The sequence below is a fragment of the Tyto alba genome, unplaced genomic scaffold, assembly GCF_018691265.1.
Source record: "Tyto alba isolate M040663 unplaced genomic scaffold, T.alba_DEE_v4.0 Super-Scaffold_2, whole genome shotgun sequence".
NCBI lineage: Eukaryota > Metazoa > Chordata > Aves > Strigiformes > Tytonidae > Tyto > Tyto alba.
The window spans coordinates 70,942,940-71,015,028 of NW_024881282.1; positions in this window are offsets into that span (position 1 = coordinate 70,942,940).

Consider the following 72,089-nt stretch of genomic DNA (forward strand, 5'->3'; position numbering starts at 1 on the left):
GATGGCTTTATGCAGTGTCATAATGATGTTTTTCATTTTACTCTCTATCATTTTCCCAACAGTTCCTTATATTTGATTCAAAAAATTGAAAGTATAGAACACTGATCTACAAGTGGATCTGATTTGAACCCATGAAAGATCTCTAAATGTAACTTCCTATGTTGTAACAATGACTGTAAACTAAAATGCCAAAGAATATAAAAGATGACATTGCTAATATGCAAAAGAAAAATTGGAAGAGAGTGAATCCCTAGTGACAAAGATGGACGTCAAGTTGTATGATGTACCTGATAGGCATTAGTGGAAATGTAGAAAGAATGTAAAGAAGATGAGTCATGGACATTATCAATCTAAAAATATGAAGATGAAGATCAAAAAATATGATAAAGAAATCTTCTCACATCTTCTTCCACCATTTATTAATACTTTCTGTTTTATTTTGAATGTATCTATTATGTGAAAAAGAAAATAGATATCATTTTAACCATTAAGATATTCTATAGACTTTGAAAAGAATGCACAGTTCATATAAAATAGGACTAATCTACGGGAATATGGAATTACATGTACAAATCTAGGAGATACCAACTTTGTGTAGAAGAGCTATGGTTGTGAAAGACTGGTCCACTAGTTTTAATCAAAGGATGTTTTGAAAACCAGTCATTAAAATTACTAATTATTTTTCATTCATGGAGTATGATTGGTCATATTAATCAGGTTTCATGACTGATTATTTTAACAGGAGACTATGACTAAAGCAAACAATGTCCTTGTAGTATAAATCCATCAGACTGTATGGAGTTCCAAATATGTTAATTTTTATTTTTTTTTTTTTTTTTTTGTTCTAAAGATTCATGTATAACTCTTAAAGGATAATAAACTCAGTTGAGCAGTCAATCAATTTTGACTTGTGTTTGCAATAAGATGCTATAAAGTCCATTTTTAATTTTATCTAGTTAGGTCTAAAAAAGATGATAATAAAAAAAGCAGTTATGGATCAAGCAGTGGAATTAAATAAAAAAAATGTAACCATAAGAGAGAAAATCCCTTCTTAGTTTTAGCTACAATTGTAGGTACCAAAATGTAGTCCATATGTATTTTCACTGAAGGAAGAAGCTATAGATTACCTGGACATTAATTAAGTTTGTGGCAATTCTGTGATCAAACAAAGGAAAGGAGACGCAAGGAAAGAAGTTGAACATTACATCTGATCTTAGGTACCTAATAGATATGCTGGAAACATCTCATGCTAGAATACCACTCACACTCCAAACCTATTTCATATATAGAAATGTGAACCTAAGGTGTTCTATTGATTTTATATTTGAAACCACACTGAGTTAGAAAAACAAGGTTTCTTCATGAAGTAACAATCCTAATTTCTGTACTTTCCATGTAAGATTATTCAGAATGTTTAGATTGCTCTTTAGACAAGAAAATCAGTTTTTATGAAAAGAGATTTATGTCATCTGAGTAATTGATATACCTTAAAATTGCACAATAAAATAATGCTCTGAAAAGACCCTTATTGGAAGGAAGAACAGGGAGTGGGAAGCAGGAAAGAGTGAAGGAAGTGGACCACAGCACTGTAACTAGAATTTGTGAAATCAAGGTTGGTGGATTTTTTTTTTTTTTTTCCCCTTTATATTCATATATACACAAAAATTGATACTGAAGTTTTCAGACCCAGGATTAAAGGTAGATTTACTTTACTCTTTTATCTTAAGATTGGAAACTGCCGCCCTTCAGTATTTGAAAACAGCTTTCATGCTCTTTAACCTGCTTTATTAAGAAAAGCAATTACAATTTGAAAACACAGTACATGTTTGAAATACCTTCCAGATTGCCAACAGGATCTAACCATCAGTTTTCAGATGCACTGATTGCATACATAGAGAACTGTTATATCCTAATTGGCCTCTAATCCCAAACCTATAAAGTTGGTGTTTTGACATAAAAAAATAATACTTTTCCCCTTAAGATAAAGTATCATCAAACCCCATCTGTGCTGCCTGTAAATTTAGTCATAAATTCTTGTTTTATTTATCAGCGATTTGTTTTTCAAAATAGCTGATTTTTATCTTAGATTCAGCCACACACTAATTTCCTTGGATCTTTCTTGCTGAGAAGTCTGATATAACAGCCTCTTACAGAAAGGGTTTGGCGTTTGCCCAAAACAAAATAGGCTCATCTCCTTGCATGGAATTAGTTTCCTTAATGGGACTAGAACTTAGAATCATTAAATACAGTAATTATACAAAGTTTAAAAAATTCTCATCTAGTAACAGAAACTATTAAAAGGCTTGTGGTAGGTAACGTGGCAAAGTTCACAATGAAATTAATATTAAAACTAATAAAACTCTGAGGGTAAAATGATCATTAAGGCAGAAAAATAATCAAGTAATGAATACATGAGAATGGAAGGAACATGTCAACATTACTGAGTTTGATATATTTTTTTTTTCAATGTCTTTTGAAGTTACTACATGAGATTAATACAGTTTGGATGACAAATAACATAAATGGCTTGACTATTATTTAGAGCATTTGTCATATATGACAAATTTCATACATAATTTTGGTGTAACTGAGGTATTTAGAGAGCCTTCAGGAGAAAGTGCTACCTCATTGTAGTAGAAGCCAAGAAGATTAACAGTAAAGGGATTTTTTCCCCAAAATATTTTACTAGATATTAAAAAAGGTGTACTTCTTATTCCTCTATTACATTTCAGACAAAAAAAATCATTCTCATTTTAATTAAGCCAGATCATATTTTCTACATATTTCTCCTGAACCAGTGGCTTCTTACTGAAACTGATACTGTGGTAGGTTAACATGCACAACACCCTGAACTTCTGTCCCAGAACTCCAGAACTTGGAGTCAACACCAAATGCAGAATCACAGAATGGCTGAAGTTGGAAGATACCTTCAGAGATCCTCTAGTCCAAATCCCCCCACCCCGTCTCAAAGGGGTGTCACCTAGAGCAGGCTGCCCAGGGCTGGGTACAGCCGTGTTTTGAATGTCTCAAAGGATGGAGATTCTACAACCGCTTTGAGCAATCTGTTCCAATATTTTACTATCTTCATAATAAATATGTTTAAATAAAATATTAATTTGTGCCCATTGCCTCCTGTCCTTTTATGAGACATCACTGAGATGAGTCTGTCTCTCTGTCTTCTTTGCTGCTCCCATCAGGTATTTATCCACATTGCTAAAACCACCATGGGCCTTCTCTTCACCAGGCTGAACAGTCTCAGGTCTCTCAGCTTCTCCTCATATGATACATACTCCAATCCTTTAACATCTTCTTTGCCCTTCATTGAACTTGCTCCAACATGTCCATGTCTCTCTGGTCAGACATCACTCAGCATTGGACACAACACTCCAATGTTGTGAATTAACCCCATCTGGCAACTAAGCCCCACACAAGTGCTTGCTCACTCTCCCATCAGTGGGATGGGGGAGAGAATTGGAAGAGTAAAATTGCGAAAACTCATGGGTTGAGTTACAGACAGTTTAATAGGTAAATCAGAAGTCGTGCGTGCAAACTAAGAAGAACAAAGAATTCATTCACCCCTTCCCACCAACAGGCAGGTGCTCAGTCATATCGAGGAAAGCTGGGATCCATCATGCGTAACAGTTACTTGGGAATACAAACCCCATAAATCTGAATGCCCCCGCTGCTACCTTCTTCCCCCATCTTTACTATGCTAGGCATTATGTCACATGATATGGAAAATCCCTGTGGTCAGTTGGGGTCAGATGTCCCAGCTGTGTCCCCTCACAACTCCTTGTGCACCCCCAGCCTGCTCGCTGGTGGGATGGTATGAGAAGCAGGAAAGGTCTTGATTCTGTGTAAACACTGCTAAGCAATAACAAAAACATCCCTGTATTATCAACAACGTTTTCAGCACAGATCCAAAACATAATACCATACTAGCTACTACAAATAAAATTAACTCTATACCAGCCAAAGCCAGCATATCAAAATATGATCTCAACAGTCTTGTGTAGATGGGCAGAATCACCTCCTTCTATTTGCTTCAACTCTCTGCCTAATGAAGCCCAGGAGACTGTCGACTTTTGCTGTGAGGGCACACTGCTAGTTGATGTTTGTCTTGGTGCTCTCTAGGATCCCTAGGTCCTCTTATGCAAAGCTGCTTTCCAGCCAGTCAGCTATCACCCAGTACTGGTGCAAGGGGTTATTCCTACTCAGGTATAGGGCTTGAAATTTCCTTTCTTTGAACTTGCTGAGATTCACATTTATTTTTCCAGTCTGTTGAGGTCCTTCTGAATGGAAGCACAGCTTTCTGATCTGTCAACCACTTATCACAGTTTTATATCATCTGAAAACTTGCTGAGGATACCCTCTTCCTCAGTTAATAAATGAAAATGTTAAACAGTATTGGCCCTAGTGTTAATCTCTGAGATACTTCACTACTGATCAGCCTCCAGCTAGACTGTATTTCTCATCATAACAGCTTGAGCCCAGCAGTTCACTTTGTTTGCAATTCACTTCACACAATCACTTACCTAGTCTGTATTTCATCAGCTTGTCTATAAGGATGTTATGGGACACATTGTGGAAAGTCTTGCTAAAGTTCAGATAAACAACACTCAGTGCATTCTCCTCATCTACAGAGCTAACTATTTCATTGCAGAAAGCTATCAGTTTGGTGAGGCATGAGTTCACCTTTATAAATCCATACATGTCTTTTGTCACCATGCCAACATCTTTCTTAGTCTTCCTCTGGCTGCTAGTTCACTTGTAGAAGCCCTCTTTATTGCCCTTCACATCCATTAACAGATTGAATTCCAAGTAGGCTTTAGTTTTCCTGACCCTTACCCTGCATGCTTGGATAGAGCCTCTATATTCCTCCTGGGTCACTTGTCCTTACTCCACCTCTTATAAGTTACTTTTAATATTGAAGTTTTTTTCAGGAGGTCATTGTTCATCCATGCAAGCCTCCTTTGCTTGATTTCCTGCTCATCAGGACGGACCATACTATAGTTTAGAGGAGATGATCCTTTAAAATCAGCTAAGTTTCCAGAATCAGCTCCCATGAGATTCTTGCAAGTAAAGTCCTGGACAGGCCAAATTATGCTCCTCTCAAGTCCAAGGTTATGATCCTTCTATTTGCTGTTTTCTCCCCTGAACTCCACTATCTCATGGTCTCTGCAGTCAAGGCTGCTCCCAGCCTTCACATCTCAGACCAGTTCTTCCTTGTTTGTAAGTACCAGGTCCAGCAAAGTGTCTTGTCTCTTCAGCTCCTTGACCGCTCGTGTCAGGAAGTTACCATCAGCACTCCAGGATCACAAAAATAATAAAATCTGATCTCCAAAGAGTTTTTGTCCTGTAGTTGATTTTGAGTAACAATCAAATTACCTTTGGCTTCAAAATTTAGAACTGGATTCTGAGAGATAGAATTCAGTTCAAGACAAAAACAACTGAGGTGCCTACTTGTACTTTAGGGATGTATCTAGTTTGGGAATAAGTGAATTGCTGTTTATGTATAATTTAATGTATGGAGTATGCTTCCATAGACTATGACAATAATTTATGCATCTAGAATGTATGAAGACTTTCATATGTAAGCATCTACATTTAGGCATCCTAATCTCAAACTGATGTCAGGCAGGGTGTGAACTCCCACTGTGCCTTTTCCCTTAACTGACATAGCACAGGATCTTAGTTTATATTTTAGACCCTCTGTTGAATACAGATGGGAAAAAAACAAACAAACAAACAAACAAACAAACAACAACAACAAAAAAAAAAACAAAAAGAAATGAACAAACAAACAAAGAAAACCACCCCACAAATAATTGTCAATCAGTTCAAAAAGTAATGAAAGAAACAGACACATTCATACATATAGAAGACAGAATGATCAAAAAAATTTTATATTAGAAAACCAGGTTAATGACTTTATGAAATTAGGTTCTTCAGTAACATCTGGATGCTTAAATCAGATGGGAAAGAATTAAGATAATTCTGATTAAGCAATTAAAACAAAATACAAAACAACAATTGACACAAAAGAAAAATCCAGACAAGCTACATCATTATTTTTGTGTAGATCATGCGCACAAAAATGTGACTACACTTTGCTAGACATAGGAGAAAAAAGGAAAGAGTAATAATCATGAGTCATAAATAATGATCTATAAGAAGTTGATAGAGGGAAATATCAGTTTCTCCTCTGTAGGATCAATAAACATGAAGGTAAGGGAGCAAAAATAAAGCAAATTAACCATGGCAAGTTTGTTTTTTGTTTTTTTGTGTTTTTTTTTTTTTTTTTAAACTTATATCTCTCTGTATAAATAAGGCGTTTGTTTCCATATGAAAATACCATAAAAGATCAGAATTTGACACAAGAGGTGGGCAAATTGCAGAACAAATGGTGAAGAATATTGAACAAAAAATCAAGAACTGTTAAAGAAAATAATAAATTATTCATGAGCAACATCACACAGCATAACAAAATTTATGATTACTTTCTTTTTTTCTTTTTTTGCCTTCTTACTGCACATGATTTGAACTTTTTGAAAACCCGACTCCAAATTAGGCAGCTGTTCAAAATATGTGGAGAGAGAAGTGGTTCCAATGAGAATCTCATGAAAGCTCTCAGTGCTCCTTTCTCCCTGATGAACACTTAATTGCAGAGGAAAATGCATTACCACCTTGCATGAGCAGTGAATAGATAGGTATATACTGTCCCAGAAAGTTAAAAAGTCTTGAAAAGACATGAAGAAAAATCCTTATTACATTATAGGATACGTGTTGATTGGTGAGTTTGTGCATATTCCTTGCATCTATATGCAGACAATGTGTCAGATGCTTAAAACAAAACAAAACAAAACAAAACAAAAAAAAACCACACCCCCCCCCCAAAAAAAAAAAAAAAAAAAAAAAAAAAAGCCTATGCTGTATGGCTTACAGTGTGAGTTCAATTTTACTTGCATAGGAGGCACAGAGCTTAACAGTCTCACTTGCAACTAGGAGGAAAGAAGATGTTCAAGATGGTGAAGGTGAATGCTAGTCACATAGCCTGCTACTTGGAAGAATCAGAGAAAATACAAATGAACAAAAATTGACTTGTGAGCTAGCCAAAGAAAGAGTTAAAAAAAATCCCAAATCCAACAAACAAATCAGATTAGCACCAGTGACAGGCCCAAGCAACAAACCATGAGACATATATTTTATGCTGGTTTTCTCTATTTAAAATATTACTAATGGAAGACTATTTCAAACCAGAACAAACAAATTAGATGTTCAAGGTGTGATACTTAAACAGAGTCAAAGCTCAGAATTATGTCCTAAATCAGCTAGTATCCCAGTACTCACAGAAATGGTCACAGAATGGTTGAGACTGGAAGGAAATTTATCTTGTCCAAGGAGGGAAACTCCACAACCTCTTTGTGAATCTTTGTCAGTGCTCAGTCACCCTCTCAGTAAAAAAAGTATTTCCTTATATTCAGATAGACCCTCCTGTGTTTCAGTTTGTGCCCATTGCTTCTGGTTCTTTCACTGGGAACCACTGAGAAGACCTTGGCTCCATCCTCTTTGCACACTTCTTTCAAGTATTTATATACACTGATGAGATCCTTCCTGAGCCTTCTCTTCTTCCAAGCTGAACAGTCCCAGCTCTCTCAGTGTTTCCTCATAGGAGAATCATCTCCTCATCTTAGTGGCCCTTTCTTGGTCTGTCTTGTAGTGGGGAGCCCAGAACTGGACACAGTACTCCAGGTGTGGCCTTACCAGTACTGAGAAGAAGGGATAAAATGAGGTAAATTATATTACTTATTATTTCCTTCTCCATCTTAATCCTTTGTTCTCTGTCTCTTTTTATGATGCATTATCTTTAGTTTGGTCCCCTTGTGTACATTTGTTATGATAAGTTCTCTGTCATTGTGTTCTACTATTAGTCAATTTAACCATCAATCTGATCAGTCATCATTCAGATTAGAACGGTATTTTAACCCACATTTCAGATTTATTTGAGCTGAAACATTTTAGTATGAAATATGCTTAAATGATATACATAGATATTGTATGCACATAAAATCTGCTGTTGCTTTCAGAATCAAAGTGGAAGAGAGTTTTGGAGAGATAATTGTTGCTATTTATGGGAAACGGTTTCTCATTAAAATTAAAGGTTAAATGAGGAAGTTAGTTCCTTCCTGGGAGAGAAATTTACATTTCTTTGTAAAATGACAGTTTTCAATAACAACAAAATCTGTATTTAACCTTGCTATATAATAGACCTCCTTCCTTATTGAACTATTTTTGGACTTAATAAAAGAAACTTTTCTTAAAGTTTACTTCTGTTCATGCTTGGCTTCCTTCCTAAAGCAAATATTTCTGGAACATTGGAGGAAAATCCCTTCAGCCATTTAATATTTATAAGATTATCAAATACATATTCCTATATAAATGATAAATTCTGACTACCAGTTTCTTGGTGGAATAGGTCATTGAAAACCAGTTGAACTTTGCGGCTTCCAACCTGGATATGCAAATGCTCCAAGGGTGAAAATAAAATAAAAAAACCCCACAAGCAAAAAAGATAAAGTGAAGATCTTTCACTAGTACATGTGTCCTAAAATGTTTTTTCTCCTTCATCTCAGACCTTGAGGTAAATATTATGAAGCAGAGGTACTTTTATAAGGAAAATGATTAAAGTAGAGTTTGCAATGAGGCCAGATGAAGATGCATTATATTATGACAGAACCACTACTGAAATAAATTTATGCTCAGTGACAGAGCAAACCCACATCTACCTGCAACAAAACGGTAGCTATTTACAGTGACAGGTTTGATATTAAACAAAGCAAAAAATGTTTTTCCTCAAATATATGCAAAGTATTTTCTTAAGTGTATTTTTCTAGATAAAATTTATTACCACTAAACTTACTCACTTTAAATTAGAATATTCTTGACAGAAATAACCCATTAAGTTCTTGGTTAAAGATGTGCAGAAGAAATCATTTTTCTGACTAATATCTTGGTAAATGGGTAGAAGAAAGATTCCTAGTCTAATGGATCTTGGTTTAAATCTAATTTTCAGCTGATGCTATTTTTGAAATACATTCTCTGGATGATAATTCCGAATTGTGTGTTCTGGATCAAGCTGAGGGTCAACTTTGAAAAGACAGTAGCTGAGGAGATAATCTTCATGCAGTTCCAAATATCAATTTCTACATTGACAATTCTTTCTATAGGGAAGTCCTCAAACAGAACATTTAATTTAGAAGGAATGTAAATCATATCAAATTAATATAGAAGCTGTATAAAGGACTGCAATGTGGTAAGAAATAATCATTAATGAAAAAGTCCTCTAGTAAAATTCATGCTTTTGCTGAAGTACTTGCCTTAGAAGTGCTAAGAGAACTACAAATATAAGCACTGCATTAAAAAAGTCTTGAAGAAAGTTCATAATTGAACTTTTCTGTTTCCTATTCTTTAGGTATTAAATGAGTACCTGGTTTTCATTCTGTGATACTCACATATTTTATTTTTCTGTACCTGTTTATCTCTGGGTGGAACATGCTTTTTGGATGTTTTTAGACTGGTTTTTTTTTTCAGGAAAAAGAAAGAAAACAGCTAAAAAAAAAATCTGTGAAAAATAGCTTACAAATTGGTGACAGCAGGTTGCTTAACATAATGGAGCAAAAGTGACTGAGGTAAGAAAGAATAAAACTCTAAACTACAGCAAATCCAACCCTCCCTTCATGAGAATTACCTAGAGAGCAAATCTTCTAAACCTCACAATTCATTCTCTTCTTTCTCCGTGCGTGTGTTGCCTTCAAAACAATTCTGCCCGAGAGAGATACAATTGCTGTTTTAATTACAACTCACAAAAGAGAAAGCAACAGATGTATAAACATATTTTAGGTATTTATTAAATATCTGCTGAATTGTTAGAGTCCTGTTGGCTCATTAATGAAATCTCCATGGATTAACCACTGATTCTCAACACCTTCATCTACAAAGACACAGTAAAGATTTGCATTTTCACCTTATGTACGCTCGTTATCATTTCTTTTATATGTTACTAATTATAAGCCTTTTTATTTTTTTGCTGTTTTCTTCTTGGTAAGGGCTCACAGAATTGCTGACTGTGTTAAAAAACAAAAGGATATACAAAGGAATCCACTGAATAAATACAGATAACTATAAAGTTTATTTCAAACTGACCAAGGTTAAGAAGTATCAACTAACAAAGCAAAAAGAAAAGTGAAAAAAAAAAAAAAAAAAGGAAGCAAAGAAAAATAAAATAGCTTCTGCTCTTGGAAAATGAAAAGACTGTGAGGATTTTGCTCATAATGTCAAAGTTAATTTTGTCCCCACACCAGGTAGGTTTAGAATTTCCTGGAAGAGTTTTCTTCTTTTAATATTATATCTCTGAATATCATTTGAGTCTGACAAACACTTAGAGACCTTTATTTTTTAATATGACTAAGTCAGGAATATCTGGTATACATTTTGAATAATAACATATAAACTTTTTGGAGGCCATACTGGAAATTCCACTTGCTGGACTCATAAGAGTTTGTGTTTGGGGCATATGACCCTCAGAAGGGGAAGACAGAACTTTTTCCCATCCAGTTTTCTCAGCATTCCACAGAATGTGCCAAAGGTAATAAAATAATTTAATCTACATTCCAATAATATGTATTCTGTTTTGTATCAAGAGAAATTAGTAGCTATATCCCTTAACCTTCATCCAGATGTCACAAATAGTCAATATGCTTCCTGTTTTCTTCTATTATTCAAGTATTCCACTCCACATGTTAGGAGTTGAACCATCAATGCAGTGACATGTCTATCCTGAAGAAGAACCTAAGCAGGAGTGACTGAGGTAAACTGAGAGAAAAATATTCCTTGTGTTAAGCAGCAACTACACAGGATTTGTTTGCATTTGGATTTTTCATTTATGAGATAAAATGAAAGTTTCATATTTAATAAACAATGGGCATGACTCAGTTTCCTAAATATACGACTTCAATTTCATTTTAGGTGCTGGAAAAGTATTCTCTCTGGCTTTCACTTGCTGCTGAAGACTGATAATGTCTCTTGGTTATTTCAGCTCCATGAAGATGCCTGTGATACACAAAGGCATTTCAAATGGTACTAGTTTGCTTTATTTGGGTAAAAGTCTCTAGGGTGGGATTATTTTTGAGATTAGAGCTGCTACATTTAAGGGTTTATATATAGATATTTACATGTGTTTGGGAGTCTAAACTTCACTGGACATCTGTGCAGGTGTTACAAAGAGAAATGCAGGTGAACAACTACTAGTTTTCTACTTTAAGGCAAGTAGACACATCCTCTAGGCTATAATGACTCTGCCAATCAATTTTTAATTTTTTTACTCTGAGGTTTAGGCACTTTGCTTATAAATATATGCACAGATAGTTACGGGGTTTTTTTTAAGGAGAATTAACAGAACAAAAGTGACATTGTTAAATCCTATGGAAAAAAATAAGCAGGTAGTTACACTTCTGGAATAGTCAGAAATTGTAAGAAGACATGTGGAGGAAAAAGCAATGCGTCATAAAACCAGTGTTTTATGAAGCCATGATTTTCAGAACAAAGTGGAGCTCTGAATTACAATTCCCAGTATCATCACTTGAAGCTATTTTGTTGATCTTCCTTGAGGACTGGGAGATGTAGGATGGAGTTCTTGTTTTGTGAAAAGTATCCTTTTAATGGTAACTGGATGTTTCTGTTTTTCATTAGTTGTCTGAGTTCCTTCTTGAGGTCTTTCCTTAAGGCTCTATAAGGCTTCCAGTAGTGGATTAAAAGTGGATGACTGAGGCTGTTATACTTCCTACCTTAAAGTATGCTTCTACTGATCTTACAATGGGCTGAAATCTGCTGCGGTTTTTGAGCTGAATCAAGAGTGGATCAGACTGGTTTTATGGTAGGTGTCGTAACAGTGTCTAGCAAATATAGGTAGGACAGGTGAAAGTATCACACTATCAGACTTTATTCAATATCATGTCTGTTATCTTTTTTTTTTTGTCCTTAGTCTTTCTTCCAAAGTTCATGATTTTCACTTTGTATATTTCAAACAAATTATCAAATGCTTTTAGACAAAGCTCTAATAAATAGATTTTCATTTCTACCCAGAAGAAGTTGTCCCGATCTAGTATCGGGGATGTCCCGATCCGATATCAGGGAGGGTTCTTAAACGATCCCAAGAGTGAGATTAAGACACAAACGAGGTCAGGTGCTGGAGAACCTTGTGATCTTTATTAAACAAGTGGCTGATAAGAGCGATAGGACAGGGAGAAAAAGGAAGAGAAAGTCAGAATCCCTAAGCTAGAAAGGGATAGAGATGCGGCAAGATTAATCACCACCATCATGAGCCCGCAATGTCCCGTTGGCTCAGTCTCGGTGCAATCGATGATGGTCCAAGCTCCAAGCTCCACCGAAGTCCACAAGAGAGATGTTTTGGGAGCCCGCACGTGCACACACGCATGCGCACACAACACACTGCACTCACCAACACACATGTATGTGACGATGCACATGCACACCAGTACAGAGTACGCAGTCCTTTTATCGCCTCAGTCCCCACGATTTCCTGGAAAAGTCTGCCCATTTCCACAGAGCTCATTGTAATATGTGCCGCCCCGTGGACCTCCATGCGTGCATGCCCAGGTGTTCATGGTGGTCTCGCTGGCGAGGGTCGGCCCACGGTGCCCTCAGCCTTTGCACATCTTCCTCGCCTCAATTTCCTCCTGACCCGGCTCGCACACAGGTGAAGTCTGGCTGGTACTGCCAGGGACGTTGTTATTTGCACTTCGGGCAGATGTCATGGTTTCTTCAGGGTCTACCCGTCTCCTTCAAGGCGTACTCTGTCACATCAACAGGATGCGGGGGCCAGGAAGTGGTAGTGGTGCAGCAACGATGTTGAGACAAACGAAGTCCTACACAGTCTCCTACAGAAGTACTTTATTTTTTCAAAGACATGATATGATTGGAAGACATGACACCAGGTCAACAATGCATCCAAGTAGTTTTGTTCTACATATTCCTAGCCAAAAGTAATTATAAAAAATCACAACTCACCCAATTTTGTTTCATTATTTTAAGCTAGTTTAATACCTTGATTGATTTTTATTTATGTAAAGGGCACTGTCATAATTCGTAGACACTCCTAGAATTAAAATCCAGGATTAATATTCCAAGATTTAAAAAAAGGGAAAAATATTTACCCATTAAAAACAATAATAAAAAACTACCATATGAAGCAATATAAAATGGTAAAATAAAACCAGATTAACTATTTTGCATTACTGTATTTGATCAGTTACTTTCAGTGATACACTGTTCATTTTCAAAAATGTGGTTCATAAAAAAGTATCTCTGTGAAAGCTTTGAGGAATGACAGAATATACTTTGTTTATTTTAGGTTAAAGCAAAAATATTTTCTTGTATTTGTTAGTTCATAGTTGCTGATTTTATTTTACTTTTGCTTGAAGCACAGAATGACAAAGTAGGAAAGTAACTCAAATGTTGAAGTGAAGAAATATAGGAGATCCTGAAGAAGTAATTTGTAATCAACATACTGCATGAGAATATAGAAAAAGTGGCACAGAGAAGAACCTGAGTCAGTCTCCATTGAATTCCAAGTCAAGGCTTCACTGACCAGAACTCAACCACCGCAAAGAGAAAGTACAAGTGGATTCTGAGTCATAAAATAAATAACACTTGTGCTGAATGACTGAGAAAATCTAATTAAGAAACTCCAGAAACTGACAGGAACCTACATGGGTAGCTGAATGAAAGATACACAGAAGGACTTCAGTATGGCTAAACTTTGATTAACTGCTGTCTTTTTTCCATATTAGACATTTAACTAGAGATATCACAAGACCATAGGGCTCATTAGATAACCAAGGACTTGTAGAAATATCAGTTTAGACTATCTCCTCCTGATTCCTCTTTTTCTTTCCTCAGGATATATGGAAGAAGAATCCAAAGAAATTTGATGCAGCAAAGAAGTTCAAGCTTTTCCTTCTCTTGAGGGAGATAAGCTCTGAGAGTGTATACCTCGTTCCTTTAGATGGGAATAGTTGAGCACCAGTACACCCCAACATACTGCAAATTTGACTCATGTGCTCATGAAAGATTCTGCAGGCAGACACTTATTACTTCAGTTAATTTCATCATATCATGCATTTTGTTTTGCAGATTTTCATCATGTTTCTGTTCATCCATTTCCTCAGCCTGGAGAAGTCCCTCTGAATGAGCACAACCTTCTGGGGTACCAACCACTCCTCACACTTTATTCTCAGTGTTCTTGATTTATGTGGAGAATTATACACAATAATAATGTGACTGAAATATGGTACTTTAAGTGACTGTGGTGAGTTGACCTTGGCTGGATGCCAGGTGCCTACCAGAGCCACTCTATCATTCCTCCTCTTCAGCTGGACAGGGGAGAGAAAATATAACAAAAGTCTCATGGGCCAAGATAAGGACAGCAATTACTGTCATGAGCAAAACGGATTCAACTTGGGGAAATTAGCTTAATTTATAGACAATTAAATCAGAGTATGATAATGAGAAATAAAACAAAATCTTAAAACACTTTTCCCCCACCTCTCCATTCTTCCTGGGATCAATTTCACTCCCAATTTCTCTACCTCCTCTCCTCTCTACCTGAGTGGCACAGGGGCAGGGGGAATGGGGGTTATGGTGAGTTCATCACATGTTGTCTCTGCTGCTCCTTCTTCCTCACTTCCTTCCCCTGCTCCAGTGTAGGATCCCTCCCACAGGATACAGCACTCCATGAACTTCTCTAATGTAGGTCCTTACCACAGGCTACAGTTCTTCATGAACTGATCCGGCATGAATCCTTTTCCATAAGGTGTAATCCTTCAGGAACAGACTGCTCCAGCATGGATCCCCTGTGGAGTCACAAGTGCTGCCAACAAATCTGCTTCGACATGGACTCCTCTCTCTATTGGTCCACAGGTCCTGCCAGGAGAATGCTCCTATGTGGGTCTCCCACGGGGTCACATCCTCCTTTGGGCATGTCCCTGCTCCAGCCTGGGATCCTCTATGGTCTGCAGGTGGACAGCTGCTCCACCATGGACCTACACGGGCTTCAGGGTTACAGCCTACCTCACCATTGTCTTTACCATGGGCTGCAGGGGAATCTCTGCTCTGGAGCCTGAAGCACCTTCTCCCTCTCCTTTTTCACGGACCTTGGTTTCTACAGAGTTGTTCGTCTCACATATTTTCACTCCTTTCTGTGGCTGCTGCTGTGATACAATTTTTTTCCCCTTCTTAAATATGTTATCACAGAGGTGCTACCACTGTCACTGATGGGATCAACCTTGGCCAGCAATGGGTCCATCTTGGAGCTGGCTGCATTGGCCCTATGGGACATAGGGGAAGCTTCTGGCATCTTCTCACAGAGGCCAACCCTTTAGACCCCTGTGTTGGAAGTGTGGGAAAAGCAAAGCAAGTGAAGAAACTGCAAGATATACATTTCCTTAACAGAAGGTGCCCAGAACAAACACAGGACAGGATGGAGATCTGGTGATTTGTGTTGTCATGGCACCAAGGAGGAATACATAGTGAGGTTGAGACCACGCGGTCCTGTTCTTCCACTTTTCTCAAGGAATGTTTTAACACAACCATATAGATTTATCTCCTGCTCTTCCCCTTTTCCCAAGGGATGTTTTACACAACTCTGAAGACACTATCTCACGTGCTTCCTCTTTTCCACACAACAACTGCCTGCTTTTCGCACAACAACTATGTGCACATTGCACCAAGGAATGTGATGTGTCATTAATCAAGAAACAATGGCTTGATCACAGTCCCACCCACTCACACATACACATTTAGATAAATATTACCCTGAGTTTGTATCCAACTCAGAGGGATGATAATCCAACACCAAATCTGAGGGACAGATTGAAGGATTTGTGGTGTCACTCCCACCCTAGAAGGGCCACCTTTTGGTAAAATTTATGCCCTCAGCTATGCTGAATGATTACCCGGGAATCAAGTGTGTGATTGCAATCATTTTTTTGTGCAGTGCTATATAGCCAACTGCACTTTGTGCATTTATTGTAGGCAATCTCAAAGAATCTGTAGATGTTGCATAAGAATAAACCATACTATTTGTGAATGTGACTGCTTCTTTTGAATACAACCGGACCTGCAGCACATGGGCTGGTGTCAGACCTATAATTACAGCACTAATTGACATATCAAAATCTAAGTCCAGCCGCCCCTAGCCCCTCTAATCTGAGGACTGGCTAGAACACAAGGGGATTCATCTCTTACCAAATTAATTCTGCACCTTAAATGCAACACCCTGCTATCAAAACCTTGCCATGCATATCCAATACACAGACATATGTTTAATCATACTTTTTGATGTTAACAAAAATTGTGCTAGAATGAAACTTCATGATTATTCCTAAAGACCACATTTATACCTTGATGTCTGCAATACCCATGTGTGCTGGTTTTGGTTAGAGTAGAGTTAACTTTATTCACAATAGCTAGTGTAGGACCATGTTTTTTATTGTGCTGAAAACAGTGTTGATAACACAGGGATGTTTTTGTTATTGTTAAGCAGTGCCTACACAGAGTCAAAGCCTTTCCTGCTTCTCATCTCACCCCACCAGCAAGTAGGCAGGGGGTGCACAAGAAGCTGAGAAGGGACACAGCTGGGGCAGCTGACCCCAACTGACCAAAGGGATATTCCATACCATATGACGTCATGCCCAGCATATAAAGCTGAAGGAAGAAGAAGGAAGGGGGAGATTTAGAGTGATGACGTTTTTCTTCCCAAGTAACCGTTATGTGTGATGGAGCCCAGCTGTCCTGGAGATGGCTGAGCACCTGCCTGCCAGTGGGAAGGGGTGAATGAATTCCTTGTTTTGCTTTGCTTGTGTGCACAGCTTTTGTTTTACCTATTGAACAGTTTTTATCTCAACCCTCAAGTTTTCTCACTTCTACTCTTCCATTTCTCTCCCCCATCCCACCATGGGGGAAGTGAACGAGTGTATGGGTAGTGCTTAGTTACTGGCTGGAGTTAAACCACAACACCGTGCATATTGATTACTTTGTGTGTCAAAATCAGAATTTTATGGTACTTGTATATAGCTGTTAAGATCTAAAGCAGTGTAAAGTCTAGCTTATACAGACACTAAAAGGACTGAATATTTCATTTACCCAAGGAAAGGCTAAGGCTTGATCACAGTCAAGACAGAAAGACAGATTTCGGATTATAAAGAACTTTTTAATTTTCCTCTAGAAGATATAACAATTTTCAGTGACTATAGGGTAAAGGAAGTTCATTCAGATGATAAAACAAAGCGTGTAATTTTGGCAGTATATGTAGTGAACCAGTAAGGCAATATGCCTTCTGATGTAATAGCTTTTCCAGTGACTAAAATAATCCCCAAACCCTGGCTGCCTTTTTCTAAAAGAAGTGTTCTTAGTCCACTAGAAGTTATAGTTTCATGGAGAAATCACTTAGCAATTCAGTCTTTCTTACTGAGGAAGACATATTGCCAAAGCACTGCTTCATTCCAGTCATCTCTGTCCAGTAAAACATTTCATTGTGCTCCACTACTGACCATCATAATTCACAACAGCCATGTGGGTGTTCTGATAGGCACTGCAGGATACACTTGCCCCCAGCTGCTATGACAAATAAAATGCTCATCTAGTCTAGATATCAGGGGTTAAATAATTAAATATGGCTAACTTTGCTTGGCTTGGTCAATTAAATTAATTTGGGAAAATGGGAAGAAGTTCACAGATGCAAATATGTTTTTATCATGGGACACATTTTTGCAGTCCACCACATAGAATGATACCTTGTTGCTTCACCAATATTCAGTAAAACTGGCAGAAGACTCAATAATTTCATTACAAGAAGTACTGATTAATTTCTGCAAAGCAGAATTCCCAGATGTATTATTTACTACAGGAATTGACACGGGGAATAATTTTAATAATGGCATGACATGTGGCTAGGGGAATAATACAACTAGATAGGCAGAAATATTTTGTACCCAACAGTCCAAACCAATTGTGACTAATGAATGGTAAATATAAGAAAAACCAGGCCTGATCCTCCATTGCTTGGTAAAAGCAAGCACAAAAGTGCTTTACAGATTGACAAGTTTTAGATTTCCAGAGTTTAGAAACTACACAAGACAACGGAGGGTTATAGAATATTGCTTCCTAACATGGAGAACAGGAGAATACACACTGTTCTGAATGGCTATTGCATTTTTACCAGTGAATGTTCAAAGGTGAAAAAATCTGATTGCGTTGCAAGCTTCTTGAAAGACTGTTTTTCAAAACTCTTGATGATATTATCTGTGTATGAAACAGGTAACAAACTTAATTAGGTCTCCAATACAAGTGTACAAACTACATCACTGCACTAACTTTTGGAACCTGCATCTTCCCTACTCAAAATGGAAGCTGAAAGCAATTTAGACTCTACTCTGCATGAAAGAAATACCAAACGTGCCCAGCAAGAAGAGGTTAAAACTTTCCTGGAGAAAGTAGTAAGTCACTGGAACATATTCTATTTCTGCTATTGAAGCTGGTTATAAAGAATTCAAGGTCTGAAAGCAGAACAAACAAAAATAAACTTAGATTTGTAGCTCGATGATACCAATGTTTTTCTAAGATATGTAAGTCCTGAACTCTAGTCTTTTCCTTTTGGATGTGAACAAAATCTACCCTAAACGGTTACTAGATAAAAATTGAGTTAATAATAAGGAGAACTGTAATGTCCAGTCTCATAGGAATGTCCTAATCTTCTGGAGGTGTTGTTCTCTTGGCTCCAGAGAAGATAGGAATAGCTACGGTTGTCAGTGTTTGAAGTTGTCAGTGACAGAACTGTCATTGACTGATTTCTCCAAGGCAATGAAGAGCAGAGAAAAAGAGCAAATGATCAAAGTACTTATGATGCCATTTAAATCACTGCAATTTCAGAACCTTGACTCTACTTAGGCAGGGGGAAAGTTCATACGGTTGATGAGTCTCTATCATCTATCCTCTATGGTCATAAAATTAAATCTAAGTTTTATCTAGATGACCCAGCTATCTGTTCTTTTTTAACTATCATATTCATTATATTTTTATACAATTAAAGCCAATCACATCTCACTGAAAGTAATGAGAATGATCAGGAACAAAGACTCCTTTGTGTTGTATAATTTCAAGAGGCATCTTTATTATAGAAACCAAAATAGTAAATTCATATTTTTCAAGTGCTTTAGATGTGAAAAGTAGCACATAAGGCCTCATCATTCTTATTTGCCTTATTATTAAATTATTGTATCAAGAAGTCTCCTTTAAAGATTTATCATCTTTTAATGTTACCTCACATTTTCTATTTCTCTTTCCTTTTCCCTTGCTAGCTTCTGCCAGAAGAGGTGAAATGGAAATGGAGTGGATAACACAGAATACTTATTGTTAGAAAACATGTCACTTCCTTAGGTTTTGTAAAACAGAACTACATTCCTAACTTTTGACATATTTGAAGATCTTTATCTTTCACCTTCATACCAAAAAGTATGAACTATAGGATAGGATAGGATAATATAGGATAGGGTAGAATAGAATAGAATAGAATAGAATAGAATAGAATAGAATAGAATAGAATAGAATAGAATAGAATAGAATAGAATAGAATAGAATAGAATAGAATAGAATAGAAAGAATAGAATAGAATAGAATAGAATAGAATAGAATAGAATAGAATAGAATAGAATAGAATAGAATAGAATAGAATAGAATAGAATAGAATAGAATAGAATAGAATAGAATAGAATAGAATAGAAATTTCATTTGGAAGGAATTTATAACAATCATCTAGCCCAACTGCCTGACCAATTCAGCATTGACCAAAAGTTAAGGCATGTTCTTAAGGGCACTGTCCAAATGCCTCTTCAACACTGACAGGCTTGGAGCATCTACCACCTTTCTAGGAAGCATGTTCAGGTGTTCAACCACCCACTCAGTAAAGAAATGCTTCCTAATGTCCAGTCTAAACCTTCCCTGGTACAGCTTTGAGCCATTCCCACATGTCCTGTCACTGGATACCAGGGAGAAGAGGTCAGAACTTCCTTCTCCACTTCCCCTCCTCAGGAAGCTGTAGAGAGCGATGAGGTCACTCTTCAGTCTCCCTTTCTCCAAACCAGAAAAACACAAAGTCCTCAGCTGCTCCTCATAGGATGTGCCTTCTAGCTTTTTCACCAACTTTGTCGCCCACCTCTGGATGTATTCATGTACCCTGACATCCTTTGTAAACTGTGGGGCCCAGAAATGCACAAAGGATTCAAGGTGAGGCCACACCAACTCTGAGTACGGCAGGATGATGACCTTTATTGATTGGTTGGTTATGCTGTGTTTGATGCACCCTAGGATGGGGTTTGCCCTCTTGGCTTCCAGGGCACATGGCTGACTGATATTGAGCCTGCAAACAGCAGCCCTAGATCCCTGTCTGCAGGGCTCCTCTCCAGCCACTCCTCTCCCAGTTTATACTTGTGCCCTGTGTTACTCTGTCAGGTGCAGAATCCAGTATTTGGACTTGTTAAATTTAATCCCATTAATCATTGCCCAATACTCCAATCTATACAAATGCCCCTGTAGGGTATATTTTCCCTCAAGAGAGTCAACTGCACCTCCCAGTTTGTTATCATCAGCAAACTTGCTAATGGTGCATTTGACTCCTGCATCCAGATCATTGATAAAAATACTGAACAGAATTGACCCTAGAATTGAATGTTGAAGGACACTGTTGATGACTGGTTGCAAGCCAGATGTAGCCCCACTCACTACAACCCTTTCAGCCCTGCCCTTCAGCCAGTTCTTCACCTAGCTTACTGTGTACCTGTTCATCCTACAGCTGGGTAATTTGTCCAGAAAGATGCTGTGAGGGACAGTATCAAAAACCTTACTAAAATCCAAAAAAACCTACATACACCTTTCATCCCTTCATCCATGGGGCAGGTAACATTATCATAGAAGGATATCAAATTAGTTAAACAGCACTTTCGAACCTGTGGTTTCTGAACCTATGTCAACTGTGCCTGATGACTGCATTATTCTTTAAAAGCTTTTCAATAGTACCCAGTATGATCTTCTCCATAATTTTCCCAGGAACTGAGATTAGGCTAACAGGTCTGTAGTTCCCTGAGTCTCCGCTCATGCCCTTTTTGTAGATTAGAGTAACATTGGTGGTTAACTTCCAGTCACCAAGGACCTCCTCAGGCTCCCAAGACCTTTGGTAAATTATTAAGATGTGTCCTACCATAGCATCCACCAGCTCCTTCACTATGTGATAAGTCCCATCAGGCCCCATAGACTCATGAGCATTCAGCTGATACATCTGGTCCTTTAAAATTTCAGTGTCCACAAAAGGAAAATCACTGTTCCCACACTTGTGGTCCTCTGACTCAGGAGACCAGGCAGTATTATCTGTATGTCTATCAATATTATTAAACACTGAGGCAAAAAAAAGCTATGTTAGGTGATTACAACTAAAGATTAACCATTCAGTTTTTAATATCATTTTTTTTAGGTTTCTTACCATCAGTAACACCATAAACAGAACTATTTTTACTAGTTTTGAACAAAACTAATGCTATATTAAAAACTCTGAGACAAATAAAGTTCAATTTATTTTCTCTTTTCTAAACATGTAATTCCACTTACAAGTAGTTGATAGGAAAATAGCTAAAATAAATGAGATAAATTGTTTTTTTTTCTCTTTTTTTTTTCTTTTAAAGTATGAAGATCAGAATTAAAATTATTTAATCCCACTATTAATAACACTGATGAGATATCAGAGTAGATACACAGCAAGAAAGTAAGAAATCAAAAATTAAATAAAATGACAGGAAATATATTCATTTCTGATATGACTGAAAAGCTATTGATGTTATAGGTCTGGAGAACTACATCTAAGCTCCTTACAGACTGAATCCTGAGCAGATTAGCTGTGAAACTAAATTGTACTAACTGTTTAATTGTGTTGTGTCACAGTCTTACTACACTGGATGATCATTTAAAAGACAGACTTTGATCATTTCAAGAGTGTCCTGGATGATTATGTCAGGTAGCAATATGCTTTTTGACATTCCAGACTTCCTGATGTTAGATGAGTGCACACTAATCTTATTCCTCACGTTAGGAACAGAAATTAGCTTTAATCAATTGATGAGGAACATTTAAAGAAAAAAATACTGGACATACTCAAAACAAAGCAATCTTCAATTGGTCTTTGAAGCTGCCAGAAACAGCCAGACCTGTTTTATAAGTATAAAAACACAAATCCAAATTCCCCAGTGGCCATCTTCTGCAAAAATAGCTAAGGAATTATGTTCCACTACTGACAGGTAGTAGGAGAATGACCTGAATATTGTAAAATAAAAAATGTGTTAATATATCCTTATTTGAACATTAGGTTAAAAAACTTTATAGTCAAGGTCAACAAGAAAAGCGTCTATAGGTATGTCAGTGATAGAAGGAAGACTACGGAAAATGTGGGCCCTCTCTGGAAGGAAATGGGAGACCTGTTTACCCAGGATATGGAGAAGGCACCTCCTCTGTGAGGACAAGATAGGAGAGTTGCGGTTGTTCAGCCTAGGGAAGAGAAGGCTCCAGGAGACCTTACAAAGGCCTTCTGGTCCTTCCAGAAACCATGAGGTAAAAGAGACTGTTAGAGAGAAGCTATCCTTTGAAAAGCTAATGATGTGCTCAAATGAAGAAATAGAAAATGAAAAAGAAAGTCTAGCAGATTAAAGGTAAAAAACATAATAATACATCCCAAAGAAGAGTTGAGGAAAAAATAGCAAAAGGAATTAAAATTAACACTAAATCATTCTTTCAAACAGATGAGGTATAAGAAGTTTGCAAGGGAACCTGTAAACTCAGATGACAATTTGAGTATAAAACAATCATTCAAAGAAGTCAAAGGCACCACAGAGAAGCCAAATGGCTCTTTTTGCATCAGTGTTCACTGTGGAAAAATCAGGGACATTCTTCCACTGGAACTCTTTTTTATTAGAGACTCAGCAGAGGTTGTGCCTGAAATTAAAGTAGCTGTAAAAGAGGTTATAGAGCAGACTGACAAAATAAACAGTAGCAGATTGGTAGGACTACCCAGCACTCACTCAAGTGTTCTAAGATAACTCAAGGATGAAACAGCTAAATTACTAATGGTATTGTGTAACTTCTCTTTTTAAAACTGCTGTTGTACTTGAGGGCTGGAAAGTGATAAATGTGATGTCACAGAAGATTCAGAAAATTTCTGTGTGGTGGGTTTACCTTAGCTGGCTGCCAGGTGCCCAACAAGCCACTGTATCACTCCTCCTTTTCAACAGAATAAGGGGAGAAAAACAACTAAAAGTTTGTGGGTCAAGTAAAGGACCAGGAGATCACTCAATTTGCCATCATGAGCAAAACAAACTCAACCTGGGGAAATTAATTTAATTTATAGCCAATTAAACAGAGTAAGATAATAAGAAATAAGAACAAACCTAGAAAACAATTTGCCCCCATCATGTCTTTTTTTCCCAGGCCCAAATTTACCCCCAGGTTCTCTATCTCATCCCCCTGAGCACCATAGAGGAGATGAAGAATGGGAGTTACGGTCGGTTCCTAACACTTCATCTCAGCTACTTCTTCCTCCTAACACTCTTCCCTGGATCCAGCATGAGGTCCCTCCCATGGGAAACAGTCCTTCATGAACCTCCACAATATGGGTCCTTTCCATGGGCTGCAATTCTTCAATAACTGCTGCAGTGTGGGTCCTTTCAGTGGAGTTCAGTCCTTCAGGAACAGACTGTTCCAGCATGGGTCCCCCATAGGGTCACAGTTCCTGCCAGCAAACCTGCTATTGTATGGGTTCCTCTCTACAGGCCATGACTCCTACCAAAAGTCTGCTCCAGTGTAGTTGCTTCATGGGCTGCAGCTTCCTCCAGGTCATCTCCACCTGCTGTGGCATGGGGTCCTCCATGGGAAGCAATGTGAATGCACCACCAAGGTCCTCCATTGGTTGCAGGGCAACAGCCTATATCATCATGGTCTGCATAGCAATCTCTGCTCTGGTGCCTGGAGCACCTCCTCCCCCTCCTTATTCACTGAACTTGGTGTCTGCAAGGTTTTTTTTCACACATCTAATTTTTCTCTCTCCCAGGTGCTATATAGCATTTTTTACTGCTTCTTAAACAATTTATCACAGATGTTCTACCAACATCACTGATGGGATCAGCTTTGGCCAGTGGCGGGTCCATCTTTGAACTTGTTGGAACTAGCTCTGTCTAACATGGGGGAAACTTCTGGTGTCTTTTCACATCCCTCCACTGCCAGCACCTTGGCATTGACACTCATTACACTTGAGTTTACAATTTAATAAATAATTGGAAAGAGGAGGTAAAAGTAAGCAGCCTTCTCTTGCAGAGGGGTGAGTTTAGCATAGATTTGTGTTGGCAGCAGGTTTTTTTTTATACTCATTTGCAAATAACCTGAAAAAAGAGATCAATAGTCAAGTGACAAAGTCTTCAACAGTATGAAGTTATTCAGTGAAGTAAGGACAGGGTCTGACTATGAAAAATTTGAGGAAGTCTGTAAGAATGTGAATGACTATGTAATGCAATGGCAGATGAAATGTAATGTTGATAAATGTAAAATAATCCACATGGGGAAATAATGAAGGACACTGAGTTGACCATATTACCCAGGGGAAGACCTTGCTTTTATGACAGACAGGTCTAATGCTCAGTGACTGTGAAAAAAAGAAATCAAGTGTCAGAAAGTAATAAAGCAATACAGAATGAAACAGGAAATGTCATTATGCCATTGTGTATGTTCATGTTTCTCTTATATTTTGAATACTCTATACAACTTTTGTCCCCACACCACAAAAAGATATAGTAGAATTCAAAAAAATTCAAGAAAGAGTAAAGCATCTTTTCAAGTGTGTAAATGTTTCCATACAAGTAATGATTTAACAAGGTGGAATTTAAGAGGCACCCTTAATAAAAGGAATGAAGTTGTGGGAAAATGTAAGCATCCACAAAATCATGAATGTCATAGAGAGTTTAACAGGGATCAGTCATTAATATTTTCTTCATATCTACTATCAAAAAAAGCTAATGGAAGGTAGGCTCAGAATTTAAAGTAACTTTTTTTTTTTTTTTTTTTTTTTTCCCCCCTTGTATAATAGGTAGTAGATTAATGAAACTGTCGAAGAAAGTTGTGGACTGTAAAAATTTAAATAGGTCCAAGGACTGATTAGACAGTTATGTGAAAGGAAAGTTTATTAAGCATTATTAAATAGGCAGAGTACATCTGATTCAAGAGATTTTCTGAAATGGAAAAAAAAAATATTAGAGGCAGAGGCGTCATTCAGGAAATTTCATATATGCTTGCTCCATTCTTCTTTCTGTAGTTCCACTCCTAGGGAAAAGATACTGGGTGTGTACTTTTGGTCTGATTTAATACCATAAGCCTCATATTCTGTTAATTAATTTCTTGACCAGTGTCAGACATACCTTGATTTGGTCAATATCCTATTCTTGCAATTAGATCAGTGAAGGCCATAAATTCTGAATGAGGAGGGGAAGTGGAGATGGAGGTGCTGAACTCTTCTCCCTGGTATCCACTGGCAAGACACGTGAGAATGGTTCAAAGCTGTATCAGGGGAGGTTAGATGTGACAATAGGAAACATTTCTTTATTGAGGGGGTAGTCAAACACTGAAACAGGCTTGCTAAGGAGGAGGTCAATGTCCCATACCTGTCAGTGTTTAAGAAGCATTTAGACAATGAACTCAATGTGTTTTAACTTTTGGTCAGCCCTAAAGTGGTCAGGCAGTTGGACTATATGATCATTGTAGATCACTTCCAACTGAACTATTCTGTTCTATTTTATTCTAAATCTAATTGAAGGATCATGAATTAAAAAAACAAACAAACAAACAAAAAAAACAAAAACAAACCTACAAAATATTTAATTGTCACATATGTAAAAAAACCCTGTGTGTAATGTGGGAAATGTTTTATTGTCATTTTGAAAAGCAACAACACTAATTAGTTTCACACCATCAAGCCCTCACATGATTTTGAGGTCTTACAGAGGAGAATGAAGCGCAAGGCAGTGACCGTTAAATAGTGAGTGCACTCCCACTCACTTATCTTTATTCAGAAAAATATAGTACACTTAGTCTGTAGCAGCTGCATCTCAGTTTAACTTAAATGATCATAACTGCTAAGAAGAGTAAAACGATTAATGAAATTCAACAAAACAAACTATTTTCTGCAGATCCTGGTACTATATGTAACACATACACCAGCTTCCCTATGCTTATTTAGTGTGTTTTAGAGCTTTGTAAACAGTTTGGAAGAATGGGTGAAAAAAAATCTCAGTTTGTAACATCAATCAAAACATAGTAGGTAAAGCTGAGTGCAATGAGACAATTTCTAATAGTAGTTAGATTTGGATGCACCTAGACTAGCTGGCTTGATTTTTTCACTATAGTACACCAAAATCTGTCTCAGTAGGTTGATTTTCTCAAAAATATATAAACAAATGATAAAAATATCTTGCTCTTTCAGCTCTTTGCTCACTAAAGTTAGTTTGAGTATCTTCTGCCTCCTTTAGAATATTGCAGTCTCTTCCTCAGTATTTGAGTTGTACGTAATCATACCCAACAGACCAATATATCCATTGTCATTCAGCTGCTATAGTGTTTTTCACTCAGCAGGAAGTAAGATTACTTTATCAGCAGGAGGTTTTCTGCTACATTCATTGTAAAGCTGATGTTCTTGAGGAATCTTTTATATGACTGTATTAGTGGCAGTGACTACAGAAGGATCAATGGAGGTGAGTGTCAGCAGAGCTAGCAGCCTTATAGAGTTGCAAACAGAAGAACCTGGGTCATACTGAAAGGATTGTGATTCTCACGGAGTGCTGATGGAGTTGGAGGTTTTAGTTAAAGAACTGTTATTTATATTTCATAGTTCCCCTTAATTTTTTCTTCTTTTTTTTTTTTTAATTCTTTTAATTAATTTTAAAATTATTTTTAATTCTGTTAATTTATCTAATGTTAAATTATATGCAAGTCATACACAGTAAGGTGGCCTACCTGACCATCTTTTGATTTACATCCCATAAGTAAAGGATATAATCTTAAATATGAAGGGTGTATTGTATTCTATTTTCTAGTCATACTTTCTTTTCTCAGTGATGCTTATGATGAGAACAAGTCCCATCACCTCTTAGCAGCCTCACGCATATTCCTTACCTTAATACTGAAGTTATTGGGTGGAATAGTGTTGTGTTGTGTCTTTTAAAGTAGTAGACACAGTGACAGTGTTAAACAATGTCCATTCTTATTAATGTAATGAAAACAATATAATTACAGACGTTAACAGCAAATATATTATAGGGAAATCAGTGCTACATATCCACTAGAAAACAAAGTATGTGTCTTTAGTGAATCTATATTTTTGTTAGGATTCCAATAATTTATTTTTTATGACTTAAAATATATTGTCTAAAGAAAGACACACATCGTTTTAGAACACACTAACTGGAAAAGGAGATGTTAAAATGTGTTTCTCTCAGTTTTTAATAGACAAAAGTGTTTTTTTGAGTTGTAAAGATACAAACATAGTAATGCAAAGAGTGTTCTGACTCTGAAAGACAAAAAGGAAATTATTGGATAAAGACCAATTTTTTTATTTAAGACTTATGTAATTTTTTCCCTGGAATTTTATAGAAGCATCAATATAGATTTTTTATTGAAAAAAAAAGTTTCAAATAATAATAAAAAAATAATTTCCTAGAGAATACCTTTTTTGGAATGTTAGCTTTTATTTAACTGACTTCAATTTTTTTCCCTCTTTAAGTAGAGGCATTTAGAGTAATTTGTCTGCTTCTGTTACCACAGGGCCTCAATTCCTACAAAGTTAGAATAACTCTCATATTTTCTTAGTGCTTGACAGAACCTTTGGTGATGTCTTGTTCCTGTTAAGCATTAACTGTAGAGATTAATGAAGCTAGAAAGTAGAGTAAACAATGTGATATGTCAAAAAAATTTATATATAGACTTCTGATTTGAACTTGTTCTCTGTTGTTGTGCTATGATAGCAACTCTTCATTAAGTTTTTATTTAGGGTGAAGTTGGATAATATCAGTACATTAATTGGCATTATCAAAAGGAATTTCTCAAAATCACTGGCTCTGGAGCATCTCTGAATCTCCATCTGTATGGATCAGACCAAAGATCTACAAAAAATAAGCAAATTTCTGTCTAGGAAGGTTTTTTCTGGTTAGAGAGCTGACCTGTCTCAATGAATGGCTTAGTCATCATAAAGAAAGGGACAAACACACAGAACTGGAAAGTGAGATTACCATTCCTGGGAGCAGTGAATTTTCAGATCTTCTCAACTGTATCACGGAATACCATCTTTTGGATTTATTTTAAAAGAAAAGTAACTTTTTCAACAACCTAAATAATCTTTTAAAATAACAGAAATAGTAATTTTTTTTTCTAAGATTTTAGCAGACATGACCTCTAAATAAGCACTGAAAATATTTACAGCAAGTTTATTTTATTTCTGAGTCTCTTTTATGATGTATATTACTGTTCAACTATTCACCAAATGAACTAACTCTCATACTTTTTATTAGAAACTATAAATAATAATTTATCAGACATTTGATCAGTTTAATTTTAAATTCACAAGATAAAATTTCTTTTGTGTGGTCACCACTGGGGAAAAAAGGGGAAAATTTATTTTCCCTGGAGCTCCATGAATCATTAAAAGATAGTTTGTCTTCTTACAGTTTTTATTAATGTCCATATTCCATTTAATTTCACTTTTAACTGACTGTGGCAATTAGAAAATTGATTTAGTCTGTCAGGCTTTGACAGATTACATTGTTGTGAGTTGGTAGTGATACAGAATGTCAGTAGTGCATGAGGAAAGTTTCTGGATGTCAATGAGAAATGACAGATTCAGAAATTTCCATACAAAACACACAGGGCATAACTTTTTTCTAGTAGGGATTGTTTTTTTTTTTTTTTTTTTTTTTCCCCCCATATTCTGTAGGCATTATTTTGCAGTTCATCAGCTTTTTAATTAGGCAAAGTAACAATTTTGTAAATGTGGTTTTCAACTACAAGGAGAATCAAAACTTCATGGACAAAACAACTCCTGAAAAAAATATCATTTGTTTTCTTCAAGGGGAGGATGTGGGTTATAGTCACAAATTAGGATTTATATGTGCATGACTCCTAATATTTAGTAATCTTACAAAACAAAGTTCACCAATGAAAACAATTATATACAGAAACAGTCTAGTTATTTCTAGGTAATATTTTGATATACTCACAGAGCACAGGGATTGGCAGATGAGAAGAAAGTCCTCAGAAGAATTTCCAGAGATCTTTTACCAAAGGTGTGTTACAAAATAATTATATTTTCTAAAGTGATATATCTTTGAAAAAGAAAAATACTGGCATGAAAAGTTTCTAATTAACTGCAGAAGGAATCTGCGACAAAGAATGTACATGTTCACAATGTGATTTAAAAAAAAAAAAGGGTTTCACAGTATATAACAGCTTACAGTGAAGTGTTTTCTTGTTCATGTCAACAGGAAACAAGTCACTGATTTAAACAAGACTAAGATTTCCTATATTGGAAGTTATTTCACTAGACGCTAAGGACTGGTGAAATTTTCTTGTGATAAGCAGACTAGAATTTAGAACTCCTTTTCCTGGGAGCAGACTCTGCTTTACTCATAAAGGCCACTAGGGTTTGTCTGCATTTGTCTCAGAATAGATATTTCTGGCTAACTCTACAAAAAAAAAAAAAAAAAAAAAATCATTTTGGCCATAAAGTTAGGACTTACTTTGGAACAACTAAACATAAAAATCTCAAGTAATCTCCATTATTTAATTAAACAACCAAGATAATTGGACGTTATTTTCAGAAATATAACTGAAAACAGAAAATTTTAAGATCACTCATCTGTGACACAAAATCAGTGTGGCTGCAGCAGACCAGGCTTCAACAAATAATTCCTACTTACATATATATAGAGACTGACAGTCCAGCCAGCTTTGCTGGTATCTCAGTATCTCATTAGGAGATATTTAGTCCCTCAAAATAGAGATACTTTTTTTCACAGAACTGTTGCTAGTTTTCTTTCAATTCAGTTAAGCTAAGAAGCTGGTTTTGCTAAAGTGAAGATGTTTGTCAGAGCTCATAATAAGAAACATCGCTTTTGAAAATGCATTGAGAGATATTTACTAGTTTTTTTGATTTCATTAAAGACACTGAGATCTGATAAAAGCCTGACTTTAGCTACAGTCCTTGATGGACAGAGTACAAAGCTCTATTTGAAAGATAATTCATTCCAACTTAATATATGGAATGTTTCCAGGATCAGGTCAAATTGTAGGACCATTTTTCTATGTGTGTGATTATATACAAAACTATTGTTGGGGTTGTTATATTAATTATATATACTAAATGTTCATATGCACATTGTATATATTAACTTGTCATAATAACCACATATTTGAGTGATTGGATAAGCACCATAACCTGTAGACTCCCAGAGCTCACCCCTATATGAGACAAGATTCTGTTTAATAAAAAATTTCTATAAAAATACATTCTTACTTAAACCTTGCTCATTTAATGGAGTTAGCTATTCACCAGGAAGTTCCTTACTACTGATTTAAGATATATAGTATTTGGGGGTGGAGTCTCTACTTTTGGGAAACTATGAGATGGCACATTTCCAGAGGTTGACTGAAAGGTCACTCACTGTCCTGTTAAGCAGTTTGAAGTCACTAGGTACTACTAAAGATCTCTGATTCTAGTAAGAAATTAAAAGTTTTTAAAACCTTGATCAACTATTGTCCAGCCTGTCAAGTGCTTTGAGGGTCATAAATGCTTACAGTTTCTTTGGTTTCTTTACTAAAATTCACTGTTTTACTATATGTTATGCATGCCCTATTGAATGGTTAGTCCACAGAGAAACAAACTAAGTTAACATACCACACTCAAGTGGAAAATATCTTTTATTTTGTGCTAGATATGTCTATTTGATAGTATTGATTTAATATTCTTCAGTACACACACTAAGACAATGTAACACCTCGTAAAAACATGTGAGTAGAAATATATATATTGTATTCTTTTAATTGTTTGTTTTGTATACTCATGGCATTAAGAAAAGTTTTGAAGTACAGAAGATGCTTTTTGAATGTGGGTGAGTTAGTTTGGAATTTCACATATCACTTTAGCTATACAAGTATAAAGTTACTGAATGGTGGAATTACTGCCTTCAGCTATGACTAATTTCTGCTGATAATAACATCTTCTGATCACATAGAGGTATGAGGACTACAAGGCAGAAAAAATATTCAAGCTGTTTCGCTACCAACTAATTTCCCCCTAAAATGAGATGCTTTAAAGAAGACAGAGAATCATACTGTACTTGTACACTGACAATCAAATCCCAGTGTAGGGAAAGTTCATATAAATAGCAGATTATACTGTATAGTAATGTGTAGGGATTGCAACCTCAGAGGATATGGACATTGAAAATAGACTTCTGGCATTTTTATTTTGCTTTTCAAATTTATTTTTGTTGAAGTTTCTTTAATCTTAGAATCTCACTCAAGTTTCTATTAAGAAAAGTTAATTAATATCTGCTACATTATATGGTTGATAGCTATAAGACATTATTCAAAGATCATTATATACAGAAACCTGAAAGAAACAGCTTTCTTTCTTCATATCTGAAAAAATCAGCTATCCTCACCATGTTTGCTTATTTTTCATAATATATATACACCAAATTAAAATAAATAAGTAAGTCAGGTAGCCTTTGAAACATATAATGTAAGAAATGAAGAGTCAGTCTTTTTTAAACAAACAGAATATAACTTACTAGAAATTTCAATTTTTTATGTTACTTTTGAAAGATTTCGTGGCAATATTGTTACAATTAAACCAATATCATACTATTTACAGTTTGGGAATTTTAATTGTTTTACCATCCATTCAAAATATCCACAGCTTGATACAGTTCTGCAGTTTGTTAAGTACCTTGAAGTGTGATCTCTCTCTTCCGATCCTCTTTTAAAAGATCAAATTCATTCTCGAAAAGCAGCTGGTGAATTATCAATAATTTTCTTCATGTGCTTGAAAGTGATTGAATCAACATAATCACATGCTACAAATGAACAGGTGCTAGAAACATGGCTTCAGACATCTCAGAAAAAGATCAAACCAACATTGAATAAGCTCAGTTACAAAAAGTAGCCTTTCTGGCATTCCAGCAGTTTTAAAATACTGGAACATTCTGAAAATTATTTTATTAGAATCATGAAGAACTGGTTACCCTCAATAAAGCTCTTTACAAATCTCCCTGTATCATAAAGTATTCACAGAAGACTGGTTGTTTCATCACAGCATCCAAAGTCTTGAGAAAGTGGTGAGACGAAATTCAGGGTATGTAATTTATGAATGCACTTTTTGAGTGATTTGCTGTATCTCTATGCCTCTGTTAGTTTTAAAACAAGCCTAATATTACTATGACATTTAAAATAATTTTACAAGGGCATGCAAAACTATCTTTGGAGCTTTGTATTTCCTCTTATTTTTTAACATTGAGGTTACGAGACAACACCACTTGGTTTCTCCACTCCCTTAAGAGCAAAGTTTAGTGTTCCTCTGCAAATCACACGTCACTGATCTAACAGCAGCTGTTGAAGTATGAGATTTGTAGCAAGAGTTATCACACCAGTACAGACAATGACCGTTAAACTGACCTTTTTGTCAACAGTATTAAGATATTACATAATACATTTACAAAACACCTAAGACTTAGAGAAAACAGTGAAGGTAAAATGTGTTTATCTTACTCTATAAGCAAAGCTGTATCTCTATAAACTTTCACACTTGAGGCAATGTGACAAATAAGACACAAACAGATGCTATACACATGCTCTCTGGGATAAGCTTTAAACCATTTCTGTGCTTATAGTGATAGTTATCCTGGATGCACCAGTAAAAAGACTTTTTCAACTACCTTGATCAGTTCTCATTTCCTCGGCAAGTCAGATCAAAAATACATTTGTTTTTTGCCTGATACAGGGAAACTTGTCCGTGCCTTTATTCCAGTGCATGAAGCCAACTGATATGTGACAGGTATTATCATTGACTATTTTTGATTGGACACAGTGGAGATATATATAGATGATAAATATATTTAACTGTACTCCTTCCATTGCTTCTAGCATAAATTTGTATAAAGTAGGCATTGAATTCTATTATAATTTCTGCAACCCAACAGATAAGTTCTTGGTTTATTTTACTTCTTTCTCTATGTACTTTCCCATTTAAATTCTGCAACTTCTAATCCTGTTCTGAATCCAGGTTCAAGTGGAGATAAGTCACCACAAAACTAATCCAACCTCCCATGAAGTGCATCTGTGTAAAAATAGTCTTTCTCTGAAACATGAATTTAACAGTGCAGAAATAAAATTACTTGACTTAGTCACAGTAACGGTTAAGAAACTCATGCTTCTACATGCTTCTACATGACCAGGATACTTTTAAGACTTTTTGCCAAAAACAGCTCAATGTCATTGACTTGATGCAGTAACTTGATAATTCAGGTTGGGATATGCATATATCCTAACTGTTTTGCTCTTAAATATTTCTTTGGACTCTACTCCTGTGTGATTTTGGTATTGCTGAGAAATAGTTTGTGGTTTTCTGTGTTCAGGATTCGTGTACAAAGTGTTGAACATTCAACTTCTTAATTTCAGGAAACTTTTCTGTGTGGATAAATACTACCACGGTGACCAGTCTGGGCCTGAGTAATCCACAGCAGTGTGAGCAGCCATACAACTGGTTTACAGATACTGCCTCAATACCCAGTGTGATGAAATATAGACTCCAAGGGATTGGTGGAATTTATATTCCATTGTGAGACCTGTGTAATTCTTATAGGCAGCAACATATTTGGGAGTAGGATGAGGTTCATAAGCTTATTTTATTCCTTAGAGTCTGTTATGCTCTGTGTTTTGTCAAAAAGCAAAACTTACTTCCAGTTTTGGCTCATTTATCAAAGGGTTTATTGTCAAGGCTTTGTTACACCCTAGGTGTTTGGCTCTGGCGGCTTCCATTTTTTGAGGTTATTTTATAAACAGAAGAAGTGTGAGATTTCAAAGAAATTTTGGAAATGCAAGCCTTTCTATCTTCCTTAAGAGAAACTACAATATTGATATTTATCAAAAAAAGAAGAAAAAAATAACATTAATTTATAAAAGAAAAAAAAAAATTTTTTTTTTCTTCCAAAAAATACTTTCTCTATTCTGTTTTGCATTTGCAGTATTATATTACAGGCCCAAAATATTTCCTATTAGTTTCCTAATATCCTTTTAGTCAATTTGAGATATTTGTGTAAACTATCACCAAGGGAGTGCATATGATTTTCTGAAAAAAATCCCTGAAACAGTGTTGTACATAGCGTAGAAAAGCACAGTCATAGTCTTGACTTTTCCTTGCCAGCAAGGGAGTGTGATTTATAATACCTTCCAATCTTGAATAAGGTAGTAAGTCAAAATGTTAATATTTGGAACAAATAGGGTTTTGTTTGTTGTTTGGTTGGTTAGTTGTTTTTTTTTCTTCTCCTCAGAGGCATACAGATTCATTACCAATGCTCCTTCAGCATGACATCTGCAACTCCTATGCTAACAAAAGGATGCTCTACTCCTTCATTCCAGAACCAACCTGCTTGTGTACTAGTCAGCTCTATATAGGATATGAACTCCTAGAACAGAAGGGACAGACATTAAATATATCTGCTGAGTAATCTCATGCTTTTTCATTATGAGCAGTCCCCAGCAGAAATATGAAACTCATGTTTCATGTGTAAAGAATTCCTAAAATTTCAAGGATGGGTAAAAGCCCACCAAGAGACCCATACGATAAGACAGTCTAAATTAATTTAAATTTCTCAGCTTTACTTTACTTAACTGATATTGTTCAGAATAATATCAGTACAGTATACCCCAAATTATTCCAAAACACACTGTGAATTTGAATGAAATCTTTTCACAGAAGGGTGAAGCCAAGATACTTGGAATATATACAGTGAAACTGGAGCTAGTTCAGTCATCCATATGGAAATCACAGTGGAAAACATCCATATTATTAAATATTGGAATCATCTCAGTTGTAGTTATCCACTTATTTTTTTAAAAAGACAAACCACCCACAAACACACAAAAACACTCTAAACCAAACACAAAACCAAAAACACAAAAATCAAAACAGGAAGGGGGAGCTCCTGTTACAGAAACTAGTGTATGAGAGAAGCTGAGCTTTCCTCTACATTTAATAGATACAGGGAAATAGTTTCTCTATCTCCTTTTTTATCTCCTTCCACATCTCTCAGCTCATCCCACCCTATATCACCTATCCTTTAATCTTTGTGTATATCTGTTTCTATATTTTTCACATGAAGAGAAGTCCGATTTTTTTTCAGAAGCTTTGCTTCTAATGTCTGGAAACACATTACCTCCAAGAATAAATTATAAATGACAAATATTAAATGTTTGGCTGCATAATATCTCCAAAATACCACTTTCTCAAAGGTCATCTTGTAAGATTGATCTCAGTGATTTGGTGCAGTTGTCAGTATGGGGGAATTCTGAAAGTATGAATTACCACCAGGATCTGGCAAGAATTTCAGTCACCTTTATTATCCTTTTTTCTGTTCATTTATTATTGATGCATGAAGAATAACAGTCCCAAGTAAAAAGGGACATGAGCTATTGCCTCCAAAGAAAATCCTTCTTAAATTCATCCAGTTGTCCTGAATATACTGTTTGTGCCAGGTTTTATAACAGCCTAAGGGAAATCTACAGTATTTGCTTCAGTCATCTGAGTCATATTTTGTTTTAATATTTATATTATTTATTTTTGTACAACAGTACACAGTGTGTCATACTTCAAAGATAGCCAGGATACAGAAGCAGTCTCCTGAAGATGAAAGCTAGGATAAAATTAGTCCAAAATCACCTCATTCCATAAATATACATTTATATTTGTATATATATTTATATCTATATAAATGTATTATTTCCAATAAAATATAAATTCTCAGTCTTAATTATTTCCCTATTTCTCACTCAGGTCACCCCTGATTCCATCCTCAATATCTGACCTCCTTGACAACTGGTGTCCTGATGGTGGAGCTGTTGTGAGCAGATATAAAGTGGTTTCCCTGGATACAGAAACTGTGATATAGTACGTAAAAGATTTTAAAATATTTCTGTTCCCACTTACTTCCAGCCAACAGTTTTCATATCTTTTCAGAAAAATGGAATAGCTAACACTTTTTTCTGATTAATAGTAGCATTCTTAAAAATGTCAAAGTAAAGCTATTCCTTCTCCCCTCCCCACAAGCTGTTTATTACTTCTATTGTTATATGAAGCATAATTTAGTTTATATCAGCATATTTTACAAGTATACAAAAGATGTGTTATCACATATTCAAGGTACACATTTTCTTAATTATCAGTAAGACTGCCACTATAGACCAAAGCCTCTACTTAGACATGAACAATATAACTGCACTGAAAGGACTTTCTAGTGATTATAGTTTACATCCTCCATTAGTATTATTTCAGTCACTCTTTGATTTGGAAGGGTAAAAGTGACAAATCTCAGGGACTGGGATAAAGACAGTTTAATAAGTAAAGCTAATGCCGTGCACACAAGCAAAGCAAAACAAGGAATTCATTCACCCCTTCCCACCAACAGGCAGATACTCAGCCATCTCCAGGACAGCTGGGCTCCATCACACATGACGGTTACTTGGGAAGACATACATCATCAGTCTAAATATCGCCTCTTCCTTCTTCCTCCTCCAGCTTTATATGCTCAGCATGATGTCATATGGTATGGAATATCCCTTTGGTCACTTGGGGTCAGCTGCCCCAGTTGTGTCCCCTCCCAACTCCTTGTGCACCCCCAACCTGCTCGCTGGTGGGGTGGGGTGAGGGGCAGAAAAGGCCTGGACTCTGTGTAAGCACTGTTCAGCAATAACAAAAACATCTCTGTATTATCAACACTGTTTTCAGCAGAAATCCAAAGCATAGCCCCATACTAGCTACTGTGAAAAAAATTAACGCTATCCCAGTGTGGCAGGTGTAACCCATCCAACAGCACTAGAAACTTCTTGACCACTGGAAAACTAGTAGTTAGGACATGAGGATCAGGCTACTCAATCAGCAGGGTTAAGTTGTATAGTGACTATGACCAGAAGTTGGGACCCCAACCAATTAAATACTTCAGTCAAAACAAAATTCTAGACTGTTAACCATATATGACCATGGATCTGATTCGACTAGGGTATAAATGCAGCCCTGCTGGAGGACCGTTTTGAGCCAGTCTTCCACGGAGCAGAAACAGTCTAGATGGCAAAGTCAAAGGAACTAGGTGCCTGCTTGCTTAAAGTACAAAAACAAAACAATGGTTCTGACAGATTGGCAAAAGATAATCTAAAGCAACAATTAGAAATAGACTGTTTAAAAGTGGAACCAAAAGGGGAAAAAGAGCAGACGTGTCTGTTAGAACAAAAAATTGAAATTATGCTAGCACAAGTGAAAAAAAACCCAGTATTGTCCAAATCCAAAAGTTAATCGCAGGCGTAGATTCCAAGGACTGGGATGGGGATGTTTAGGGAGACCCTGATGAGAACAGCTCTGAAGGAGAGGAATTGTAGGAAAGGGATATGTGATCTCTTATTATAACAGAAAGGCACAGAGGTCCACAAAGTGGAAACCTCCAATACACTATCTACATGACCTCTTGGATGTAACTTTGTCCTGGGTTTGAGCTGTGTTTTGGTTTTTTGTTGTTGTTGGTTTTGTTTTTTTTTTTTTTTTTTTTGTTTTTTTTTTTTTTTTTTTTGGTAACAGGGGAGAGGGCTACAGCACTGGATGAGTTGGGTTTTGGTTTATTTTTGGTAACAGGTGAGAGGGCTACAGCACTGGCCCCCTCTGAGAAGCTTCTCAGAGATCACCTGGCTCCAAGTCAGCCTCACCACTGCACTGAGGTTGAGCCAATCAGCTTCTCCTCTGCGATAATGTATTTAAGAAGGGATGTGATGAGGAGGAGGCAGACTTATGAGCAGGAGTTGAAGCAGCTGCGTGAACACCAAGGTCAGTGAAGGAACGGAGGAAGAAAGGAGGGGGGAGGTGTGCCAGAGCAGAAACCGCCTTGTATCCTGTGGTGAGACAGCAGGACGGCCCCCCAATGCCACCCATGAAGATCTACGGTGGAGCAGACACTGATTTATGGCCTGGGAGGGGCTCCTCATGGATGACAAAGGTGACTGTACCCGAAGGAGGCCAGGGTCTTGTAGGAAAAATCAGCCCCTGCTGTTGTAGTTCATCACTGGGAGGATTGCAGCATGGAGGGTTGTCCCATGCCGGAGCAGCTCGGGAAGGGCTACAGCCCGTGGGAGAGACTCCAGCTGGAGAAAGTTGAAGTCACACACCAGAGCAGTATAGGGAAATGCTGCAACCTGTGGGAGGAACTCATGTTGGAGAGGGTTTGTGGAGGACTGTCTCCTGTGAGAGGGGGACCATGCTGGAATAGGTAGAAGTTCCAGAAGCTCCCCCAACAGAAGGTGGAAAAAGCAGCAGCACTGACTGCACCCCCCATTCCCTGCCCCTGCGCCACTGGGGGAGGAGGTAGATATATTGGGAGCAGAACTGAGCCCAGGAAGAAGGGAGGGGTAGGGGGAAGGTGTTCTCAAGATGTGGCAATGCTTCTCACTGTCTTACTCTGTTAAGTGTTGTTGTTAGTGTCTAATAAATGTGTGTTCTTTTTTTCTTCCCCTAATGAGTCTGCCTTTTTCCCGTGACCATAATGGGTGATTTGCCCCTCCTGGCTTATTTGTCCCTTCTCATTGCTGGGAGGGAAGGGAGGAGTGAACGGCTGTGTGGTGCTCAGTTGCCCTCTGAGCTCAAACCATGACAAACTTCAATAGTAACAGCAGTACAGGCAGCTGCCTGATGGATGGCTGCTTTAGGTGTTAAGGACATATTTTTTGTGATCCCATTAAGAGGGGAGGATAAGCCTCAGTTTGCTTTTTGCACCTGGAAAGATGTACAGTATACTTTTAATTGACTTCCCCAAGGGTATAAACAGGCTCCTACTACTGCTTATAACTATTTGGTCAAGCTACTTGATACTATAGAGATGACACTAGAGGTGGAGGAAATGATAGAATACAAGTAGGACAAGGAACTGTTAATGAATAAGGGACTAGATATCCCACTTACCAAATACCAAGGCCGTGAACCAGAGCTTAAGTTTTTATGAGCCTGGTGAGTGGTGGGAATGGTTGCAGCACCTGATGATACTCTGTCTTCCATTGAGAAAGGAAAAGTCCTGAACAGCAAGATGGAACTATAGCAGCTATTAGGGACTTTGGGTTATTGGAGGAAGTGTATACCTGGGTTCTCAGTGATTGTTCATTCTCTGTATGACTTACTGAGAAAAAATAAGGAATGGGACTGGACTCCTCAGCATATGGAGGCCCTTGATATCACAAAAGATGAACTCAAGACCTATCATAGGTTAAAGCCCCTACGCCCATAGTATCTGTTGAGGGTGGAGTGGGGATTTGCAGAGCATGTCTCCTATTGCAGTGTGTTCCAAAAACAACTGCAAGGCCCAGCTAAACCTTTATTATTCTCTTCCACCTCATTTAAAGAAAGTGAACAGTATTCAGCAGGGGAGAAGAGAATCTTCTGTCACAAACCAGTCTGAGACCGGAGTGAGGTTTCGCTTGTATTCTCAGGAACAGGATTAAGACTCAAAATAGAGTCAAGTGCTGCAATACTTTATTTGTCTGTCACAAATGAAGAAAGGGAGAAAAGAGAGAAAGAGGGGAAGAGGAAGGGAAAAGTGTTTGAGATAGCTACCACCACGGAACTGAAGCCTCACAGTCCAGTTAAGAGATGAATCCATGGAATGAGGATGAGAGGCGTCCATGAAGAGATGATGGTGGTGAGGAGAAGCGGTGGTGGTGGTGAGAAGAAGCAGTGGCAAGGAGAAGCAGAGCTGAGGAGAAGCGGAGCAGTGATGGCGTGGAGAACACTGATGGCGCAGAGAAGAGCAGAGCGGTGGCGAGGAGAAGAAGTGTGGTGGTGGCGTGGAAAAGAGAAAGACAGGTGGTGAAGAGAAAGGACCTGGCTCTTGGTCCTCATCTCTGTTTTATCCCCTGAACCCCACCTACCACTAGCAGTGGTGCGCATGCCCATTACTGTCACTGGGTTTGAGGGGTCTGACTCTGGAGTTTTAGATGTTTTCCAACCCTGGAGTTTTAGGTGGTTTCCCACCCCTGGTCTGGGCACATGTAGGGGAGTGAGGTAGCTCTGCTGCCATGGCAGTAGTGGTATTGGGAGTCCTACTTCAGCAACGTGGAGGTGAATAAACACAGTCTCTGACACCATCCCATAACTCGACATTGCTGCCTCAGACAGGGTTTTCTGTGATGGTAGAGAGAGAGAAATAGAGAAGAAAAAGAAAGAGGTAGGGTGTGAGCACTACTAACTTTATAAACACAATAACCAATAACATCTAGTAAACAACAACCAACAAGCATAACATGTTTAAATTTAACAAACTTTATAAAACTGGAGCATGCTATAAACTGATTATTTTATATATTTTTTTAAAAGTTCGATGGCATCAGAAGGAGAGGAGGAGGGAGATTGTTTACACGGGTTATTACAATGTAGGCATTTACAAGGGCAGAACATGGATTTTGAAAGTATTATTAGAGCAATTATAAAGACAGCTAAAGTCATAGAAAGAATTCCGTTCAGCTCATCCACACATTCCATACTTTTTGCTTTGAACACCATGTAGTTTAGGCTCTCGTGGTCCGCACATCTGTTGCCTTGTGCCGCCAGGGTCAGGAATGGCATATGCAGCAAGAAAATCAATTTCCATGCCCTCCTTTGGCCTGAGGCACATGTGCAGTCTGGGTATGGAATATTCTACCCCAAAGTTAGTCAAAAGCAATCAATTTCTATCTGTGCCCACCAATTTTTCTACCCCGTGGCCCAGAATTGTTATCGCTCGAGGGTGGTATAGAACAGGGAAAGAAAAAGAAAGAGGAAGAGGGGGAAGAAAAAAAGAAGAAAAACGTAAGAGCTACAATTCAGACAATTTGTATGGTGGCATGTTTGTGGGTTAAAAGGAGCGAACAATCCACCTAGAGTTGGTTTTGTGAGTTTTCCCCGCAGGCATCCTTTGCCTTCCAGGCATAATTGTTAAGAGGTTCAGTGAGTACGAGAGGAACAGCTCCTATAGTTGGCAGTTCTACAAATACTGGCTGTCCAAGAGAGAAATCTATTCCTTCAGGAGCACTGAGAGTCTGAGGCTTTGGGGTTAAAGTTGGTGGCATCCATTTACTGCCCAGCAATCATTGACCCAGGTGACCTCATCCCAAATTCATTCCCCCCCCAATGTGGCTTGTGAAGTTTCAGTAATCACTTTAAGAGCCCATTAGTCCATTCTACTATCCCCTTAGCTTGGGGATAATATGGGGTGTGGAATACCCACTTGATTCCCTCTTCCCTCACCCACTCCTGCACTTTGGTAGTGGTAAAATGGTTGTCATTGTCTAACTGAATAAAATTGGGTTTTGAGAGGGAGCTGAACCAAATTCTCAGGGCTTGCACTGTATTTTCCCCGGTTGTTCATGGGAATACTTTGGCTTGAACTAGGCCAGAAATCACTTCCACACCTACCAATACATATTATTTCCCTTCCAATTTTCAAAAAGGTCCAATATAATCAACCTGCCAAGTTTCCCAGAGGGCCTTTTTATCTTTTAAATGGAGGGGAGATTCTTCCATGAGGTGCTGCTCCAGTCCAAGTCTGTATTGTTCACAAGCAGAAATACAGGTTTTACAAGCTTCCCGGGTGACAGGCCAGCCCCTGGCATGTGCCTCTGTATAGGTCATTAAACCCTGTATGGCCATATTTAACGTGTAGCCATTCCAAAATCTTATCCCAATTTTCCTGTATTTGATTTTCCATCTGCAAAGGGGAAATTCTGTCTAGCTCATCTGCCCTATTGTTCCATTCATCCATCAGAGTACCTCCTTCCTGGTGGGAGGGCACTGATGCTACCACAAAATCTCCGTGTTTGACCACACCTAGGATTTCTTGCCATTCTCCTTTTGCCACACTGGTATCCAGTTTACCTCCCCAGTTATTCTGTTCCCAAAAGGGGAGCCATTCCATGCATCCTCTGAACACTGCAAATGAGTCGGTGTAAATGTACACCGGAGTCCTCACCCCTTCCTCACTATTGAACACACTCCATACTGCTACTGATTCCCCGACCTGGGCACTACCCTTGCTTTCAGCAATTATCTCTTTCTTGATGCAGCCCAGGATACGCTTGGCTTTCTGGGCTGCAAGAACTCATTACTGGCTCATAGTTAGTTTTCCTTCCACTAATACCCCCAAGTCCTTCTCAGCAGGGCTACTCTCCATCCAGCCATCGCCCAGCCTGTATTTGTGCTTGAGATTGCCCTGACCCATGTTCAGGATCTTGTACTTGGTCTTGTTGAGCTTCATGAGGTTTTCATGAGCCCACCTCCCAGGCCTGTCCAGGTCCCTCTGAATGTTAACCCTTCCCTCCAATGTGTCAATCACAGCACACAGCTTGGTGTCATCGGCAAACTTGCTGAGGGTGCACTCAATCCCACTGTCCATGTCACCAACAAAGATGTTAAACAACACTGGTCCCTTTACCTACCCCTGAGGAATGCCACTCATCACTGCTCTCCACTTGGACATGGAGCCACTGACCACAATGTTTAGAGTGTGACCATCCAGCCAACTCCTTGACCAGCAAGTGGTTCATCCATCAAGTCCATCTCTCTCCAATTTAGAGACATGTCATGTGGGACAGTGTGTTTTCACAAGTCTGGTTAGATGACATCATTTTGTCATCATGTTGTCAGAGTTCTAAATTATTTTAAAGAATAAATTTTGTTGAGTTCAACACCTGTCTAATTTGATTGTGTGAGCCTCCCTGACACCCAGCCAAAACCAGCATACCAGCTAATTGCAAACACATCTGTTAAGGTTTGGTAGAGGCTTGTTGAGGGAAATTCAGAAATACATATTGCTTCACCCTGAACTCACTGTCCACGAACCAGTAATTACGATGCAAATATAAACAGAGATTTTTTCTCTTTTCTCTGTATAGTCACCTGAGAGTCTTCCTGAGATAAACACATTGTATTTCTGGAAGATTCTTCAAAGAATTGCCAACTTAATATGTGTATTTATAAACTGAAAATCAGGCTTAATAATTGTAGAAAAAGTGTTATTGAATTTGCGTATTGATGTACAGTAGGATAAACACAGAACAATATTCCAGCTTTCAAGTAACACATAACGCCCATTTAAAATAAAGAATCAATAAAGGGCATCTGACCATATTTATGTCCAGATAGGTCCTTTGAATCTTTTTTGTCAAAGTAATTTTCTAATCAGATTTCCAAACCATTCAATGGCACCTGCCAATGGGGAGGCACTGTGCTGGTCAAACAGCATTTCAGTGTGTATGTAAATAATGTAATTTAAATTGTCATACCTAGGCATAAATAATTTTTTGCCTTTGTATATGCTACCATTGCATGCTTCACTGGTTATGCAAAAAAGTAAATGAATAAATAATTGTATTCTGGAAATTACACATTCTGCCTTGTTTATGCTGACACTGTGTTTTGAAAAGTTGGTCTTTAATGTTTAAGTTAAATTATTTTTTTCCTCTTTAACTGTGCGTTTCGCTTTTAAATATTTTCTTTTTATTTTAGTTAGACTTTCTTTTATCTTTTTCAATTAAACTCTTTATGTTTGCATCATTGACTTTTCATTGATTGGGAGAAGCTAAAGATTACTTGTTTTTTCTTTTCTTTTTTTCTATGAGAGTCCAATTGACAATTCTCTTGGTTCATATTACTTAGAGTTCATCAAATATAAAGAAGGAACTCCCAATTTAGCAGCGCAGACAGGCTTCTAAGGCACTGTAGTCCTTGAGAAAGTCTTTAATATAGGAACCGCATTTACTGTACACAAACTTTTCTTCACTTGATTATCCTAAAGCATTTCTTGAGCAGTCATTCATCACTATATGCAAAGTATAAACTGATTATTTTACACATAAAGATGAAGAATTTTAGGTCAGAGAAATTAGGTAACATCAGTAAAAGAATGCCAGCATCAGAGATAAGAAAAACATGACATGAGCAACAAAAGATCTGCTTCTCCAGTCACCCACTGAAGCCAACATTTTTATGTTCATTAATCCCCTTTTCTAGTTTTGGTTGTTGGTTTGTTTTGTTTTTGTTTTTTAATAACCAAAGACTGTATGATCTCATATATATTAGAGTTCTGACTGGATCTTTGTCCAAATTATTAACATGGGCAAGACAAATTGGCAGTGAAAAATATTTGTATTTCTTTCCAATGTTTGCAAACTCCAGATAGAATCTGCTTTTATATTAAATGGAATTATTTTATAGTCTTTCAAGATTCTTCCTTACTTTTTTGAGCAACCCATTTTATTCACCAGTCTTCCTTAGAGTACACTGTGTAGTTAAGAAACACATAGTATATGTGTGTTTCTAAAGAGATGGAGTCCAACAGTGTTTTTCAATTTCTGGCATCTGCCATCCAAATGTCTGCTGATAAATCCAATGCATCAATTTAACTTTTAAATTTTGTTTTATTTATTTATCTATCTACCAATTTAATTATTTAGGGTAAAAAAAAAAAAAAAAAAAAAAAAAAAACCACAAAAAAACAACCAAGTATTAATAGCTTTCCAAAGGCCATTTTCTTCAAACAGAATACTAAGTCACTTAAGCATCACAATGGAAAGACATTGTCTTGTTTCTCATTGCTGAAGGAAAAATTGTGGTTAGTTGCACTGTATCAATTTTTAATCTTGTTCTCAGAAAAATTAGAACTTCTTTATAGAGGCAATGTGGATAGTCTGTACACTGTATGGATTATCAGATCTCTCCTATAGGTGTGTGATTAATGCTTCCTTACCAGTTGCTATCTCTGTCAAGCAGTAGCTCCAGATAACCTAAAATAATTCTAGAATTTAATAACAAGTGGAAAAAAAATCTAAGACAACTGTGACATTTTTTTCTGGATAGAAAAAGAAGAAACATCTGAAAAACTAAGAATGCACTGCTAGAGTACTTCTAAGTGTCAACTTCCATACCTGATGTGATTAAAATTCTGTTGCTGAACTAAATCAGTAAAAGTATCTTGTTTTCAAAGCAGTTAGGACTCTAAATTTTAGAATGTGCTGCATGCAAACCAACTGTCAAATGCAAATTGTTTATCTTTTGATAAAAAAGTAATGTAAATGACAGAAGATTTTTTTTTCAAATGCAGAATTGGTTAAGTTTTCATTAAAAAGCATCATCAAATAATGAAGTTATTTGTTCTCACAATCATGTTTTCACTGACTTCAAGAAAGAATAGCTTTAGATAAAATAGCTAGTGTATTTCTGTTATTTCTGTTATTTCATCTCTAGTTATCAAAATGTGCTGGAAGTGCATTTATCCATGCCTTTCTGCTAAAATAAAGGACACAAATAAGGTCATAGAGATTGTTTTTGGTATGTTTGACCAGAATTCTTGGGCATTTCTAGAAGGATTATTAAATTGTATACTAAGAGTCAATCAGCAACTGATGTACAGGCTGTAGGTCCCAGATAGTCAAATAGATAATTCATAGTCCATCTCAAAACTAATAAGGAAAATGGTTGTGAAATAAAACCTGAGGGTACTATTGTCCATTTGAGACTGATTTTAAAACAGAATCCCTTTCGATAAGACATACTTAGTATTGTTAGCTTGTATGAATTGAACATGTTTTAGATGCTTTGAATTTGTTGCTTTTCTGGGAATTGTATTTTGAGCTGGCATTTGCTTCATCATAGCAAAGACAAAGTATAAGCAAGGAAGAGGTCACATTCCAGACTAAGGTGAGAAAAATAACTTCTTTTTGTGCAATACATGTTTTTTGTGCACTCTACTATGGTAACTCAAATTTCACTTTGTAGTGAAAGTTGGATCCATTGCCTAGACTAAAACCTCTAGACAAATCTGATACAGTGAAGCTGTTTTGTTTTGTTTTGTTTTGCTGCTTTGTGTTAAGTTTCCCAAATTTAAAGCTATACATATAATGGACAGACAACTAGAGGTGATGACTGAACTCAGAGAGACAACAATAATTAGTGGAGCCTACCTTTCCAATAATTCTAATAACTGCCAAGTCACTGTGTTAAAGAAAGAGATGAAGTTAAGGTAAGACTGCATATACTGCTTTCATTAAAACTGTCACCAAAGCCAAGTCAGGGAACCTGTAAAATGAAGAATCTAAACAAAGAAAGGCTAAGGAGGAATACTTGAGTTCTCAATACAAAACAAGAAGCAAGGCAAAAGAATCAAATGAAAAAATTGGTCTGAAGAAAAGAAGGTATAGAAATTGCAGAGATGGAGAAATGGGAAAGGAAACAGAAGGGAATTCCAAAAGAACTTATGTTAAACAGAAAGAATTACAGAAACTAAATTACATTCAACTGTACCAAAAACTAGTACTGTCTCCCTTGAAGGGAGAGTGATCTTAGCAAATGACACTGAGGTGGAAAGAACATTAGTGAACCAAAACTAATACCTATGCTTTTTGTCTAATGCCACCCATAATATAGAAATTGATTTCGTCTCCTCCCTAGGGAAGGGAAGTGTTTCTGCTTCAGATTCTTTGACAAATGGTAATAACTAAAAGATTTCATTAGAAAGGACTTCGGCTACAAAGTTAAAATATAAATATTTCAAAATCTAATCTCCATTTTTGTTATATTAATTCAAAGATGGGATCATATATTTCTGATATGACCAAAAAAAAAAAAAAAAAAGCTGAACAATAACTGGGTTAGTACAGAGTGTTTACTACCTAAACTCTTCTCTCTGCATAGTATCAGAATATGCATTCTCTGTTATAACAACTTTCAGTGTTGTAAATTCTCATATATGTACACTTTCTACCTTTGTTTTCAGTTTATTAAATCTTCAAAGGCTATCTACCATATTTTTCAGTTGTAGCAGGAATTCTTTAAAGTGTGCTATTTTTCAGGGAGACATCCTAGTGTGATGAACAGAAAAAAAAATCTCTCAAGTTACAGATTTCAAACTCATTTGTGTTTTGGACCATGGAAGCTATTATTTACCATCATAAGTTCTGTATTTATCAATGATTATAGGATGACAAATGACTCTCAAAACACAGTAATTCAGCCTTCATTTGTTTAAACACTCTAGTGGATACGTCTGTACTATTTTCCTCAAGGCAACCCTAAGGCAGCCTTCAGGGTAAGTTTTCAATTTTGCAAGGCTGCCTATGTGGCTTCAGGTGGAATCAGCAACTCACTGAACCTTCTCCAACTGTCCTTAGCTTGTTATCATAACACTAGCATAATTCACAGGCCACTATTTTAATGAAGATATGTGAGATGTATCAAAACCTTGCTAGCAAGACATCTTTAGAACAGACTTACTTATAAGTTTTCCCAAAATTATGTTCATGATTCATCTGGAAATACCACCCATTCAGTTTAAGAAACAGTGGGATGTAATTCAGTCTGAAAACTATCAGCAAAAGCTAATATATTACATGGGATTTAAGTAGTGAATAGGCCTTGTGGTAAATCTCCATATATGAATAAATTTCACTGAATGAGGACTAGAAAGACTTATTTGTAAGAGAAAACAGTCTGATATACAGCTCTTTTCTTGGTTGGTAAATTATTTGGCAGTCAATCCCAATTCCCTTTTAGCAGATCTGCTATTTTTCTGCTATAGACTTCATGAAAAGCAGTTTGTTTAGACTGTTTACTGCTTATATTGAGACACTGGCAATCTTTGTCGTAGGGTATTATTTCCTCTGCATGGCTGGGTGAATGAACTATGCTAAATTACAGACTAACACAGAACCAATAATGAGCAATATTGATTTTCTGTTGAATAGATATTTCTGCAAGAATGACTGAAAATTTCAGAACCAGAAAACATTATTGATTTTTTTTTTTTTTTGCCAGGTTTCAACTAATTAGTTGTAACCAGTAACATAGTCACAGAAATTAGGATGCATTTTGTTTTTATTGAGAGAAGACATGTAGAACTTTTTTTTTTTTTTTTTTTTTTTTTAATTTATTTTTCAAATTCACCTCTTAATGCCAGTTTAATTGAAAAACTACAACAGGCATAAGTGGAGACAAAATGGTTACCATTTAATAATTAAGAAGAAGGGATTAGTTGGTTTTGTTCCTAATATTGGAACAGTTTTTATGGATGAAAGAACTTTTAAACTGATTAGAAAGCTTCAACCATCAGTAATCATTTCTAGCTGAATTAAGCACTGAAGAGTGATTCAAGAAAATTTGTGTCTCCAAAGGCTGCTAGGTCTGTAATAGACCAAATAAAATGACACTGTAAGTTCTCACATGCATCCACATTACTCACAGAGTAATACTTTTTTGATTCATTAAAATAAGACAATTCTCTCCTTTTTTAGAAGTTAAAAAGGAAAATAAGTTTATTGCCATACCTGCTTCAGTATGAACACATGTGTACAAAAAGCAGAACTCAGGGATCTTCTGAGACTGAATATTATCTTGAATTAAAGAAAAAATATTTTCCTGTGGTTATACATCAGCTTTCCCAAGCCAAACCTTACCTTAAAAAAAAATCCTATATTTTATTGATGTATTGATAGAATGTATTTACTTGATATATTTAATATTTGTATCTAAAAGTGCAGCAGGTCACACAGGTCAATAACAGCAACCACTTGTTCCAAAAAAAAATCACTGCTTATACATATAGTAGTAGTGGTACATGTTGACACATTATATTCACAGTTGTCTTTCTTTCAGTAATTATTATCAAAAGCTTTGACTTATATAGAAATGTAGTTATTTCTTAAAAAGTATGATACCAGATATAGTGTACCTAGAAGTTATTTAAACTACCACTATGATTATTTTGGTATAATAATATGTAATCTGTAATATAAGATGGACCAAGTGACCACTAGAACAGATTATTTTCCCTTTATGCATTTTCCACTTAGTTAACGCCAGGGAGGTCTATATAGATTTAGGGCCAGAATTCCACATGTATCAAATCTCTTTTTCACTACTTTGAACACTGTCATCTTCAGTGTACCATGAGATGTAAAGATTACGTGTAAAATGACTTTCACAGTTTACACCAGGACAATAAAGTGCAGTATTAGGTAAAAACAGCCCGACATTGAGATTAACAGAATCTTTATGAAGAAGGGCCAAAACCTCTTAATCAGATATAGAATGCAAGTAAAGACACCACAGAGATAGTGAAAAAGGACAGAGAATTTGTGTTGTCAGCTGTCTGTGCATTTAAAGTGGAAATAGAATGTCTTGTCAAGATGTTTCCACTGTTTGTCCATATCCTTCAATTTTGTTAACACCTGACCAAGGCCCTTCCAACTTGTGAGTACACTTACATTGACTAGAAGCTTAATAACTATTGTAAATATTATTCATAGCAAAAAAAGAATGGAGGTTGTGAATAATTATTATGAACATGAAGCATTACTTGTGAAATAGTTCCAGCTACACCTGAGCTGCAATGTGAATATGTGTTCATAGACAGGTTCTTGCTAAACGTGTTAGGTCTAATCTTTGGAACCTGGTTGGAACATTCCAATCCACTGTACAACTGATCACTGATCATTACACTATTTTATGAAAAGGTCCTAGAAGGTAAATCAAATGCTATTTGAGTTTTGTGACAGTGTGAATTGGGACTTTGAAAAGCCAGGAAGCAGTTTCTAAATGGAATTGTCAATACTTGCGATAGTATACATACTGAAATATAGTGTAATTGTAATAATATTTTTTTAAGATTACCTTGAGTAGGAGGATGAGCAATAAAACCATTTAACATTCTTTTGTCATTGATCTGGAGTGGTGATATTGTAAGTCAACTCTTTGAAATTTTGAATCCAAATCTGAATTTTCACATGTTTTATTATCATCATCTAGTAAACTCTTGTTAAACACCACTTTATTTCCTTTAGCAACACCTTTGGCAATATTCTTTGATGCATGTGTAGGTGTGTTCACTGCAATTATAGAGGCATCAGGGGCTTCACATATGTATGTCTGCCTTTCCCTCTTGCTCCCTGATAATTTCACATAAAGTACAGAAACTGAAAGCTGCAACTAGTGACAGATCTTTATAGTCTCCATTTAATACTGCCAGAATAGGCAAAAAGATACACTATAAATTCACCTACACACAAATCTAGACTACCAGTACAAGCATCAGGAATACACTAGCAAATAGCAAAGAAGCTATTTACTAGGAAAAAAAATATAAAAAGATAAAATTCCTGGCACTACTGAAAGTACACTTTATAGTAACAAGAGCATTCATTGTACAGAGATCAAGCTTTGCTGTTCTCTGATTCACTGTACCTATATAACTCTTAGTCAAATAGTTATAAGGCTGAGACTGAGAACACAGGAAGCTTAGGTATTGTAAGTATGCAGCTGAAATTATGTTCTTAGGACAATAAGTATGATGCTTGCAGTCCTTCAAGACATACCTAGTCGTGTATGATAAGAATATGTAGATTAGGAAACATACAAGTATGGTATCAAAAGATATATAGCATGGACTGAACATGTTACTGATAATGACTGGCATTTGAGTATGTACAGCAAATGAATGAAGTAAATAACTGGTCAAAATACATGTTAGATGCCTGTAATGAACCTAATCGGTGTACATTAAGGAGTTAATGATCCAGAGAGCCATTAATCTCAGTAGGTGGATGCCTGTTCTCCATTACATGTACAGCTATGCCATCATGTCTGTGCTGGGCTGTGTGTAACCTGTGGCTGCAGGATAAGCTTTGCCCACCCACAGCAGCAGAGGAGCCTGTAGGCAGTTCCCACTTATTTCTGGCAACTACACCACCGGCATGACCTTACCCTTATCTAAAAGTGTGTCAACAAATTCTCACATGAACATATTTTCTGTTTTACTGTAGAAATTATGTTTTCTTTTAAGAAAATCTTGTGAGAGCTCAAAAGACCAAGAAAGGGTAATTTTTCCATGGATGACATCTGCATATTACACAAGAATTGATCAGAGGCCCATTCAACACCTCACAACTTGGGCTTCCCAGCATCTGAAGGGACATAAGACTATCTCTGTCATCTCTTTCTTTATAACTTTAACTATAGCTTATAACTTTTTATAATATAAATAACTATATTAATTACAGTATTAACAAAGTTAATAAATAATATTTTAAACAATACTTTATGGGATCCAAGTGCCTTTCTTACAGGAATCATAATGAACCAGGACCTCCTGGTGCAAAACAATTCCTCATAGATGAAAACAAGTAGTAGGAAAATTAAAGATACTGTTTAGACATATATATAGAGAGAAATGGCTTGGATTCTGGAGATCTGAATAAAAAACTGGTAATGTCATTTTTTTTTTTCTGAGTATGTGATAAAGATAGTTGGATGAGTTTCTGTTTGATGGAAGAAATAAATTCTTTGAATACTCAATCTTAACATTGGACAGTAGGCAATCTGCAACCCTAGAAAACTAAAAAAGGAAAGAAACATAAAAATCTAAATCCCATAAGAAAGAATAAGCCAATTTGCCCAATCATATAAGAATGTAAGGGCTTAAAATAGACATAATCATGGGCAGAAGGATTTTATATTGTATAAGTAAATTAATGGGTTGATATAACATCTATGATGTAGGTATATACTGCTAGAGTATGGTCACAGAAAGAGAAGTGCATAAAAGCTCTTAAGCAGTGTGATTGTTCTTTTCCAAATTTTTATTTCAGATTCAAAGTCTTTATGTAAATAGTGCGGCATTTCATACCTTTCCATTTCATTGACATTCACAAGTTCATAGATGTACTTAAAAGGTGTAAAAATTATAAATCAACAAACATTAGTTCTCACTCAAAATATGATTAAACAAATTATACCCAAGTAGTTCCCCAAACCAAGGATGTAGCAGGATTTACAGAACAGTTTGGATATATACTGGGTATGAAAAGTGTCTTGAGGTGTTTAAAATTGGTAATTGGGGCACTGGAATGGGGAAAAGAGAAAGATACATACAAGGAGAAGAAAATTATTACCTTGCATAATAATTTAGATCAAATTGTTGAGATCGTTACTGATGTTTCAAAAGAAGGTTGGCCAGGAAAAACCCCTAGGCAATAAATTATGGGAAGATAATGCTCATTTCAGCACACATTAAATGACAAATATAGTCAAACTCATCTTATTATCTATGATCAAACTACATGTCATAAAAAAATAAATTGGCAGCATACAACTGGAAAGAGAATTAGAGTGATCAGAATTAAATATATGTCAATAGCAGGATACTTCATCATGTGCAAATGCATATGCCCCGCATATAGTCTCAAAATGGATGTCCATTATGTTAAAGAAAACCATCATCAGAAACATAGAAGGATCACAAGCTTGATGAGAACTGGATTCCAACAAGCCAGAAAGAAATCACTACTGGGAAAGAAATTGAGGCAGAGGGAGATTCTGTCATATAAAGACCAATTCTGATGAAGGGCTTGGAGCACCTTGATCTGACAGTTAATCAGGATCATATTTTTTCTCCTTTCTAGGCTGTAACTTCAAGAAATTCAATCAACCTATTTTGTCTTGGAAAAGAAATCTTAAGTGTAAGCACCAATTTCTTGTAGCTAATTCCAATTTGTTGTGAGTTTCTCCTTCTGTTCTTATCATACATATATTGCTGTAATCACATTTTAAGGATAAGCATATACTTAAGTCAGTGTACTTTGGTTTCAATACAGCAACAAAATCATCAAAGATCTTAACTGAAGAAATAACTTGAAATAAAGCTAAACAGCTTTCAGCTGTTTTAATATAGTCATCTAGTGTTCTTTTAGGCTCTGTTGAATAACTTGCCAGGGCTGCAGCTGCAGCTTCAGGACACAGGTCTCTCATGAAGACTGTTTTGCATATGCCAGAGATGTCACACAATAGCCTAGACCATTTTGAAAAGACACATCTATGTTCAGACAAATTAATCCCTTCCTATCTGATTTACATGCCTGGAAAATCCTGAATAGATGACACAGTTGTGAAAATCATACTTATTTTTACTTTTTTGTGATTTACAAAGAGCATGAATATTTTGTTGCTAATCAATCATTTTGTTGAGCACTGTTGAAAGCACTAATATCAACATGAAATAGTGAAAAGCTGATAAGGTAGAGTAACTTGTCCCATTCTTGGTTTTGTTACGATGCTGAACATGCAGGAGTAAAACTCTTCAACTTCAATCTGCTTTCCCACTTACTATTAAAAAATGAAAAATGACTCAGTGTTCAGCAAAGATTTATTGAGACAGTAACCCCAAAGTCAAATCAACTGTGGAAAGAATTCATACATACATAATGGGGTTAAAATCCTCAGTGCTGTGGTCTTACAAATATATTTTATTTCTTGATGTTAGAAAACAGTCCCTATAGGGTCCTTGCACAAGTTAGAGAAAAAGAGAAGTTGAGAAACTGCTTAAGTGACAGGGAAATAAAGAAAGTGGGAAGCAGAGGGAAGGAGAGAAGGTCACATAATATTACTCATTTTTTTTTCTTAGAGGAAATTAGCTAGTTCTTGAATAACAAGGGAAGGATGCTGGATGAGGGGAATAAGGATGTCTTGAAGGAGAGAAAGTATTGAAATAAAAGCTAGGATTAAAAACATAAGACTTCAGTGGAGAAAATGAAATTGGTCATGCATATTCTAGTACATATTCCCCAGAGGGATTGAGAAAGCAGTATTAGAGATGTGACGATGTGGATGAATTCTGAAGTAAAAGAATGGAACAAAGAACCAAGGGTACAGAAGACAAAAAGCCAGGAGAGTCAGTCATCTGTGATAGATGGCAGAACTATTTGATTTGTTTGTTTATGGTTTACTTTATGGCACTACTCCACTCTGATAGGAGCAGAAGGTCACTTCTTTCCAAGAAAACAACTGTGAATGGTCATTTTTGGAGAAACTTCAGAAGCAACCAGAAAGAGGGGCAGCAAGGAAGGATATTAGAGCATAGGTGCAGAGAATAAAGTATTTTGGGTCTATTGATTAATTGTTTTTTAAAAAGGCAGGAAAAGAGAGCAGCAGTTTTACTGTAAGGTCCTGGATAAATTGAGGCCCCATCATACTATATTGTAAGAGGAAAGGGAAAAGAGGTCAAGAACAATGCTGAAAGAGCTGAGCAGAGGCATAACTAATGCAGATAGATTAGAAGTCCACTGAGAGTGTTGACAGACTAACATTTGATTTTGAAGGAAGATGAAGGAAAAAGCAGTGCCAGCTTGGCACTGGTGTGGTTCTGCACTGATTAAGTACTTAGTGAAGGGCTGAGTACATAAAGCTCCCGGAGAACTTCATTTTGGGTTAAGTGCACTCAGCATGTGGCTCAGTGAGTCTTATACAGCAAAAAAAAAACAGTTATTGAGGCTGTGAGCATTCACTGGCAGGTTGTTCTCTGCAAACATTAATATATTGGACAAAATATGAATTCTATGAATTAATCCTAAAAATAAGTAGGTTTGTTTATTAATATTTATTCCTTGTATCTTTCTGTGTTTATAATCTGAAATTTGACATTGAAATGAAGATGATTATTTCTCTAGGAATATATGAAAACTAATAATGAACATTTAAGGCCAGAGAATATTTTATTTTGTTTTCTAAGCACTTGTCAGTAGCCAGGAACACAGCTACATCATCATTTTTGCATCACCATTTTTGAATTGTTTAGAGATTACCTATAGCCATGTCAAGGCTCTGGGTTTTTATTATAATATTCTCTGTTTTATTTTTCCTTCCATGTGAAGTGTATAATTTTCTCATTGTCATGTGTCCATCGAATATATCTGTCTCATTACAGCCATACTCCTACACTAGAATACATAAAATGTCTTTGTTAAACAATGTCCATCTCTTCATTTAATATCAAAACCAAATAACGTCATATTTATTTCATATTCACCATATTAATAATGTAATGAATGTGATATTAATTAATTTAATATTAATATTAAGTATATTATCCTTGCCATAATGCCCCTTGTGCTTTGATTACCATTCACTGGCAGAAGAACTTAGTAATTAGCCTCGAGGTCAAATCTCTCAATTTGACTGATTAATCAGATTTTTAAAAAAATCAAACATGACTATGGCCAGGAAAAAAATGTTGTTACTATAATGCAGTTATAGATACTTTTATAATTTGGTTTGTATCTATAGCTGTATTGAGTTTACTTGTCAAGATTTTTGGTGGGCTGGGGTGGTCTGCAGGGGTGACTTCTGTGGAAGAGACCAGGGGCTGTCTCCATGACAGACACAATCAGTTCCAGCTACCTCCAAAATGGACCTACCATCTGACAAATCTGAGCCTATCAGCCAAGCTGCTGGTGCCTATGTGAAAACATATTTAAGAAATGGTAAAAAACACTGCACAACTGTGAGAAAGGAGTGAGAAAATGTGAGAAACAGCCCTGCAGACATCAAGGACAGAGAAGAAGAGAGGAAGGAGGTGCTCCAGACAACAGATCAGAGCTTTCCCTGCAGCCCATGGTGAACAGCTTGCCCACACCACAGCCCATGGAGGACCACAGTGGAGCAGATATTCACACTGCAGACTGTGGAGGACCCCATGCTGGAGCATGTGGTATGTCCTGAAGGAAGCTGCAGCCCATGGACAGCCCATGCAGGAGCAAGTTTTCTGGCAGAAACTGTTTTCTGGCAGGAACAGGTTTCTTAGTAGGAACTACAGTACCTGGAGGACCACGCTGGAGCAGTCCATTCCTGAAGAACTGTACCCCATGGAAAGGGTGCATGCTGCAGTAGTTCATGAAAAATTGCAGCTGGTAGGAATGACCCATGCTGGAGAATTTTGTGAAGAGCTACATCCTGTGGAAGGGAATCCATGATGGAACAGGAGATAAGTGTGAGGAGGGAGTGGAAGAGATGAAGTGTTATGAATTGACTGTAACCCCAATTCCCTATTCCCCTGTACCACCCAGGGGGAGGAGGTAGTTGAGTCAGGAGTGAAGCTGGGCCCAGGAAAAGGGTGGAGTGGAGGGAAAGTGGTTTTAGTTTTGCCTTTATTTCTCACTATCCTACACTATTTTTAATAGACAATAAATTAAATTAATTTCCCCAAGTTGAGCCTCTTTTACCTGTGATGGTAATTGGTAAACAACCTCCCTGACTTTATCTCAACCCACAGACTTTTTAATCCTATTTTCTCTCCCTGTTGTGTTGAGGAGGGGAGCGAAAGTGCAGCAAGGTGGGCATCTGGAAGCCAGCCAAGGATAACCCACCACACTATGTCTTTATACTTTAATGAAAAAAAAAGCCAATTAAGAGTAAACTGATTATTTACAGCATAATCAGGGTCATTTCTTGATGCCAAATCAATGAGAAAAATGTTAATTACACATGTTTTAGTAAGCTTGTATTAATTTATTAGTAATTAAAATGAAGTACAAATCAAATATCGATCCTAATAGTAGCCAAAAGGCATAACTGACTTTTTGTTGACTGACAAGACAAGGCTATTTAGTTCACTGCATTAAGACTGCTTATAAATTATTTCAGATGCCCAGAGCCATAATGACACACTATAAACAGTATTGAAAGAAAATATGTAAGGTTATTTTATTTTAGAGACACATAAGGTGAATTTCGTGTTATTCTGAATGTTTTACCTATAAACTGAATGATGTAGATACACACTTTTTTAATGATTGTTTATTATGTTCAGTGTGCAAGAGCATGGATATTTAGCAGAGACACTAAGGTTGAGAACCATCTTGGAACACTTGAAAAGGTAGCATGAAACAATTCTACAAAAAACAATGGAACGTAAGTTCATATGTAGAGTCATATCAGTGTTAATACTCATTTGTCTAGATTCTTGAGCCAGGAAATAAAAGGCCTGTAAATAAGTTTGTCTCAGATTCTTCCTCTTGCATGAGCCCAGGCACCTCCATTAAAAGGAGATATGTGTAGTTATGCAGAGCCTGGTAATTAACCTGAACTAACATGGAGTCAGTTTGGAATCTTGGTTAGAAACAACTCATTGACAGATGTCTTTCCCAAACTTTTCTTAGTCTAACTTCCAGGGAAGTCTTCCAGCATACCGATGCTGACACACAAAATACATTTAGGCAGAAGAGGATTAAAACCTGAAGCTCCAAGCTCTTGAGGAAATACTCTACACAATGGATAGACAGATATATAGAATGTAGGTGACTTTTGCAATCTGAGCAAAACAGGTTTGATCAGAACACAACAAGCACATAGAGCCTCAGGAAGAGGGAAATCTGTTCACTGAATCCCAAATACAGGATCACACATTCTCTTGGGAAATATCTAGGAACCCAGAGGAACAAATTTGGGCTTTTCAGTACAATTTCTTCTCTCAGTACAAATACAATATAGTGAAAACTTGCATAGTTTACCCCTTATGTGCTACTTAATAAGATGCCAGGACAATACAAAAGAGTCAGAATTACTTTCAGACATCAGATTTTATTTTTCACCATTAATACAGAACTGATTATATTTTCTTCTGTTTTGTGGAATCTCATTTTAGAAGTCCCATATATTTGGCTTCTGATATATTTTATTGCAAGATTTCTCAGTCAGACTTTGTTCTTGGAAAATATTCTGTGATCTCAGTAAGATTTATGTGGTATGCGTCTATCATGCTACTCTTTTTTTATGTAAATCTTCTGATGCTTTGGTGTAAGTACCTTTATTTATTAATTTTTTATTATTTTAATTAACTTGACTTCTTTTATTTCTCAGTCCATCATTCTAGTTTCTCCATCTTATTAATTTTCTTATTTTAACTCTCTTCAGTTTGTCAATATGTTTCTAGAAGTTCAGGTATGTCTGTATACAGAAAATTAAATATTAACTTCTTATTCATTACCAATTCATCATCAACATGTCTCACCTTCAAGTCCCATTGGAATTCTGTCTTTAATTTTCCATCATCTTAATCTCAGGCTTGATTTAGCATTAATAGCTCCCTTATTTCTCCCCTCTTCTGAAGACAGAATTTACAAATCACTTTCCCAGAAGTTTATATTTTTCCTTATTCCACTCATATGTATAATTTTATATTTTAACTACTGTTTTCATAAATCTAGTATTCATTCCTTCTTCCAGATCTGTAATAAAGCCATGGCACTGCTCTTTGATAAAATAACTGACTTTCTAGACAAAAGAAATGTGGTAGAACCACTTTATCTAAGATTCAGTGAAGTGGTTGGTGTGGTTCGCTCAGATGACATAGTTCTACTGCAGGGAATGGAGTTTAATAAAAAGCATTGTAAAACAGATAAAGAACTAACTAAACTAAAACCAATAATTACTTCTTCAGAGAGATCTATTATTTTTTAGTGAGATTACTAATATAGTTCTCTGTGATGTTCTCCTGGAACTGATTTTATTTAATATTTTCATTAACAGTCTTGGAAGAAGTAGGCAAAAGATAGTGAGATTTGCAGATAACCACACACATAAACAGATCATCAGCACAGAGAAATATTGGAGTATCATAAAGGGAGAACTCGATGATCTTCAGGGCAAAAGTATTAGAAAGGCTATGAAATTTAGTAGTTGAAATTGCCAAGTGATACAGTCAGGGATTGAATGAGGTATTTTTGGTTTGCTATAAAACAGGAGATTCAATGACTAGAAATAGTGGATTAAAGGAAAGCAGTGGTTGAAGTTTTTCTGGATTTTATTAAGGTTTTTGATACCGTCCCTCACAGCATCTTTATGGACAAGTTGTCCAGCTGTGGGATGAGCAGGTTCACAATGTGCTGGATGTAGAAATAGCAGAACAGTCAGTTCCCAGTTAAATGTACAAATTACCCAGCTGTAGGATGAACAGGTACACAGTAAGCTAGGTGAAGAACTGGCTGAAGGGCAGGGCTGAAAGGGTTGTAGTGAGTGGGGCTACATCTGGCTTGCAACCAGTCATCAACAGTGTCCTTCAACATTCAATTCTAGGGTCAATTCTGTTCAGTATTTTTATCAATGATCTGGATGCAGGAGTCAAATGCACCATTAGCAAGTTTGCTGATGATAACAAACTGGGAGGTGCAGTTGACTCTCTTGAGGGAAAATATACCCTACAGGGGCATTTGTATAGATTGGAGTATTGGGCAATGATTAATGGGATTAAATTTAACAAGTCCAAATACTGGATTCTGCACCTGACAGAGTAACACAGGGCACAAGTATAAACTGGGAGAGGAGTGGCTGGAGAGGAGCCCTGCAGACAGGGATCTAGGGCTGCTGTTTGCAGGCTCAATATCAGTCAGCCATGTGCCCTGGAAGCCAAGAGGGCAAACCCCATCCTGGGGTGCATCAAACACAGCATAACCAACCAATCAATAAAGGTCATCATCCTGCCGTACTCAGAGTTGGTGTGGCCTCACCTTGAATCCTTTGTGCATTTCTGGGCCCCACAGTTTACAAAGGATGTCAGGGTACATGAATACATCCAGAGGTGGGCGACAAAGTTGGTGAAAAAGCTAGAAGGCACATCCTATGAGGAGCAGCTGAGGACTTTGTGTTTGTCTGGTTTAGAGAAAGGGAGACTGAAGAGTGACCTCATCGCTCTCTACAGCTTCCTGAGGAGGGGAAGTGGAGAAGGAAGTTCTGACCTCTTCTCCCTGGTATCCAGTGACAGGACATGTGGGAATGGCTCAAAGCTGTACCAGGGAAGGTTTAGACTGGACATTAGGAAGCATTTCTTTACTGAGTGGGTGGTTGAACACCTGAACATGCTTCCTAGAAAGGTGGTAGATGCTCCAAGCCTGTCAGTGTTGAAGAGGCATTTGGACAATGCCCTTAAGAACATGCCTTAACTTTTGGTCAACGCTGAATTGGTCAGGCAGTTGGGCTAGATGACTGTTATAAATTCCTTCCACCTGAAATGTTGTATTGTATTGTATCGTATCATATTGTATTGTACTGTATTGTATTGTATTCTGTTCTAATCTATTCTATTCTAATCTATTAAAGGAGAGAGAGAAATGTGTCCATTAGCCATCACCATGCCACTTCTGGCTAGAGAACTAATATATCTTTGGATGTATGAGTTGTGGCAGAAATGGGGAGATGTTTTTGCAAATGTACTTGTGAAGTTTTTGGAAGCATTTCTATAACTCACCTTTAACTAACAAACGTTGGCACTTCTTATACATGAGTCCTCATGGAACTTTCTATTTTTGATGGAAAATAATACACATTCCCTGAGAATATCTCACTTAAATAGTGTCAATTGAATTTAATGTTGAAAAAAATTAATCAACATGGGGTTTTATTTACTAAGAAATAGTCAATTAAAATGCAACCAGAGAAGTTTGGACATAAACAGGTTCATTAAAAAATTTTTTTTGAAAATTCTGTGAGGTGGAAGAGCTTAAAGGGCCTATATTTTATGTGTGTGCAGGGAGACATTCTGACATTTTTAAAGAATCTGTAGGTATTGTACATTGTCCAGCTCATCAGAATAGCAGAGTTACTGTATAATATCAGAACTGAAGACAATTTGTTACTTTATATGTGAAAATGATTAACACAGAAGGCTTCTAAGGAAGTCATAAACAACATATACCCATATTCTGAGTGCATATATATATATATGAAGGGTGGGTATAAAGATGGAACCAGGCTCTTTTCAGTGGTGTCTAATGACAGAACAAGAAGCAATGGACACAACCTGAGACACAGAAGAGTCCACCTGAAAATCAGGAAACATTTTTTCAGTGTGAGGGTGACTGAGCACTGGAACAGGTTTGCCAGGGAGGTTGTGGAGTCTCCATCCTTAGAGATATTCAGAAATCATCTGGACATGATCCTGGGCAAGTGGCTCTAGGTGGCTCTGCTTGAGCAGGGAGTTGGACAAGATGAGGTCCCTTCCAACCTCAACCGTTCTGTGATTCTCTGATTCTTAAGTTTGGCTTAAGACTGTCAAGATACAGATTGGATGGGTGAACTGTGATATAGGCAGGAGATTTGCAAACCGGTTGCGCTCAGAGGGTGATGATCAATGTTTTTGCTCAGATTGACAGCCTGTCATAAGTGATATCCCCCAAGGATCAATACCAAACCCCATACTATTCAACATCTTCGTAAATGATTTGGATGTAATCGAAATCACCCTCATCACATTTGCTGATGACAGCAAAATGGGTGATGAGATGGACACATCAGATGGGTGAGTCATCTTACAGAGAGATATGAACAGGTTGGAAGACTGGACTAGCAAGAACAGTATGAAGTTTAACAAAGACAAGTGTAAAGCCCTACACCTGGAATGAAATAACCAAAGAGTCCAGAATAGGTTAGGAACTGTGTGGTTTGGAACAGCCTTGTTGAAAGCAACCTGGGGGTCTTGGTGAACAAGCAGAACATGAGTCAGTAGCACGCCACTTCGGTAATAAAGGCAAAGTGAATCCTGGGCTGCATCCGCAGGAGTGTTACTAACAGAGATTGAGGTGTGATCATTCCACCCTATTCAGTGCTTGTCAGGCCTCACCTCAAGTACTGTGTCCAGTTCTGGTCCCCACAATTCAAAAAAAATACAGACAGACTGGAGCAAGTTCAAAGGAGGGCCATGAAGCTGATCGAATGGCTGGAGAACCTGCCCTATGAGGAATGATTGAAGGAGTTAAGTCTTTTCTCCCAGGAGAAAAGGCAGCCTAGGTAGACCTCCAACAGTATTCTAGAACTTAATGGACAGCTACAGAGGATGGAGGCTATCTCTTTGCAAGGAGCCACATGGAGAAGATAAGGGTCAGTGGATAAAAGTTGCAGCAGAATAGGTTTCATCTCAATATAAGAAAGAAATTTTTCACAGTAAGAGCAATCATTCATTGGAACAACCTCCCCGGATTCATGGTGGAGTCCCCATAGCTGGAGGTTTTCAAGATGCAATTGGACAGGGTGCTACATAATCTCATATAGGCTCCCTTTCCCATGAAAGGTTGCACTAGATGATCTTTTGAGGTCCCTTCCAACCTGGATATGCTATGAATCTATGATTCTTAACTTATTATGCATGATTAATTATTGAATTTTATTAATCATTGGGTACTTATACATCAGTTTTCTTATGTAGGGAGTGAATATAAATTAATTGAAATCAGTGAAATATGCTCAATTGATTTTGGAAGCTTTATAGTCTCTGTACTGTAAACCAGACACTTAGGGTTGCTTCTGTTTGATATACATTCACAGTCTAAAATTCAGATGTCTAGATTGATCTAGTCTTTAAGAAGTCATTGATGCAAAGGCAACATCTCCAGTGTTTGATTCATCAGACTACCTATAGACTTCTTCCACAGAGTGAAAAGAGATGCCCTCTTTGAGGTGTCTCTTCTTGTCTCTTTATTTGAATTGTCTCAGAGTTAGCCTAGATGATGAACAAACTAAGTATATGACATTCAGAAAGCAAAAGGGTGGTTGAAACTTAATCCTTGTTTGGAACACTCTGAATGGTTATGACCAACTTTGCTGAGGAAAATGGACAATACTTGCAAAATAGGCTTTAGAATGCAAAGCCTTGGCCACGGAAGGATGCAAAAATCATGTGTATCAGTATTAAGGGATTATTTCCATTGAGTGCATCTTTACTCTTTGTAATTAAAATATCTAAATTTTATTTTGTATAGTCCTCTGCTTGATCCCTTTGCCTCCCTGGATCTCCCTTTCTTAGCCTATCCATTCATTGTGTTCCAGCCTGACTCTAACAGTTACTTACAGTCAGAAAAATATCAACTTCTCAATTTAGTCACATCCACCTCACAGGTTGTCTCCTGTCATGCATGTGTTTAAACCGGGAAGTCTGCTTACACAACAGAAATATTTCTTACTTTCTGTCTGATTCAGTCAAAACAGTATCTCCATTAAAATAAAAAAATGAATACATACTCAATTTGGAAGGTGTATCAACTCTAGTGCTGCTGTTTTAGTCTACCAGCTGCTTTCCACAGTTAACTTCTTATGAAGTCACCAGATGATATATTTATGTATGACTCTTGTTAGTTAATATAAAACACTTCCTATTAATCATATTTGGTATCTCCCTTTGTCTGATATGTCTAGTAATTTATTTAACCCATGTAACCTATTGTAATCTTGGTCAAATAAAGGCAGAGGGAAAGAACCAATAACTCCATCACTTCAGAGGCCTTGTTATCCTCTTATAGATACAGAGCAAAACCAATACTGAAGTTAGATGAATGATAACTCATGAAAAAGGAAAATACAACTCCGCTAATGTTTAACTTCTACTATGATCAAAAGTTATATGTAATGGATACCAGAAGTCTCTTCCTTGACATTTCATGAAAACATTAAAATATAATCCCATAACAGCATTTATTTAAAAAACACTATGACAACTACTAGTAACCACACAATGAAATCATACTGACGAAGATTAATGTGCATAAATGTAAACTGCAACTAATAACACCATTAAAATTTATTCCAACTTCTCTTAACTTCTTATAATTTCTATATACGTTGATAATAGAAATGTCTTCTTATCATGAATAAACGCTAAACTTGTATGAAATTAAAGGCTTACTCCCTCTTCATTAACAGAAACAGGCCAAAAGCCTGGGCGAAAGACCCAATAAGTGAAATTGTCTCCTTTCTTGATCATGGTACTGTAAAGAAGGACTTGCATGAAAAAAATGTGTACTGTTTCCCTGATAAATATGTGCAAGTCAAGGTGACATTGAATTAACAATGGGAATACAATCAGGGAATAGTTATGTTATTTGGCTTTGCCTCTTGGTAAAGCCACAGGGAAAGATGGAATTTAACAGTGAATTGGTCAACCACTTTTTCTTCATATTGGTACTCTACAGTATCATATATCTCTGGAATACCACGAAGAGGCAGAGATGATTTTCAAGGAGAGAAAATTCTGAATTTCTGTTGTCAATAAAGAAGAGAGTTCAGAGCAGAGAATATGTCATAAAAGATCATCATATTACCATACAGAGCAGACACTGTTCTAATGTGAACGTTATGGATGCAAAAAGTTGATGTCTCAAAACAAGACTCCATGGTAAACACTATGGATCTTTGAATAGAATGAAGTTTCTGCAAAATTTTTTATACTCTTTTACACAAACGGGCAACTAAATTATTAAGTGGCCAACAACTGTAAATATTTTAAAATAATGTAAGAATTCTAGTATGATCATTTTATTTCTCAAGAAAAAACAGGTGTGATTAGTAGATGTTTTAACCACTGTGTCATTTTGAAAATATTACTGGGTTTAATTTACTCCTTTTTTTTAATAGGATATTCTTAGTTCATTGTAAAGAAGGCGAAAATAGAAAAAAGAGGTACACTTAAATAGAAAAAAAAAAAAAAAAGAACAATGAAGCAAACTTTCTAAAGAAGTAAAAAATATTGGTACACAAATTTTCTAAGTAACTAGAAATTGGTTACTTTCAAAATCTGTACAAATTTTCAGTTTATATAGATTTAATATCTTTAATGATTTTTTAAATAATACCTTATTTTTTCATTGAGAAGGAATATATATGGAATATCTAAATATTAATAATTGTTAATAAAACACCTTGAAGAGATGTCAATAAGAATTTCCACCTTCCACATTCTTTATACTTCTAAATCTCACAGGCTGAGAATTTGATTCTTATTTTATAGATTAAGGAAGAGTTGCAAGAGTTTTAGTTTTACATAAGAGAAGTGAGATCTAGCTGTGATTTGCTTTCTTTAGTTTCTTTTAGCAATTTAAATTCACTGTCTCAGTTATGTTATTCTACATGATTATTCATACAGTTTGTTAAATTTATAAGATTTTCCTGCTGCCACTATTAGCATTTTGAATCTGATTTTGATTGTGGAATATAATCAATTTAATTTGCATGAAAAGTGACCCTGACTGTCTTTAATTGTGCAGATTTTGTTAAAACTTTAAAGAAAGGCAAATACACTTTCATGTGGTCATATATTGCTGTTCTTTTTAGTCTTATTTCAGGAATATAATTACTGTGAATATATTAACAGTTGCAAAGTTTTGTAAAAGACAAAATTCCACAGCCAACAAGGGTAACCTCACAAGACACAGTTCCCAACAATTATCTTGACATTCAAATCAAAGAAGTGAGATTGCAGCAGAGTGATACATTTATTCTGTAATCCATAAGCAAATCAGAAGGTCACAAGAGGATTTATCTGGTGAGAGAAGAGTGACATAACAACATACAACCACAGAAGTCATTACCCTTTCCATAGTGTAGAAACTGTACTTTCTCAATACATCACAATTTTTCCACTGCTCTTTATCTCAAAATGTCTCTTTCCAGCTTTAAAAAAAAAAAAAAAAAAAAAAAAACAACAAAACAGAACAAAACAAAATCCTGTAACAGAACATGGAAAAATGTGTCGTGTTAACACCCTAAAATGTCACTCTTGGAGATCAGTTTTAAATCCTAGGTATTACTTTCCTATTTGGAGGGAGAAATTACCTTTTATTTTAAGATTGTCTGTCTAATTCTTCCAATTTTAAGATTGTCTGTCTAAATATTTCATACTGCTTTCTCTGTAATTGAAGTGTTCTCCCTCCACAGTTTAACACAACAAAACTTGCAGGTAGCATAGAAATATAAACTAACTGAAAATGTATTTTGTAATTTGAACGTTAACCTTCTTAAGACAAAGTCTTCCAGGAAGAGTTCTGATTCCTTTCAGCTAACTTTTATGAGGGAATTTTTATTAATTTCTCATAAATTTCCCTCTATTATGTTTATAACTATTTACTTCAAGAAGTGTAAAATAACATCCACTTACAGGATCCTATGAGAACACTTTAGACAAGGATTATGATTCTTTGTTCTCTTTTCCCTTCTGAAATATGATAAAAGGTAGTGTTTGTAGGCTCATGAGAAGCATTTCCACGTTCCTTGTATTAACTGCTCATGAGCAAGAACTTTAACTGTGTGGTAAAATAGCTTTAATCACTGTATATTGGTCAAGATTTGAGAAGTATTTATGTCTTCTTCAAAGAAAACAATCAGTACTTTCTCCCAAGTCCAGACCTAATTGTAGACCCCTTAGTAGGGGGAAAATACAAGTCATGTTGACTAAACACCATCACAATTCCAATAGAAAATGTTTTCAGCTTCTACTTATTTATCTCAGTGATAGCCAGCACCTGCCAGAGTGACTTCTGCCTTGTTTATATTGATCCTCAGCCATTTTTCTTGTTAGAAAACAAAGAAGTTACAGAACTTCACTCCTGATGGATTTAAGTTAAAAAACCCCACATTTCACTACATGGAGAACAACTGAAAATTCTGTAACCATTAGAAAAATGTATCTTCTGATTATATCACAGGTGTCTGAAATTATTTCCATCTTGCACAAAAAGTCTATTTCTATGTGTTATAAAAGTTTGGTTTTCTATTTATTTTTTTAAAAAGAATTATAAATATATAGGTGAAACAAAGGACAAAAATAGCTTTTATCTTGTAATTTACTGTTAAAGTTCTATCAGCCCAATAATCTAGAAAAAAAATAAAGAAATTATATCTGATAATCCCCAAAGTTAAAATTCTATTATTTTTCAAAGTGAAAAGAATAACGAGGGGAGTGAAAGAGGAATTCAGAAAAGTCAGGAAATGCTTATCATCATAGCATAGAATGACAATTTAAGTTTATTTTAAAGATATTTATACATAAAAATAATTGACAGACAAAAAGAAACATTGATTCAAAATAGGAAGTGAAAAACTCTAAGAGGGTCTTAAAAGCAAAATACATCTAGACACTTGGACTTTCCCCCTCTTTTTTTTTTTTTTTTTTTTCTAAATAAATATGATTTTGATCAACAGGTTATTTATATCTGTTATTTATTATAATATAGATATCTTTGGGTTTTCAGAAATTTTTTTGGTGAATACATTTCTGCAGTAAAAAATAAATAAATCACAGCTCTACATATTAATGTTAATGTCAGCAGAATTAAACAGAGGCCTATGGATTTTGCAATAATGACTCAGCTATATATAAGTGCATAGTCTGCTGCTGGTCAAAATGACAAGTATTATTATTGTATTTTATTCAATTTCTTAATTTCTTGAAATTTTCAATGAGGCAATGCACCTTTCTGTGTTCATTCACATAAACTTTTTTTCCTGGAAGAAAATGAAAGAAAAAGAATTACAGCTTCTGGCAGTCATAAGAGTTTGAGACTTGAAATGTATTTGTACTCCAGCTTTCCAGATTTTAACCAATAAAACTATGACCTTAAATGCTATCTATTTGGTTGTTTTGTCTTAAAACCTGTATCAGGTTTCTCAGAAGCTTGGGAATTCAAGAGTCTGGGCCAGCCTGTTTTCATCTGTTATAGTAGTTCTTGTGTCTTTTTCTGAGGAAAAGGTAGTGCTGATCTCTTCAGAGGTTTAGACAGAAGAAAACTTATTTTGTCAGGCATATCAGCTAAAAAAAAAAAACAAACAATTAAAACCAGACAGAATTAAACTTTTTCTTTTCAGTGCTAACATTGTATTGGAAATAAGAAAGATGCTGTTTGTTCCTTGACTCAGTAATCTTGCACTAGTAAAAACAGTTGATGAGAATCCACAGCTATTGAACTCCTCTCCTTTAGCTACTGCTCATTGCTTTAGATGGAAGAATTTGTTAACCACTGATATGTTTATCACTAACAAGTCTTTAATTTAATCTGCTAAAGAAGTTAAAGCTAGCAGTGTTAGAATCTCATTAATAAGGCTAGCAGAAACACCAAAAAAGCATCATCTTAAAGTCAAGTGCAGGTACTTAGAATTTTAATCTAACAAAAGCTATCAATTTATAACAGCTAGATTCATGCCATGTAACTGCAGGTAACTAAAAGTTATTTGTTTAATTTAAGATAAATATCTAAGCTCTGCTTTTACTCATAGATAACATCCTTTGAAGATCTAGTGTGGTGGCTTATCCTTGGCTGGCTGCCAAATGCCCACCAAGCTATTCTCTCACTCCCTACTTCAACAGAATGGTGGAGAAAAAAGGCTGAAAAAAACTCAAAGGTTGAGATAAAACCAGGGTGATTACTTACCAGTTACCAACACAGGCAAATCAGGCTCGACTTGAGGAAGAGTAATTTAATTTTTTGTCAATTAAAAATAGAGAAGGATGATGAGAAAAGAAGACAAAACTAAAAACACCTCCCCTCTACCTCCCTCTTCTTTCCACGCTCAGCTTCACTCATGACTCTTCTACCTCTTCCCACACCAGGCAGTACAGGGATTTGAGGAATGGGGGTTGCAGTCAGTTCATGACACTTCACCACTGGCACTCGCTTTCTCACACTTTCCCCCTGCTCAGGCATGGGTTCCCTCCCATGAGATACAGCCCTTCTCAAACTTCTCTGTCACTGGTCCTTCCCATGGGCTGCAGTCCTTCAAGGACTGCTCCAGCATGGTTCCCCTCCATGGGGTGCAGTCCTTCAGGAACAGACTGCTTCAGCATGGGTCCCCCACAGGCCCCAGGTCCTTCCAGGACCCTGCTCCAGTGTGGGTGCTCCATGGGCTGTGTCTTCCTTCAGGACATCTCCATCTGCTGCAATGTGCATCCTTCACAGGCTGCACACGGATATCTGCTCCATTGTTAACCTCCATGGACAGCAGGTGTACAGCCTGCCCCAACATGGTCTTCTCCATGGGCTGCGGGGAAATCTCTGCTCTGGTGCCTGGAGCATCTCCTTCCCCTCCTTCTTCACTGATTGTGGTGTCTGCAGGGTTGTTTCTCTCACAGTTTTCTCACTCCTCCATCTCACAGCTGCTATGTAGTGTATTTTACCCTTTCATAAATGTGTTTTCACACAGGCAACACCAGCTTGTCAGAGGGACTCAGCTGTGCCCTGCAGTGATTCAGTTTGAACTGTCTAGAACCACCTGCGTCCAGCATGGTCCAGGCTCTGGATTTTTTTTCACAGAGGACACACCTGCAGCATCCCTGCTACGAAAACCTTGCCATGTACATCTAGACTTGTCTAGAGAGAGATTTATGACATTCCAGGATAAGTCTTGGTGACAGTTTTAAAAAGTCTCTCAGGGATAAATAAAACAAAGAGGAGTAGTTTAGCCAGAGCAGTTTACCTCAGTGTGATCAAGTGTTAAGTGATGGTGCCTTGTTTCTGAATTAATCTTGGGCATGTTTGATCCTCATGAAACTGATAGCTCCATAGATAATTTGATCAATACACTCAATTGTCTTGAAGTGATTTGGCTTTATCTAAACTTGACTAGGGAACTCTTGCATTTTTTCATAGTTTCTCAACAAATCAAGTTTTTCACTTAGTTCTGCTTTGCCTTACTTATTTTTTCCTAAATCCAAAATACAAAGTAAAAATCAAGAAGCTTTGATCCCCATGTGTATAGAATAATAATAAAAAAAAATGCTTTCAGAGCCCCTATAAAGCAAACTCACCAACTTCATGCTTCCATAAAGTTATGGTTTAAAGAAAGTTTTAGAATTTGTTTTGTATTCAGAAACTCTACGAAGTGACTAATGGTGTTGCAGCACTTTGGCAAGCATCATATTACTCACAATGAAAGACTACTATCACAAATAGTACATTGTCAAATCTAGGAATTACAGCCTTAGTGGAGTTATACAGAAACTTTCATACATACCCGATCAAAAAGAGACCTTTCTCTACTTTTTTTCCCAGTTTCTTTTAAATTGCAAGTTTTTGAGCAATTGATGATTGAGTCTTTATAAACGTTCTCATGGACTTTGTTCAGAAGTTCAAACCATTCTAGGAGCTAGGAGAGACATCTGATGAAACCTTAAGACCTTAAAAAGAATATTTTCTGAAAGTTTTATAAAAGGTGCCAGGCTCTCAAGTATTACAACTATTATAAAGTTTTAAAGATAGGCATAGAGGTTATATTATACTTTGCTTAGAAAAAAATTATGCAACTAGAAAAACAGAAGAATTAAACTATCACCTTATAAAATAACAAGTTCAAGATTTTTAGGGGAATGTTGCCTTTTGGAGGAACTTCTGTTGAAACTGTTTTGAAATGCTGAGAGAAAGAGAAGCATAAGGAAATTGGTCTTTAAAACGACCTGGAGATTAGGTTCCAAATGTTATTTACTGCCAGATGCACTGTTCAACTCACTGAAGGATAATTATGAGTAGTACTGCATTTCTGGTTTTATAGTATTTTTGTATGTTGTAAACTTTGAGAATAAAGTCTTCAGTTTACTTATGAAAAGTATTCCCTGGCTAAATGACATACGGACTTCAAAATGTATCCTAAAAACACAGTAGGTCCTATGTTTCTTATTATTATCTTGATAATTTTGGTTTATTATGTTCTTATCATCTCAAAGTATGTAGGGAAGAGAGCAACTCTAAAACTTCTATTTTTCCCTTTCTTCTTCCATTCTAATCAAAACAAAAATTAAAAAATTAAAAATTGCCTAGACAGTAGTTTTATGTTTGTGCAAAATCAAACCTCACAGTTATATTACTCTTGGAATTTTTGATGAATTCTACTGTTTCAATTTTGTTATCCTTTTATGTTAACAGAACATTTTAATTTGGAGAAAAAATAAAAATATTTCAGAACACATTTTGTGATATGCCACTGGGCCCACAAGGCATCCTCTAATAAAACTCAGAATGTAGTGGTGATTGCATTATATGAAATCAATTATAATATATTAAAAAGAAAAAAAAACAAAAAAACAAAAAAAAACAAATCAAACTAAACCAAAGCAAATAACCAAAAAAACCAAAAACTCTGCTGAAATGTCCCTTTATGACAACTGTCCATGTTCATAAAATGTTTTAGTTTAATACACTTTCTGTAGCTGTCTCAGTGCTTATTCACAACTACTTTTCAAGGTCTGTGCCAGAGACCTTGACAGGTAATTTTGCATAGAAAAACCCAGAGACTTCACAGCACCTCAAATAATATATTGGAAGAAATGTTTCAAAATGACTAGCCTCTTTTTATTACTTTTTTTTTTTTTTTTTTTTTTCAATAAAACAATCTATTCTTTAATCCTGACAGACTTTTGTAATTCATACCTTCCCTAAGTTAAGATGAAAAGGCCATGCTGACAGCCCTGATGATTCAGCATCATATCTTCTGTATGGCATCCTTTTATGCATCTCCTTTCACAGACTGAATGTTGCTTTATCATTTCCCTGCTTTTTCTACTAGTATATTACAGTCTTACAGCAAAGATAAAAATACTAACAGCTGAAACATCGGTCTTGTTATTTTTGACTTCAGTGTGGTAAAATTTCTATCATAGCTGGCTTGCTTAGAAACATTTTCAGAAATATAGATTGACCTTTTTCCTTCTTTCCTACAGAAAACTTAAACATTATTTCTTTAATCTTTTAGTTTATAGCTTCAAAATTTTTCAGTATATTTCATAATCAAATAGTTCATTGACAGAGACAGACTTGGATGAAATAGGAACTGATTGATTGATTATTCTTTATAAACTTATAACAGTTCAGAATATTTTTGTTCATAACCATTTAAAGACAAAGCATTCTAATACTCCTTTCTTTATATTTGAACCTTTAACAAGTGAATGTTACTAAACATAAACATAAACAAATATAAACATAAAGGAGGCTCCAAAAGTAAAACCTCTCTTTCCCTATGAAAATAATCAAGTTAAACTAGAAATTGCAGT